Genomic DNA, 71,707 nt, shown 5'->3' on the forward strand with positions numbered 1-71,707 from the left:
TTCCAGAGATTCAAGCAAACAAGAAAAACTTGAGCAAATGTAAACGTAGTGGCAGAAGCGAGCAGGATGGGCTGAGGGTATATTGGAGGCGAACTAATTACTTTGTAAATTCAAGCTTCCCATGAGAAGGGGGGGAAAGAACCCACACTTTTATGGAGACATTTATGAAATCACTATAGCCAAAGGGTATCATTTGCCTCATTTTCATTTCTGGATCTTTCTTATGGATCGGGCCGAAAGCCACATTGCTTTTTGTTTGTTCCTCCAGTTGAAACAAAAGAGAAACTCATTGCTGGAATAATCCTGGTCTCGCAACAACACAGGCGCTTTCCTAACTCAACTTCAACTTCCCGATACAACGTCAGAAGAAGTACGACGGGTTCCGTGGGCTTCTCAAACCCATCAAGTCAATTTGAGTTATTAAAATATTTCATCTGCTTCATTACGTAACGGTGCTGCTACGTTCACAAAGAGCGGTGACACCACAGGCAGTTTCTGGCACGTGCAACGGGGGCCATATTCTCCCGTGTACGGAAATTAGGAATGGTGCGCAGCTGTGTGCTTTTCTGGCTGAACGCATGCCCCTGTCTTCTCAAATCTGACTTTTACGCACCCTCACGCCAGATGGGTGGAGCAACATTAAAAAAAGTGTGGGAATTCCCTGTCAAATCTGGCCCCGCGTGGATTGTCCTGTGGACTTAAGTCCTTTTTTTTCCTTCTACTCCAGGGGCTGTCGCAAGGCACAGCGCCCCGTCAAGGTGTAACATTTTTTTGCAAAGCAAAGGAAAGTTGAAGGTTGATATATAGAATGGCAGACATACACTCAATTTTTTTAATTGACGGACCTCCAAACACGCATTTAGTCATAAGCATTTTGTTCTGATTATATTACTTTTATTTATTTCATACTGAATTAAAAAAAAAAACATGCCGGTTGTGTGCAATGCTCACATTTCACAGGCGATGACAAATCAAGGGATTTTCATATTCAAAGTGTCTTTTATTTTTCAAATGGATTTCTATGACATTCACAAGTTGCAGGATAACTTTGTGGTGTGACTGCAAAAAATGCTTGCTTTGCTTAACAATTTATTCAAATGAACTAATGAACTGAATGGCTGTTTTGGCATCCAGTGTATTACCACTTGGTTTTGCAGCACAAAAGATTTTCCTAATAATAACGTAGCGTTACGAGACAATGCCTTGGGTGCTCTAAGAATATCCTCTGATCCACCACAAATAAGGCCTCCATCTATCTGATACTGCAGTTGTATTTTGCCAGCAGCAGATGATGGGAAACCCCTGTACTCTGCCACTTGAATGTCTCCAACTCCGCCTTTCACCTTGGGCAATTCCTGAAAGCACAAACCAACCTTCCAGGAATGGAACGTGAAAGTTGTTCATGTCACAATTTTGTCTGCCAGGGAACTTTGCTTGCCCAACTGTCCAGATTGGTAACCGAATCAGGTCCATGGAACAAAAAGAAGAGAGATCATTTATATTGTCAAGACGCACACGCATAATCGGGAAATTTGACGAATGCACAGTAGTGAATGCAGGAAGCACACAATTTACAATTTATGTTGTTTGCATTGGATCTTTTGTGGAAGCAGCTTGCTATAGGAAAACATGACGGATTCAGAAACAGGATGAAAATAGGGGGAGTAATACTGTAGGCTGTTTGAGGAATAGAATGACATACCACATTCGTTGCCAACATTTTCCTTGTTCATGCCAAACCTTGAGCTTTCCTAAATCCGCTCCCTATAGATTATGCATTGGTATGAAACAAAAAAAAAGAGAGATTTAGCCCCCTTGCTTTTCTGTATGTATTGTACGTGTTACAGTATCACATAACTGCGTCTGACTGGTAAGGGAACAGACTCAATGAGTGTGTGCTTCGATTACAGTACTAGAGAAGTCCAGGACATGCAGCCCTAAGTCAGACCACAAGTGTAGAAGAGCCAACAGAGAACGACTGCCGCTGCACATTAGCAATAGATTGTAAAATTCTTCAAGTAAACATTCCAAAGTGTCAGCGTTATTCTTCTTGCAAGGAGCATTCCATTTTTACACAAAACAGAAAAGGAGACTTGAAATGCAAGCATGACACGGAGCACACACCATGTTAATGCGGTACCTCATTTGAGCCAAAAAAAAAAAAAAAAGCTGACAGGCTTTCTGTTGCCAAAGTGCTTGAGTTGGTTGGAAAGCAGTGCTTTTATAATGTTCCCTGTAGAGCCACAGAAGATGTTGACCGTGAGTCATACACAACACAATCCAACCAGCAACAACAACAAAAAGGTTTTACAGAGAAATCTTTCGACCTGAAAGCTTCTGGCTCTGCATGGTAATTGAATGGCTGTTGATGAGAATGTCCGCGTGCTAGCAAAGAGAAAGTGGAACCTCAAAATAGGAACACTCCAAAGAGCCTATCATTTGGGAACTGATTTTATTTTATTTATTTTTTTAAGGGTGTAGTTTTCTTTTCCCACTAGCATGACAATTGGTACTAAATTGTTTGCTTAAACATTGCCTGTGCAGATGTTTGCTTGTCATATAACTTCCTCTTCAAGACAGAACACACACTAGTACACGACACCACCACCATTGGAAAATATCGATGCGTGTTTTCAGTCTGCGTGTCCTACAACACAACACAAGTGCACTTGTAGTATGGCCCATTTCTCCCGGTTCCTAAATTCCCACTCACATGACCCATGGAGTCCTGCTAATGAAATTCTCCCTCAATAAGCTTGTATCTAATTGATGATGCAATATCGGACTGAATGGGTTCAATAGCTAGACTACACAGCCAACCACTGTGTTCACTAATGTTTTTTTCCTTTTTCACATCCACTACGCACGACACACACTACATTACATTTTACGTTAAGTTCCGAGGATGTGAAAAGGTCTTTAAATGGTTAATGCTTCCCTCAACTCAGCTTCTATTAATTACATCATAATTGGTCATATCTCAAGGTCAATTGCACAATAGCTTTTCATTAGTCTGGTGCCCACTTTTATTACTGGATCCTGATTTTAACCTTGTAGCAATGCACCAAATGAATAATCTTGATGTGATGCCAAATGGCTTTTGTTCCTATTTCAATGAGCAGTTAAGTGCCAGCTTGCCAGCTTCCTTGTCCATGAGGAAAGTCAAGGGAGGTGCGCGGCTGGGTGGGCTGTCTGATGCAGGCTTTTAAACTGTCACTTGCTCTTTTTTTTGCCGCAATCAGGAATGTTTCTTTGAAGTTATAAACAAACACTTTGCAGGCATTTCACAGATTTCGGATAACCACGCAATATAGTTTATAAAATGGTGACGTCGAATTGACAGCATTCCAATGCACTTCAAAGAACCAATCCTGGCCCAATTCATTCATTTTACAAAAAGCTGATGAAGTAGAAACAACACATATTTTTACACCCTAACAACAATTTACTGCAAAATAGAGCGTGGCAGAAATGGCTTTAAGACGATGTTTTAATCTTGGATGTATTTAATGTATCGCAGACAGACTTGCCATTTGCACGATGAGAGCTTGTTTGAAAAAATATACAGTCATGTGCTATACACACTAGCTGTAGCTGTACAGAAATATTTGAAAAGAAATGTACAAAAGGCATCAGAATGAAATGATAGGTATTGACAACTTGCATTTTAGTTGCGCTTCAAAAAAAAAGAAAAAAAAAAAAAAACCTTGCCTGTCAATTTGCGCTACCTGTTTGCCACCTAAAAGCAACAAAACCAGTGGCGGGAATCGAACTGTATGGGCTGCACTCCCGCGGTGAGCTCTCGGCATCGGGAAACAAAAGACTCTCGAGCCAGACAGAAGAAATATGTTCGTCCCACCCAATCGTTGCTCAAGTGCTATAAAAGGTTAAATAAAGTGAATTGCAGAGAATTAAAACGGATGACTGTGACATTACCTCACATCATTTTGTTGAGACCGCGGGTGCCTTGTGCTGCAGTTCTAATACCATTAGTATGACTGGGCGCTTGTTCAAGTGTAAGACAAGTATTTTATCAGTCAATGAAATCAGTTGCCCACTTGCTGTCAAAAGAGTAGAGTTGAGCCGTATATCTATACGCCATCGCACTTTGCGATGGAGACGAGAGAAACATTGTCGCTGCGACAAAATTAAATTGAGCGAGTTCGAACAAAACTCTTCCAGGGCGTGTGGAGTCTGAAAACGTTACACGTTAAATGTTCACTTTAGGAAATATTGTGCGATGCTATGTACAGTACTATACAAGTCAAATGAAAAATGTAAGAAAATGTTCAGATGGTATTCAGGGGGGAAAACACACATTATTCTTTGTTTTGGGCACAGTGTTTGGATTATAAACTAAACTAATGCTGACTACAAATCCCTCGAGTACCACATGTGGTTTTCTCTTTTATAGACTTGTAATATGTGAACAGCAGAAAATGAAAATACTCCACGGGAGGGAAACATTGATTTGCAGTGAACGCAGCCGATGTGAATTTCAATTATAGGATGAATACCCCACAACGCTCGTCTACAACATGGCATCCTGGCTTTAATTATTTGGTTGTTGTAATGGAAAGATCCAGAGCTCGCTACTTTGTTCGTTTTCATGACATAAAATAATTTGACCAGCACCCACAAGCGGTAAAATGAATGGTTGGATTTTTTGTCTCACACACTTCTGCAATTTTCTTGTCATTTCTAACCAAAACATGCACATTCACCAAATATATTCACCAACTAATAAATTCATCAGATAGGCAACGACAGTCTTTCATTTAATCCTGAAATGAATAGTGAAATCAGAATCAGTGAACCAGTGAGTATAACTGCACAAGTGGTCTTGCATTGATGAACAAATAAATTAAGCAACAACATTCGAAGCAACTTTATGGACTTTGACAATTCACTGCACTTTCCGAGCAAGATAGAAATTTTACTGTATATTGCTAAAACTATATATTACGTTTTTTACCAGGACGTGTCATAGGTGGTTGTAGATCTTAATGCTGGATTTACACTCATGGTCTTAGTGACCAATTCCGATTTAAGTACCAACAACCGTCTTTTTCTCTTTTCATGGACTTTCAAATGACCCGTATCAATATCCTTGTTTACATTTACTGAACCCCTGAAAAGCCTTGCATGTGCTCATTGTCCAAAATGTAGGTAAACAAGTGCACGTCTGTCAACATCAGGTTACAGCAACGTAGAAGGAATAATAAATAATGACAGTAATCAATGTTACATTCTGTTTAGTTGAACTGGACTCACCAAGGATTATGGTGGTTAAATGCATGGGTAATACTCCTCTGGCTGCGTCAGCAATTGTTTTTACGATTTATTTCTGCCCAAATTGCTGTGTGCTGTTTGGGTAGTCACGCGTGTGTCTGTGCCATTATATAGACTCGGTGGAGTCAAACTGGCAGCCCTCTGACTCAGAACTGATTATCATCCACCTCTGGAAGAGGCCTGAATCTTATCTGAGGATATCCATTTCCACGCGTTTTAACCCAGATCAGAATTGTGCCAGCTGGAAAGAGGCAATTGGACTTGTGCCACTTGAATTATGGAGTGTATGAATCCAGCTTTCAAGACCACGTCACAGCACAGCCAGAAACACAAGATAATCTTTTTGACTGGCATCTTGCCACTGTGGAATGACTTGGTCAAAGTACACAGAGGACATCATGGATCAGTCAGCACAGAAAACTGTTTAGAAATTTATAGACTGGCAGATTGTATAAACACAAAACAAACAACTCAGTCCCAAACAAAAACAATGTTGAGGAAAAGAAACACCAGATGAATCAGGTGCTCACGTTCTTGTCGCCTGGAGTAATCAATAATTGAATGGCAAGGCCAATTGAGACATAGGCTGGCGTTTTCAGAAAAGCACGGTGTCGGGTTCGGGCAATGCGGAGCAGCTGCTTTGATGGCCCTGAAGGGAAGCGCTCTGATTGAAGTTTGTCAGTGCCTTGGTTGAAAACTTCATGCTGGGAGCGCTACAAAGTGCTGCGGCGTTCCGTCGGTTCAATGAAGGAAGAAGGCCTGTGGGGAGCGAGACACTCGAGACATTATCTTTCACTTAATGACATTTGATTTAACATGTAACATCTTTAACGGTATTTCTTCCAGAAACCTCTTACAGCGTGAAGGCCAGGTTGGCACATTAAATCAAATGATCAAACGAGTGAACGCTTGGCTCTTTGATTCTGAACACTGTCACCTTGCTAAAATCACAGCTCATTTTAGTATTGACCCTTTTCAGATTGAAACCATTGTAGTCTGCTCAAACTCTAAAATTCCCGGAAAATGTACAAATAAAGCACTATATTTCACTTACTTTCATATTACTTACATTTATGTACAGTACTACTACTATGAGATAAATCATACGCTACAGAATAGTACTCGCTGATGGTGTTATACAGCGTTATTGTTGGCCTATTATTAAGTGCTAATGTTGTGGTTACCATAAACACTGGCATAATGCATTTCTTTAGTAATAATTGTTACTTTAATCCCATTTTCCAAAAGCATTCCAATTTTTCCTTTAATTAATTTCCACCATTTGAGCTACGATTGTAGTCTTTACAATCCCCAAGCCTCCCTCTGTCTGGTCTTGTTTAGGTCACTAGTGCGATACATCTTTCATGAGTTTATTACTCATTTGAAAAAGAAAAGCCTTTCCACAGTAGATTTTACACACACACACACACACACACACACACACACACACACACACACAAAAACAAAAACAAAAAGGCCTCACCATCATGGTCTCCTGACTGCGAACAGATATCAGCCTCATCCCACTCATAGTTCTCATCAACAGACGGCTTTCTGCCGGAGACAGAGAACATAGAATATTTTCAATATCACCATACACTACAGTAGAGCCCGTACTGAATACTTTTCAGACTATTTAGCTAACACTAAAAGCCTTGTATCAATAACACAGGATACTCTAAACAAGCAAACCACTGTTTGTTTGTTTGTTTTTCTCCCCCATATAATTTATTAGGGCTTACCTTTGACATTTTTCGATTTGGTGACTGTACATATTCAGTGTGCTAGACTGGCCATCCTCCTGTACAGTTTCAGGTGAGCTGGTGGTGTTTGTGGGCCAATGACACAAAGACAAACACCCATTTGCGGGCTCCATGCTCCCTCTGCCACTGCTTGCAAAACTACTGTAGCTGCTTCCGCAATCAGGCACTTCCTCGTAGACTTCTGCCTCCAACTCCAGTATGCCTTGGTTGTTGCGGGGCTTATTGTCGTCGTTTACGACGCTTCTGGAAGAGTTCGTCGGAGGCCCCAAGTAACCCGTGGCATTTTTTATGCCTTCCTGGTATTCGTCTGGCCATTTGGCGGAATTGGGGAAGACAGAAGCATCTCTTAGCTTATGGTCGGCAATAACAATAGGTCTTTGCGTAGGACTTAATGGATTGCTCATGGGAGGGGGTAAATGGTAGGTAGTTTGCCTAGCAGAAGGAACATTTGCTGAATTTTTGGAGATAGTCCTGGTGGGTGAACTTTGGTTGTCTGTGCGCAAAGGGTCTGGATTAAAGGTGGAGGAATCCGGGTGTTTTTCTTGGTTTAAAGAGTCTATCCATGCATCAGGGGTCAGGAAATCTGTGGCTTTTTGTCGTCTTGTGCTGTGTCTTTGCTGCTTGGAGTCCCACAGTTTTGCACCCTGGCTCACAGCTCTACGAAGCTGAGGCTCTGAAATGTTATCTTGGTAGTGAAAGCTTGTGCTCCTCCTCATTTCTTCATACCGGACTTTGCGAGGGCATCCATCTCGGACATGAGAGGCGATTCTTTGGTGTAGAATTGGCTTTTTTGCAAGCTCTGTGACACTTTTTTCAAACACTGGCTCATCCACACTCATCTCAATCCCCACATTCTGCTTAGCGGGCTTGGGGAACACTTCCTCCGCATCTTTGCAGCCTGGCCCTTCATCAAGAGTCAAATTGGATCTTTTGCCATATATTTGGCAATGAAAAGATGGATTGTGTTGTCTCAATGTCTCAGAGGAAGATGCACTTGTTTGCATTTCGGAGAATGTGCATTGCAGTACATCATCACAGCCCTGTGGTGCTTCCTGTACCCTTTCATGTCTCATTGTTGGAGAGAGATGTGGGGGTGGTAATCTGTTATTGGAAGAATGGTCTGCTCCCTCAGATTTGAGGGGGATCGCTCCAGTTAAGGACAGAGTAGGATGTTGGTTACCAGCATTTATTAGAAAGGAATTTGGAGGAATGGAAGGACTGAAACAGGTCCTGTCTGTGATCGTCGTGGGAAAATCATTCCAGTGAACAGAAGATGACAAGCAAGGACTTGGCGACAGACCAAAGCTTTCCCTGTAGCTCTGTTTGTGTCTGCATGGCAAGGTGTGGCTCTTACATCCCTGGAAAAGCTCATTACCACCATTCTCTCGCTTTTCAAACACTGGCTTCCCTCTTATTATTTCTTCTTTAGAGCATCTGTACACTCTGTATTTCTGGAGTTCCCTTGCCAGCTCTTCCCTCTCCTTCGCCAATTTCAGGCAGTGACTCAGGTTTCCCCTCTCTCGTTCGTGCTCCATTTGGAGAACCAGGGTGCTGGCTGTTGTCGAAGGCTGGCCGAAGCCTGACCGTATATGAGGCAGCACTGGAAACGTGGGGGATAGTGCTCTTTTGTGATGGCAAATACTGGATAAACTACTGTCAGAGCACATACTGGTCAAGTCAGGAGAGCCAACATCATTTCCCTTATGATCGAAGATACCTCGATCCAAATGCCGAGTGATGTCACAGGTTTGCCTTGATGTATTGGATTCGGATTGTTTGCAGGGTGGAAGATCCACAGAAAGAACGAATGGTGGATTTTTACTGTCTTGCTGCTCCGTGCATAATGACACAGACCGTTGGACTGTAAACGGATGGTTATATTTTGTACTTTTCTTGCTTTTATCATTGAGTGTGTCATATGGCGGCATTACAAAGCGCCCATCTGGACCTCTGGTGATCAACTCAACAGAAGGAGAAACGGGGCATGATTTTAGACACTGGAATTGATTTGGGCTTTGTCTGTGGTTAGAGAGGAGCTGCTGCTTGTGATGTCTATTCTCACTGTTGAAGGAGGAATCTGTCTTTGAGGAGGAGGAGGAGATGGTAGAGGAAGTGGTGGGATAGAGGGCACTGGCTGGAAGTAGGCTTTTCTTCAACACACTGTCTGTACTGCCGGAGACTGAAATCTTTCTGTGAGTGAGAGCAGGAATGAGGGGTGGAAGAAGAAAATAGTTAGAAACGGCGGAGGTGTCAGATGCAGAGAAAATAACAGGGGGTGAGAGAGACTGAGTCGAACACAGAAAAAGACCAGAGTATAGAAACTACGAATTCGCTGACACTGAACTTATTTTCAGTAAAAAATCAGAAGGGATGGAAAGGTCACTGGGAGGCATATTGAGGGCACGATCAATGTACTTACATTGATGGAGAGCGCTTACAGATGGCAGGTAAGGGTTCTGGAAAGGAGGGAGAGGGGGGAAATTGTACCCAACTTATTAGGGTACAATCATATTGACCAATGAATTAAGACAAATGACCCTAAAAATTCTATAAATTCTTACCAACACCAAGGTTAACAACCACTAAGTAAGTAATCATACTATTTACTGTGCCAAGCAATGTGGCATGGCATTCAGATCCTTAATGGTACTGGAAAAGATCCACTGTAATGAGATCTGATTTATTTAATTGAAAGCGGTTTCAATTCGTTTGTGGAATAAACAATGACATTTACAATACACTTCGTGGACAACTTGAGGAACAACTTGGGAAATGCTTTACCATTCTGCTTCTTTTGGCGTCGTAGGTTCCTCCTGTGGCCGATGAGGCAGGCGGACCCCAACAGCAAGACCAGCGCCAAACACATGAAACCCACACCGCCAAGAATGCCGGCCAGTAACGGTTTTGGAGACTCAAGCAGTCTGGATGACGAAGGGTACATTTCCATTCCTGTCCAAACATATTCATTTGTAAATGCAGATCAAAGAGAGCTAATATTGACAGCAGTCTCCTAAAACCTGGCTAGACAGTTGGTAAATCAGCCTTGCTTGCTTTAAATTTGCTATGATTGTGGTTGATCAAAACAGACAAATCCATTTCCTTTGAAGGATTAGAGGCACCAACTACAAACACGGTTTCAATGCATCGATGTCAAAAAGGAAATTAGTGCGGCGGGTACCCGAACAGATAAAAGAAGAGCGTGGAAAGATTTACTTGATGAAAAGTAAGGAAACTGCTATGTAGTTTATTTAAATGGTTTCAAATTTAAACCAAAGTTGGCCAACTCATTTTTGATTGTGGGCGAATAAGTAGCATGCTTCTTCAAATCTTCAAAAACTATGAGTTTTTGTTTGTTCCTGAAAGATGACAAAAGCCTTTGTCGCCGAGAACATTTAGAGATAGAACATCTCTAAGGTGTTGTTGATTTCATTGGACAACAATAATATCAAAACAAAAATGTGAATACTTTTTATACAGACTGTATTAGGTGTGCAACAATACCCGTTTCTGTGTCAAACTATTCAATACAGTGGCCTCGGTTCGGTGCGCACTGTATCGAACAATAGACCTTCTTTGTTTGTTTGATAAATGGCGCTGTAAAAGTGGGAGCCTGTATCTGCAGCTGCGGCCCACTGTGGGAGAGCTGCCAATAGTAATAGATTGTCCGTATTTTGTTACGGAAATCACCGAGCGCCAACTCATTACACCTGGAACATTGATCGTTCTGGAAATTAAAAAAATAATAATAAATCACCGGTCTAATTACTCAAACAGGTTGAAAATAAGCAAAAATAGTTACTGGATAATTGTGATGCTGTATGTGTTTGACATGAAGACGCACTTGTTTTTGGGCATTCTGTTCTCTCACCGGTTCATTTTTGTTCATGAAGTTGTCCCACTACCGAGGGGTTTAGTTTTTCCTCCGCTTTGTAAAATGCGTAAGTTTGGCACCAAGTGGGGCTTTCCCGGCAACGGGGAGCGGAGCCGCGCCATCTGGGTGTCTCATCAACCAGGGAAGACGAGCGCACACACACACACACACACACACACCCACACAAACAGTGTATATACAGTATTTTTATAGGCTAGGTGTCATCAGATTTAGTATAAGTGTGTCTAATCAACAATGTGCATCCCCCAGGATCATTATCTGTGAATCTTCAACTTGTATTAATCTTAATAATTTGCTCATCCTATACTAATCAGATGAGCTGCTGTGTTAAATAATGGAACGTACAAGTTGCGGTTCTGATGAAACGGATAAAACGATTGAGAATTTGTCGATCCCTCCAGTTTCTATCGCTAAACCGTATATAATGAAACATTCATGTCACATGAATACCAAGATATGGAACAAAATGCGACAGAAATGCAACACTTCTTTCAGTAAGTTATTAGCGTTGCAATTTCTATCGTTCAAGATTGTAATGGGCAACGTTCCCCGGAGCCATGCTCCAATTTCTGGGAAACATATGGACAGGAATAGAAATTGAGCTTGATTGAGTGGATTAAAAGACGAGGTGGCACGAGAATGTGAGGGGCAAGGTTGCTCGAACACCTACCCATGGTGGAGACATTGAGGGATGGACTGGGCTCGCTCAGCAGCTCACCGCGTCGAGTTAGTAGCCTCAGCTCATATACGCGGTCCTGAGACCAACACACATACACACGCACACACACGGGATGAAACCTCACTTTGTCAACACAACTGTGCTTGCAATGCTAATGAAGTTGATTTGAATTTGACTAGAGCTACAGAAGAGAGAAATAGAAGGCAGCACAGAGAGGAAAAACCGGAGCACAAAGATTGATAGAAGACAGGATAGTGACTGAAGCCTCCTAGCGTGGATAACTGAGAAACTACAAAAGTAAAACCACCCTCAGTTCACTTTGGAACTATGCATGTAGGTGGGTTGGCTACTGTAGGTGCTAGGTGGCGTTTTGCGCTGTTATAGTTAATTAAGTATTTATGGTGGTGAAAAAATATGCAAATGCTGCGTAATTGAGCCGAATGGGAAATTTTGCATTGACAGTCGACCAAATTGCAGTTCCACCAGTTTCACTGGCCAAATTGTGGTCCAACTTCGAAGTAGCACTTTATCTCTTAGCACCCGGCGCAGTTTTCCGCAATTTTAGATCTATTAATATTTGGAGAACCATTTCAATTACATGTTAAAAATGGATCTACCTTTATTCTGATAAAAAGGGGCTATTGATATCATTTAATGACTAACTTTTTGCTAGTAATAATAGTAAGTAATAACCCTAAATCATTGGACTGTAAAATGTGTGTGTCATTTGAAAAGTTTGACATTTCAATTGCTGTCATTATATTTGAGAGCATGTTGCATCTTCCTGATATATATTTAATTGTCTTCATTTACCATGATCTGCGTGTGTGTGTGGGGGGGCCTAAGCTGGTGAGTAATTGGTCAAGGAACCAAGGAGTGGCACCGCACACTTATTTTTTCCTCACTTTTCCGACTCACTCTTAATGTTTTTTTAACCAGGAATAATGTACCATTCTGAAGTCAACTATGCAACACAAACAAGACGTTGAGAGTTTTTTTTATTGCGACTGTGAGTGAGAAGGGAATGATTTATGCATCTAGCTGAGAATTCATTAATGAGGAACCTCCACAGTCGTTTGCCAGTTGTGGCTAAAATAGACTCGTTCATGAAATAAAAACTAACTTTAACTCAAAACAGGATGATAGATAGACAGACAGACGGACAAGGTAACAACTCGAACCGTTCTTACCTTGTGCAGACCTGGAATGATTATCTGGCTACTATTGGCACTAATCTCTTCATCCAAATTGATCCACTGCCCTTGCTTGACGCGGGACTGAAGAACAAACCCCGTGATAGCTAGAGGGTGGTCTTGTGGAATGGTCCAGTGTAGAACAACACCTGCTGAGCCCAAATTGGCTGACAGCGAGGAAGGGGGCTTGAGCTGAACTCTACTTGGTGGAAGATCTGATATAAAGAATGTAACAAAAAAAGTTGCTGTTAAGCCAGATGCACAAAGGTGTGTAAATCTTAATCACAGTGCAGGAAATTGTAGTGCTGCTGTGAAATGTTGAATGTTTGAGGGGAGTCGGGGCCAATTGTTTTTCGGCTGCAGCCCCAAAAAAAAAAAAAAAAAAGAAATAAAAAAGCAAAAGGGAAATAGTGATTTATGAAGTTGCCCAGACTAATTACTGAAGACTGTAGCCCAATATTGTATTTTATATGCCAACTGCAACAAGCGGTGTAGAAATGCACTTCAACATACTGAGAGCTGTTTCTAATATGTTGGTTACCCCACAAGCATTTTTTTTAGGGGGGGGCTGTATTAAAATCAGTTGTAATTGCACATCAACTTCAGTAGGTGGCAGTTGCGCTCTCATTATCAAAGTGTGCCCAGGGAGTATAAACAATGCTAATAAAGTTATTCAGCAGATTTATACTGTATTTCTTTGTTTGTTTTCTTTAATGTTAATAAGGATACAACGTTATGCTGAGGTGTAGCCTACTATAGACAAATTATACTATTTATAGTATATATAGTTATAGTTGGGGACGAAAAATATTTTCTTCTTCCTGGGGGGGGGGTCGTAACGGAAAATAATAATGCATGATTTTTGCATTGCCTATCATAAATAATATAGCGAGAAAATGATAACGTTCTGAGATTTTTTTTTTTTTTTTTTTCAAGATACAATCAGAAAACTGTTGTTGGAATTCTACTACAGAAAGATCAAAGGAGAAGTGAGGATGATACTGACCTAAGGTTCGTGCTGTGGTAATTTCGCTAAAAGGTCCCGTCCCAACTTTGTTGTGAGACAGGAGGCTGAACTGATACTCAGTAGCAGGAGACAGGCCTGTCACCAACAAGGTGGTGCCGGAGATAGCGGGTACAGGCACAGAGAACCACTCGTGCTTCCCTTCATTACCACGCGCTGAAATCTTTTTAACCCTGCAGAAGGAACGAGAGCGAGAGGCGAGATGTGAAAACAAAAGAGGGGAGGGGAATCCTGGGAGCCTGCTTTTATGAAACATGACAGAAAAGTGGGTTTCATTAATCATTCATATTCATCACCAGCTCGACATTTTGTTTCAAAGACAGCACTGATGTATCGCTACTAATGCAGAGAGAACGTGCCACTCCAATTAGATTGATTGTCGTTATCTCCAGCAGAGCAGGGGTCCTATATCTATTTTATGCAGAGCAAATTTTTGGGACTCCTTAGGCCAAAAAAAAAAAAAAAAAAAACTGAAGAAAAAAACGATTCACCTATCCACAACTGAAGGAACCTTTGAAAATTATTAATGTAAGTCTTCAAATAGGTTTTGAAGCTCCTGGCTTTAAGTGTCATCTTCTTTCATTAGAGAGGTCAAAATATTCATTTATTAATGTGGTGAATTTAATTGTAAGGCCCTGGTTTAAGTGCGAAAAACAGGACGGATTGCCATTAACTGTCACAGAGCTCCCACAACTACACGCTCATCATTTTTTCATTTCTCAGACATTTGCATTAGAGTCTTAATTGAAATCAAATTTTTGTCTGCAATGCAGCTGTATTTTAGGCAGCTCTTGTCTTCAGGGCGCAAGTTGTGTTCAAGATGATCACATGCGTATGTTCTAATTTATGTATACAGTATATCATTGCCTTTGTCAGTAGCCGCTTAAAGAGGAAGTCAACCCAAACATATTTTTTTCAAGAATATGTTCTACGCAGGCCCACTAATTGAAATTAGGCATTCGAATAAATATTGAGTTTGTAGGGTAAGAGTTTATCCACCCGTTTAGCCATCTCCAGGGGCGGCCATTTTGTCACTTCTGTCCACTGAAAATGACATCAGAACTACTCAGGGCTCAGGTAACGACCAATCACAGCTCACCTGTTTTATGAAGATGAGCCGCGATTGATCTGAGCCCTGAGCATCTGTGATGTCATTTTCAGTCGACATAAGACAAAATGGCTTCCCCCTGAAATGGCTAAAAACAGGTGGATTTTGCTGCTTAACTCACATTCCACAAACGTAATATTAATCAGAATGTCGTGTTTGATCTAGTGGGCCTGCATAGAACATATTTTTGAAAAAAAAAATGTTTGGGTTGACTTCTACCTTAATCTTGCTATAGTGTGCCCATTGAATTATCAAGCTGTGCTCTCCAGAGACTTTTCGGGGGGGGGTAGCCGCCATGACGTTATAATGGATAAATGAATTCCTCATCCTAAAGATCAATAGTGCTGTCATGGTTGCCATGGTTACGGCCCGAGCACAAAGTGAGAGGCTTTACACCTACCAAACGGAAAATGTCTGTCCTGAACCTCCATCAAAGCCTGCCACCCAGGATATATTGGCCTGCATCACCCCAGGAGAGACGGACAGGCATGTCGCAACATGGGGGCTGGTTCCTGTAATGGCAAGAACACAGAGTTCATGTAAATTGAACAGAAAAAGCCCGTCTCAGGCTGGAGCATGTTTACCATCTGGAGGCAGAGTGGAGGCGCAGGCATTCGGCTTGAGCGGTGCTTTCATAGGCATGCACACTCACACAAAAAAAAAAAAGTCATTATATCTAATACAGCGGAACCTATGAAAGTCCCTGAGGTAGTACAAGAAAAATACGTCTCGAAGTCTCACCAAACTTGGAGTGGTAGTTTAAATCGCCCATCATGCATACAGCTTAGCAGTCGACCTCACAGGAGCTCAGTTCAGCTATAAATGACTGCATACATTTTTTTTTTGCTTTTTCTTTGGGTTTTGTGACACGTGTTCTAAAACGTAGACCAGCCTCAATAGTAGTGTGAAGCAAAGAAGAATATGAGAACAACCGGAGGTGATCTGATACCAAAGCAGGAAAATAGCCAGTTTCAACATACAGTATGGACTAACTCACATTTAAATTTAAAGCAGCACTGTACTTGGCTTTACAGTGAATAACTTGCATGACAATTAAAACCTTAAAGCATGTTTGAGTAGTTACAAAATCCTTATACATAAAACATTACACTGCATTTTACACAATGGTTATGGGTACTGTGTGTTACATGTTTCATAATGGCAACATGAAACAAATTGTGTTTTTGGTTCCACTGTGCTGTGTGTGTTTTGGGCCTGGCAAAGAGGCCGGTAGTTGGTTAAAAAAATGGAAAGTAAAAAAAAGCAACCTCCTTTTTCTGCAGTATTAAGTGGACTTCGATCACACTGCCACATTCTGTTTTCTGCCACTGTTGTACATTTTGGCCAGTCACTTGACAATCAAACTGTATTATTGAGGTTGTAGTCTGCAGTGGTGCTGAACTTGATTCCATTATATTGGAAGGTATCATTTATCGTGAACACGATATGAAACATATATATATATATATATATATATATATATATATATATATATATATAGATATATATATATATATATATATATATATATATGTATATATATATATATATATATATATATATTATTATTTTATTTTTTATTTTTTTTTCAAAAACTTCAATTTGCACTCACCTAAGACGAAGATTTGAGTGAAGGCTTTTACAAGGGCTACACGGTTAGAAACGCTGCATTCCCACATCCCGTGGTGGTCTTTAGCGAGGGGCCGCAGCAACAGCGAACCATTGTGCGTGATGGAATAAATGATGCGACGAGCCAGGTCAACCTTCAAAAAAAGAGATTGACAAATGAAACGCAATACAGCTCTAAACTCATTCACTGCCTTTGACATGTTTATTTGTCTTTTCACAGTCGAGCCATTCAATCCCAGGAATGTATGGATATTTTTTCAATTTTTTTTTTTGTTAAACGTTAGGGTAAAGGATGGTCTGAAAATGTCTGGCAGTGATGAATAACCCACAAATGTCATTGTTTAACCAAGCGCATTTGCTCAAGAGAAGGAGTGACACAATAGAAGCGTTAGAGTAATGCTTTTGGGAAAAAAACTGTTTTGTTTAAAGGTATAATTATGGCTTTGCCATTATAAGCATTTGAATGGCCTGCTCAGAGCCCTGACATTAAACACCTTTTGGATGGTCTAGAACAGAGATTGTGAGTCATTAATGATTTATAACCCTGCAGAAGTTCTTTTGGATGAATGGAGCAATATTTCTCCAGACTTCCTGGATCACTAAGAATGGCACAAAATGTTCAAATAAAGCAGACGGGGCTCCCCCCTTTGATCTTGGAAAAGTAAAATAAAATGTAAGTATTATCTCATACTTAGATAGATTGGGATTGCTCATGGTCAGACATGTTTTTACGTAAAAGGAAGTTCTCAACACTTGAGCGCGCAGATATGAAAAGGTAGATACATGCCCCTTTTGAGTTGCGTGCCTACAGCGCTACTAAGCTAGGTGGTCCGTGTCGTTTTTTCAAATGTTATATATTGATAGAACACGCTTTGACGTTGACAAAACAGTAAACCACGTGAAAATCGGTTGAGAAATGAGCAAGTCTAAATTTCAATGGACTTCATTTCAATGTCCATATTATCTTTGATGGGAATGTTGACGTCCCCAACGTAGCCACCACGAAAGCGAGCACGTTGTTAGCCGGATGGCACATCATGCTTTCATATCTATCCTCGAGCTTTATGTGAACATGAAGAGGGGAAAAAAGACCCAGATATGCGTCAGGGTGTCCCGAAGGTGACCGAGCGTTGTAAATATGACTGTGACGAAAAAGACTTGCTTTGGAAAATACCGGTACTTCTTGCCCTCTGGCAAACCAACCTTTTTTTTTTTTTTTTTTTTACACAAAATATTTACAACATTGACATACAAACATTCTATTTATGGCCATTCAGTTGGTGTTATTCTCGAGAAAGTACATTAATTGTGCTAACTCGATAGCCAACCAACAATATTATTTTACTCCGAGCAGCAGACTGGATTGGACTGGATAAGGTTATACGTGATTGCTTTCATTCAAACTTATTTTCCTCAGGTACTAAATTATATTATGATCACTCTCTTACAATGGCTATTATATCTGGTCCCCGTAGCGTGTGTTAATTAGCGCAAGGCAGATTCTGGGGAAAGTGGAACATCAAGTTGCTTGTAATGTGCTGAGTTCTGTTATGGCAAATTGACTTTTTAATTCTTTGTATACAAATATTGGGGTCTCAGAGTGCCTGCCCATCCATAAATTGTGAAACTAAACAACCTAGTTAGTCTTTTGTTATCTGCTTGTTTCTGAAAATGTGTCTGTGAGCGAGAGATTTCTACCCCACTGTTAGATAACATTCAAATGTACACGATTACTGCTTCCTACCAAGCCAGTTTTGACAGATGAATGTCCGAGACCTTTTCTTAAGACACCTGGGAACTGTTTTAGATTGGGGAAAAACTGAATAATATGTCTGCTTTATATAGTATCTACTCCCGCTTCAGTTTCAATTTACCTTGGTCCAGGTGACTTTAACTGTGGAGTCGTCATTGCCTTGACACGGGATGAGCAGAGTTCTCCCAACCTTCTGTTTGTACTGCTTCTCTGGAGTGATGCTGAACGACGGGGGGTCCTGTGAATTGTCCAAGCGATACATCTGAATCAAGGCACTGGCACGAGCGCCAACAACCAATACGAAGACAGGATTAATGCTGCTTCAGACAAGATTATCTTAATAACAGAAGGATTAGCCACTCAATTAACTCCCTAATAGTGCAACTATTGTTGTGATTCAGAGCTGGCTTCCATTAAGCCAAGAGGGCACCCACGTCCAAGTGAAAAGGTCAATAGAATGTCATTTTTGATTCAGTGTGACGGATGCCATTTAGGCTATTTACAGCAAAGTGGTCAACAGGAACCTATTTGTTAAACTAAAGTGACACATTCATTGGTGGTTGTAATTTTAAGCACACTTACTGAAACAATACAGCAAAGCCGGCCTTCCATTATTTTATACCCGTTTTAAAACCACATACACAGTGCTGAAGATTCATCACCCTTGAATGATAATTTATGCTTATGTTTTTTGCCTCAGCAACAGTAAAAAAATAACCTAGCTAAACATTCGTAACGTAATACCATTATTCAGACAAACCTTATACAGCACTATGCTCATGATCATGCTCATGCTTTATGGTGGTCTCAGTCAACTGTGTTACAATATCACAAGTCAACACCCGGGAAAGAGATGCTCACACATTCCAGTCAGGTCACAATAGACAAAAGGTATGAATTTAAATACATGACAAATCACTAACCTGCAGAATGACCTGCGTTGCTCCAGATTGTCCCATGCTGCCATAGCTGTTGACAGGGGTGCAGGTATACTCTCCCTCCGCATCATCATTGACCGTGGCCATCAGCAAATTGCCTTCCGGTGTCACAGTCCACCCTGGATGCTGTGTGAAAAAACACAAGTTGATAATGGATGGATGGATGAAAACAACCACCAACTTCGGGTCACTCCAGCAGTTTCTTTGCCCTTGCTATCATTTTCAGTACTGTTAGTGCAGTCAGTATAGAAGCATTTTAGGCAAGTAAATGTTTAAATGTTTCAATTGATTTTTTTTTTTTTTTTAAATGGGAAAAGTTTGAAAGAATTAAGGTTAAGATTAAGTTGTGATGTCATTTTCAGTCGACAGAAGTGACAAAATGGCCGCCCGCCGAGATGCCTAAAAAGGGGCGGAATTTGCTGCTTAACCCTTGTCCTGTGTTGGGATCAAGTTGATCCCAGAATTGACTTGAAAAACACAGGACAAGGGTTTACTCATATCTCGTTTCAACTAGTGGGCCTGCTGGGGACATATTCTTGAAAAAAATGTGTTTTGGTTGATTTCCTTTAAGGGATTTTAGTACATTTTACCAATATAGTTGTGAATTGAAGAGATGGCTGAAAACGGGTGGATTAAGTCTTATTCCACACATGCAATATTTATCAGAATGCCTTGTTTCAACGAGTGGGCTTGCATAGATCATATTCTTGGAAAAAAATGTTGGGTTGACTTCCACTTTAATGTGACCTTCATATTTGTATTATTGCTTAATGTTGTCATTTGAATTAGTTGAGCAGTTATATGCCAGTTCATTGCTGTCAATTTGGTTGACAGCCCCGTGGCTTTGCACAGGAATTTAATTCTTAACCACTTTTAGAAAAGCACTTACATAAAATACAGGGAAGGGCTTCAATTGCCCTTTCACCGTGCCTCTGACTGTTGTTCACTTTTCATTGACGTCACTGCGCTATTACTGTCTAACGTTCTGAATGTTTCTTTGACAGGTGTGTTACTGTGATTCTGAACAATTGTGACGGCGGTGTTAGAAGTGAGATAATTAGCAACAGCGCGGCTCCACAGGCATTTGTTCCACACCGCAAGAAATATATCACATTCCGCGTGGCATGTCTTGTCCATTGTCACAACTTTTCTGGACAAAATACAGACCTGATTCACGAAAGGTTTGTCCACGCAGAAGCGGCCGCAAACAGATGAGGAAGCCGATCTGTCAAACGCAAATTGCAGGCCAAGTGCTGCCAGTGTAGCACAGGTCAAATGAGAAGAGGTGGGGAGAACCTTTCCGCCGGCATTTCTGTACACTGTGACAATCGGTGCTCGTCTCTCGCCGAGCGGGGGTGGGGAGCCGGGGGGGCGGGGTTGTAGGGGGTTTCAGGACTTTGTTTACGCAGTTATTTTTTTTGTTAATTAATAGTTTTGTTCAGTAAGCCCTGCTCTTGTGACCAACACATAGTTGGCTGACATGATGATGATGATGATGCCTCCTGTTTGAGGAGTGGAATGTCATCCCACAGCAGGACGGTGAGACGCATGAGGAGGATGTGCCAGCCCGTGGTGGCTATTTATGATTCTTCCACATGCTACTGAGGCTCCCGACAGTGAAATTGTCAAAAATTCCAGTCTTACTTTATTATTTTGATACTGAGAAGACTTCCATCACCCTATCCACTTCAGATACCTTTCAGAACTTTTTGATTTAGGATTACAAATGATTTTGCTTTACAGATACTCCCACAGAATTTGGGGTGGGAAAAAAAAAAAGTAGTTGTGACAGAAGCATGCATTTGATTACGCAATAAGGTTCAGAACCCCGACAGGGAACAGCTGTCATGGGTAAATCTGTTCTGTCATACCAAGGACAGGTCAAGTGGCTCTCCATCCTTCGTCCAATCCACACGGAGAAGAGGAGGCTGAGCTATGAAGGGGCAGTTAACCGTGCCGTTCATGCCTGTAGGAAGATAAGTTTCCTGAGGCATCGGAAGAGCCTGGGCTGGATCTGAGAGAAGGAAAGCATTGAAATGGCATTCATGATTTTTTAATAACCACAGCAGACTATTTCATCCACACAGGAAGTCACACGTGCTGGTGAGACTGCACTGTGGCCTCTGATTCATTTGTAGAACAGATTGTTAAGCCATACTCCATTTTACAAGTGCTGTAGTCACTTCCCACAGGAGGTTTTGAACAGGTCTCGTTGAAAATAAGATTTATTAAGTCAAACGGCATCTCAGAGCGCAATAACTGCGCGATTAAATATACATGTTTTTCTAAGCCTTAAAAAGGAGAAAAAGACAATGAGAAGAGAAGCAAAGGGATAATAAACAAGCTACATGATGGAATGTGACCATATTCAAAACAATAATACTCCAGCATCATATGTAACGAAAAGTTAAATGTTCAGGTTGCAGTTTTTATTTTTATTTACTATTAACAGTACATAGTTTATTTGGCTAATTGTATGCTAATATTGTTACAGTTAGATAAGATCAACGTTATCATAGTTATCTATTACACTGGGGAACGATTCGGAAAAAAAAATGTTGAGTTCGATTTTTTTTTTTTGGAATTATTGTTATTAAAACTAGAATTATCTTTAGTTTTTTTTTCTCCGCAGCTCACCTTTCAGATTAAAAAAAAAAAAAATCCAATGATTAGTTTAAGAAGAGCTTATTACAACTGGACTCATCTACTTCTTTGCGGTGAGAGGTGTGTGCAGCCCTCAATAGGACAGTACTATCAATATCAGCAAAAAGAAAGGTAACATAGTAGCAGTTAAGGGGAGTAGTGCTGGCTTCTATTTTTTTGGGGGGGGGGGGTTTCAAAGCTTGTAACTATTCCATCTTCATGTGTTGTTTACATAGGCCTACATACACATTTATTTCATATTTTTAAAGGGTTATAACCCCGCGACATGCTATTTGCTAGCCTTTTTCTATGTCATTTTGCATTATGTGTAATCACAAAGATAGACAGGCAAATTTAACAAATGTGGTTGTTATAAATATACAACGTGTAATATTCTGTAATATACTTTATTTTAGACTGACTTTGACAGTAAACTTCAACTGGGAGTGCCAATAATCATCTTGAAGTCTCTTTTGGAAATTTGGAACGATCATTAGGTACCTACCAAACCATTTAGTGCTCACCGGTATATCCAAATTTGGCTGGCAAGTCAAACTTGGTGTACAGTTTTGCAAGGTGATCACACAGTTGCGTGAGAAGATTTGACGCGTATCTTGTTGGGTGTTGAGTTAATAATTCTACAATTCTAGGTTTATTCGAAAAACATTTCCCCATGTTCTGAAGTGACTTACGCATGACTGTGAGGATGGCAGAGGCAGTGGGTGGTGTCATCAGGCCATTAGTTGGTGCGCAGGTGTAATTCCCAGAATCCTTTGGGGTGAGACTTGTGATGAGGAGAGTTCCATCAACCATGATCTTCACGCGCGACTTGAGCGACCTTCAGAGACAAACGCACTTCTATATGCAAAGCACAAACCAGCTGCTTCGAATCACAATGAGAAGCGGTGCAGCGTTTGTGTGCTGGCCAAGGCTCTCAACACTGCAGGAGTTTTTATGCGGTGTTTTTGTTGTTGTTGTTGGTTTTTTTTCACGTCTTGCCAAGGTGCACGTGGATGTTAAGGAAAAGCGATTGCAGTTTGAACGCCTTGGACACCAGTGTGGCCTACATAAGGCACTCGTCCCATACACGACAAAGGGACTCACCACATTTAATGATTTAATGTGTCCTACCTGTCTTGATATGGATGTTAACTTGTGACTGAATGCTGCTGTTAGCTCAGCTTTTCTTTTTTTTTTTTTTTCTTCCTACGAGCAATGAATCAAATGACTAATGTGAAGCGGTTACTCGTCACTATGAACACACAGAGATTTACCGCCAACTCAGTGGCTGTAAGCGGCTTTTTATCCTCATTTCACAACAAAATGAATGTGTGATTCAGTCTCGGTGCTCACATCAAAATGGTATCTCGCTGCAGACATCTGTTTCCACAACGTAATCGCTGATAAACTCCCTGTGCACAAAGCGCTCCAGCACAGCAACACAAACAAACGTAAAGACAGAAAATTGGAAACATTGATGTAGCTATGCGGTTACATGTTTCCAAAAGTGCAGGAATAGGATTTGGTTACAAATGAGGCTCTCATTAATTGAGTAATTCAGCACCTAGTACGTGATACCTGGAGGTACCACATAACTTTTCCTAAGGAAAGTTCGCTAGCTTAATGCTAAAACACAATGCAAAATGTCATAGTCAATAATGAATGACATCAATGTCGCAGTGTTGTAACCCTTTGAAGGGAAGTCAACCCAAACATATTTTTTTCAAGAATATGTTCTATGCAGGCCCACTAGTTGAAACAAGGCAATACGATGAATATGAAATAGGAGTTAAGCAGCAAAATCTAAAATCCACCCGTTTTTAGCTAGCTCGTGAGCCAATCACGGCTCACCTGTTTTCTGAAGCTGAACTGTGATTGGTCGTTATCTGAGCCCTGAGCATTTGTGACGTCATTTTCAGTTGACAGAAGTGACAAAATGGCCGCCCCCAGAGATGGCTAAACATGGGTGGATTTTGTTGCTTAACTCATATTCCACAAACACAATATTCATCAGAATGCTGTGTTTCAGCCAGTGGGCTTGCATAGAACATATTCTCAAAAAAATATGTGTTTGGGTTGACTTCCGCTTGAAGTAATATTTGAATACAAATTATACATAGGTACTTTTTAACCTTTGCAAAAAATGCCTAATATTTCTGAAGCTTATTTCCAGATGTTTTTATATTCATAATGATAACTATTACGGTATGCATTCAGTGACTGCATACCTAATTATATACAATTTGCTTAAAAGGTGCCGCTTTCCTATAACATCAAAACTGGAGGAAAAAAAAAAAAAAAAACTCCCTCTGCTTTCCCAGCCATCACTTTGTTTGTCAAAAGTGGTGGGTGGATAGTGTGCTGGCAATCATGCAGAACACCAAAGGTCTTTTTTTCTGGCACTTCTGTGGGCTATTGTAAAAAGCTGTCCCACATGTAACTTTGTCCTCTGTGATTTTAAGCCAATTTCTTTTCTATGTTTTTCATGTGAGATGAGCCAAACACATTTGGCTGTATTTTGTGTCGTATGAGAGCGTTTGGTGGGAGTGCCCACTTGTCACTGGTAGTGTGCGCACTTATCCACAACAAGCTGACACACACACAATGGAACTCAAGTGTCTGTTGATTATATCTATGTACATGTTGTCACGCACACACGCAGCAGAAAGAAAAAAACAAATATATAAATTGCTGGGTGTGACTACAATTATAAATCACGCAATTCCTAACCAGATGTATGATCAAGTTGCCATTTTAAATCTGGACAAAATATGCACATGTATATAAACATGGCATTCTGATTCACATCGCATTTGTGGAGTATGAGTTAAGCAGCAAAAATAACCCGTTTTAGCCATCTCGGGAGAAATGGGAGGCCATTTTGTCACTTCTGTCAACTGTAAATGGTATCTCAGTTGCTCAGGGCTCAGATAACTACCAATCACGGCTGTCCTGTTTTCTGAAGCTCAGCCATGATTGGTCGTTAGCTGAGCCCTGAGCAACTGTGATTTCATTTTCACGCAACAGCAAGTGACAAAATGGCGGCCCCTGAGGTGGACAAAAACGGGTGGATTAACTCTTATTCCACAAACGCAATATTAATCAGAATGCCCTGTTTTGACTGGTGGAGGCTCATAGAATATATTCTTGTTATGAAAATGTTTGGGTTGAATTCCCTTTAAGGAGTAAATCCCACAAATTCTTCAAAAATTGCTGATGAACCTCCAATATGCATTCATCATGAATAAATCCTGAGAAAAAAAGGCAAAAGGAAAAAAATATATATATATTGAAAAATATACGGTATATTTACCGGTAAAGGTTTTTTTTTTTTTAACATGCAGTATGCAGCGTCTTCCATTACAACTATTAGAGCGAATTCATTTGTGACTACGCCGTTACGTAACGAGCTCTGAGAAGCAAAGAAAGCAGGATGGAGTTTATGATCTATAAATAATCAGCGTCTCTGGTGACTACAGCGTGTTTAATTAAACGTTTTTAGTGTAGCGATATTGAGTTATTTGCAAGAAGGTAAAAGGTTAACTATGTTTCTTGCTTTCATAAAAATGTATTCCTTCTAAATACATGAAATGCCTCTCTCTCACTCGCTCTGTAAAGCCACGCGTGATATTTCATATTTTGTAAAATTGCAAGATGCTAATGTTGCTATTAAGGCGCAGATAGTCACCCAAGTCCCCACTGAAGGCCCGGGTCTGAAATGTATCGCCAGCCACTGGTATGTTTTCATAATTTCCGCTCATCACTGGGAGAAAAATGTCCTAATCCCTGCAATATTACGACTACACATTCTAGTCTTGGACACACACTGGAATATTATAGCATCCTCTCATCGCTTACTTGATTACAGCAAAGTGTTTCCTGGTCTCGATGAGGCAATTTAGTTTGTAGTTGCACCATCAATTGGCTGCGGGGTGTTTTTGTACATCCAAATTTATCAAAGCACTTGACATTTACTTCGATTGATGCAATTCAGTCCCGTAATGTTTTTACTTGTTGCTACACCACGGCAACCAAAGCACGAAAGACTCTGGTCGCAAGCCGCATACATGTGCACATGCACACACACGACATTAGCGTGTAAAGGAATATCGTTACGATGCATCGAGTTATGAACTTCCTTGCTCAGCAGCCACTGTGGCCAGTGGTTTAACCGAGAGTTACGAGCAACTCGCGTTTTCACGAGCCACAATTCTGTTGTTGGATTATAAGGGGTCGCTTCAGCTGCCGTTCGAGGCACGTGACATGACCCAAGCAAGTCCATCCATCTCACTAATTTTGACCATCGTCACGCGGCAACAGGTTCACTAATGAATGACAGCTAAGCGTTCAAACCACTTTGGTAAAACCAGCAACGGCTAATCATATCAATGTGTATTTGGCGGAGGTGGGCATTCCGAAAAAAAAAAAAAGAGTGTAAAAAGCGAAGCCGCACATTTAATGACGATATGTGATTTTCGAACTTACTCGAGGTGGTAGACGTTTTCCCCTCCTTTCAGCCACACGTACGTCATGTTTGAGGGGTCGGCCACAGCCTGACAGTGAAGAAGCGCATCCTGGGATATATTGAGAGAGGTGCTTTTGGGAGGAACGATGATGACAGGGGGACCTGGAGAAAGGCAAAGACACCACCTACTGTGCATTATAGTCACTTTTGACATTTGGCACAGTTGTAATTTAAGTTCTCTTTCAAACCGAGTCATGCGTTACTTCCAATTGTGGCTACACTGCTACTTTATTATACTGATAAATTGCACTTATTATGGGCATAAGTAATATTAAGAAGCTAAAGTGGAATCAAAGTTCCAAATTGTACCCTTGAAAATTCCATATGAATGCTAAGTGCTGCCAGAGAGGAACACAAATGAAATAAATGAATTGAGGACTACAATATTGTCAAACGCCCCAGATACTTTGAAAATAGAGCAGCTTCGAACAAGAGAGGAATCGGTTGCGCGGTGGCATTGTGTAAACCAGTGAATGGGACAATTCTAATATCAGATAGTATTTAATGCTCCACAAAGGGGAAATGTATAAGTAACATAACAGCAATAACACAAGAATTGTCAAGATAAACATAGAAAACCGTGCCGCTTCCAATAGTCTCGTCTTGTATGAATAAGGAAGTTGACATTAAAAAAATCTGCATAATAAATCATTTTGTGGAATGAATTGAAAATACAACCATGCAGAGTGTCCATGAATTTGAAAAGGGAATTTAGTGCACTTCAGTAGTTCCTTGATATGAGTCAACACAGCAAAATACTTTTCCTAAGGCCAATTTCTACCTGATTTCAACATTAAAAATCATTTGGATTGTTTCTCATGTAATACTTTATTTCTTCGTCTGTTTTTTCCCGAGATGTTGAATTTGGGGTTTTTGTAGGCTGTAAGCTGTAATCATGGGAATTATTAAGGATAACAATAAATGAAATCATTAAAAAAAAATTACAATATCACTTATTGAGATGTACGGAGCCCGCCAGGGATCGTCACGAGAATATTTAAGATTGCGATATAACGTAATATTATGGTGTTATAAAGCAATACTATTGCTATGTAATGAGTTTTGCAAATTATTGGTGAGGGAATGAGAGATTCAACTTCCGGGCCATTAGGAAAAGCCATTAACTGTGTTAGTTCCTATGTAAACAAAACGCCGGTTTCGCAATACCGGAAGTCACGCACCTTTTTCACGCAAAGGCTCAATATTTCCTTGTCTGGGACTTGTCTGGATCTCTAGAGCGTAAAAAATCTCTCCAAACCGTCATTCGTGCGTCTGCCAGCGCCGCCGTACGCTTCAAGCTATGACCCGGAAGTCTTTTGTTCTCTTACAAAAATAACATTGCGTTATTTTGCAAGAATTCATTTTACCGCCAAATAACGCAAAAAAAAAAACGGAAAAATGTTTGTAAAAGTTTGGGAATAAAATGCCACCGTACTCCATTATAACGCAATACTACTGCGAGATTTTGCAATAATAATTGCACTATATTGCAAAGTATTGCATTATATGACATCTTCCAAACCGCCTCTCCTGTACAGGGTCGCGGGGAGGTGTTGGAGCCTATCCCAGCTGACAATGGGCGAATGGCAGACTACACCCTGAACTGGTCGCCAACCCAGTCGCAGGGCACACACAGACACTGTGACTGAGCGGGAACCGATCCCACGTAGAGATGCACCCCCATAATTCCTTTGCCAAAACCAGCAATCCATTAGCATCCAAAAAAACCTCCAAAACTCGGTCATGTGTGTTATTTGCAAAGCCTCCGTGTAGGTGGTTTGGCCCACTGTGCAGCTCATTTTTAAGTAAGCGCATAAAGACTGCAACAGTCATCACTCATCAGTTTTATATGGCGAAATGCTTGATGGACGTATGCATGAGCGATGGTTTCGGGGTTACTGAAGGCTTTTAGGCTGTCCCATCAGCTCATCGGGCAAACATACTGTAATCCCTTCATGTGGCAGCGCTCCTAAATCAAGTATGATAAGCGCAGATAATATAACTTGCGTTTGAGGTAGCATTTGGAGCGGTTACATTTGGCCGACGACTTTCACTCGAGCAGCGATTTGAAATAGAAACTGCCGGTTGTGAAATGAAATTAGCATGCCGCGACGCAGATACAACTCCACTTCCATGTGAGCAGACAGTAGCTGTGGAACAAGATATGGTAATTGGCACTGGAGGGGGAGGTGGGGGGGGCGTTGTAATTGCCATTAGATGCCAAAAGATGGCGCCAAAGCAACGCATCTATATGAAACAGCACATGGGTGAGTTTTTCAGTCAATAATTGTGATTAGGGAAAATTAGGATTAGATTAGAAATGAGAAAAGATTCATATTTTTGAAGTTCACTCATTTATCTATAAATAATATGAAATTAATATTCTAACGTGCTACTTGTAAAATGAGTTGCATTTTTTGCTATTGTCAGCAATAACTGAAAAATATAACAAGGTGAACTTGAGATTTTTTTTCAAGGTAATGACCCCAAGTCACGAATGACAGCTTGTCTAATATTGTGGTATCGGTGTCGAATGCTATTAATAATCGTGTTCATCTTAAGAGTCCTCTGCTCCGCCACGATGATGCAAGAGAGGGAAAGTCAAAAATTGCATTGGCTCACAGCCACTCACGTACAGACATGAGGCATCCCAAAGGAACTGCCGCACAAACATCAAGACAGACAGACAGACAGACTGACTGACAGACTGACAGACAGGCTCTTACTGACCTTTTATCTTTACTTTTGTCTCAAGAGTCGCGTTTCCCTCCGAGTTGGAAGCGTGACAGCTATACTGTCCCGCTGACTGCACGCTCACTGCTGTCAGAGATAAAGCTTCCTCCTGGTAAACATGACATGACAGATACATGGAGGGGCTCCATACAAACATATACAAGAGAAGAAGCGAATGGCGAGTATGCGCCAAACCGAACAAAAGGCCAAAGCATAAAACGACATATACAGAGGCAATCCGCACGCGTATATAGTGTCGGCATACGTGTATAGGCATATAGAAGAAAATTCATTCTTTCTTTTACTTATTTATGTATATCGCAACCGTTTCAGCGGCACGGTGGTCGACTTGGTTAGCACGTCCGCCTCGCAGTTCAGAGGTCGCGGGTTCGATCCCGGCTCCGGCCTCCCTGTGTGGAGTTTGCATGTTCTCCCCGTGCCTGCCTGCGTGGGTTTTCTCCGGGTACTCCGGTTTCCTCCCACATTCCAAAAACATGCATGGTAGGTTGATTGGACTCTCTAAATTGCCACTAGGTGTGATTGTGAGTGTGTGTGATTGTTTGTCTCTGTGTGCCCTGCGATTGGCTGGCAACCAATTCAGGGTGTTCCCCCGCCTACTGCCCGAAGGCAGCTGGGATAGGCTCCAGCACGCCCCGCGACCCTTGTGAGGATAAGCGGTATGGATAATGGATGGATGGCAACGGTTTCAAGCACCAATATGAATATTTGATATTTGTTAGGAGACAATTCCTGAGCCAGGGCATGTCGACAATCAGTTTTCCCAACCATACCTGATCATTCCCTGTTTGAATCACACTGCCGTCCTTCAGCCAGGTGATGGTTGGAAGAGGGTTGCCGACGGCAGCGCAGACAAGAGAGAGGTCACCTCCGACCATGCCCTCCAGGACAGGGGGCGGGGTTTTGGTGAAGCTGGGGGCCGCTGGAGAGCAAAACATTTGATGATCTCTCTCTCTCTCTCTCTCTCTCTCTCTCTCTCTCTCTCTCTCTCTCTCTCTCTCTCTCTCTCTCTCCATATATATATATATTAGAGAATGACATTTTCATGCTTTTAGGCATTTCATGTTTTCTTTCGTGTCACTTACTCACTTTTAGACTTTAAGACAGACAAGGAATTATTCAATTTGAAAAGTACCTTCCTTATCCTGGAGATTGTCATTTTTCTCTGACATTTTCTTAAATTACACGTTTCTAGTATCTGCAGCCAAGACCTATCCAGGACCAGATTAGAGAGTTTACTTTCACATGATATTATTCTTTGAACCAATGGTTCCTTCCAGAGCTCTCTTCTATTCTGTCGGGGCGATGGCAATCTCGCTTGTCGTGAAGTGCCGACATAAGGATGTGAAGGCCGTACCGACGGGGCATGTCATCACTCATCTCTTGTCGCCTTTCGCTTACGCACTACGCGTGGATAACGCAACCTCAAGTAAAAATAAAAAATAGGGGGAAATGTGTATTTCATTTCGAAATGTACGATACAATTTCACAAATTACTCTCGTATTTTTTTTCTTTCCAAACAAGACAAAGTCCTCACCAATTACAGAAAGCATAACCCAGGTGCCGTTTCGAAGCTCCTCTGTGGGTTTATCTACTAAAAGGATCCGACACTCATACGAGCCCTGGTCATCCAGCTGCAGAGCCTCCATCTTGAGAGTGCTGATGTCCACCAGAGACGCCCGCCCTGCAGAGACACGAGCGCAGGTAAACCGCAGAGGACAGCAAGCGACAGTGGCGGTGTTGGATCTCTAAGGTCTGACATTTCTCCAACTGGCGGTATAATCAGTGTCGGCTTGCTATTTTAATCTGAGACATTGCCTGTGTCTGATACATAAAGTATGTGCAAAGCCCCAAAACAATCACATTTGCCAGGTGATGGCTCCCTAGACAGGTTAGTTCAGAGCATCAAGGTGTATTCCCCCCCCCCCTCCCTATAAGTCTGTCTAATGTAGGCCACAACGTCCTCGCTGAACCATCTTTATGAACACAGGCACAAAGGTGTGCGGAGGTCACTGAGATATCAGTGCGTGGTACGTAACACAAGGTTCAATGTTCTTGCAACCGTGCAGAGAGTGTCGGTCCTGACAGTCAGAGAAAAGCAGGAAGTTAAAGGTTGGTATGTTATTGGCGATAACACACCCTATTTACTTTTCCAGGCTAGCCGAAGGGGACTAAATCCACGGGGAATAGAAGGGAGGGTGGAGTTTAAATCGGCTAAAATACACTTTGATCACAGACGGGAGTTCAAAATGCAACCTTCGACCCATGGCTCTTGACTCTCTTCTCATGTTTACTAGCTCAGTGGGATAAATAGGTCACCATAGCACCACAGTGGAAAGGTTGGGCTGGGCCAACAAACGTGACAGGGGGGAAAAGGAGAGCAAGTAGGGCGGCGCTGCACTGAGAACATAACACACAGGATATATTCCTACAACTATATTATTAATTGTGGTAACTCCTTAACTATGTATTACTTTCTATACTCTATATTGTAACAAAGACCTCAACCAGAGGGGTTAACAAGTAAGCGAAAGGAAAAACAGCCAATAAAAAATAACAATGTATATTCTAAAAATTGTTTTTTTCTTGTTTTCCAAAAAATTATACTTATAGGGCAATTATGCTATGTGGCCGACGATATGTGAGCTATTCCTGTTTCCTCAGAACTAGAGCAATGCTCATAAAGTACTCATATTTAAAAACCAGGGATAAACCTCTAAAAAAAACTTTTCCACGAAAAATGGGGGCGCGCTTCCCAAAAAAAAAATAATAATAATAATAAAAAATAAAAGATAATACAAAATATTTTTCAAATGTTTTGACAAAATGAAAAAAAATGGTGTGTTGAATGTACTCAAATGTATTCCTTCACAAAATAAAATTGAGTACATTCAACAAAAACTTTTTTCAGTGGATTTAGGTGATTGTTGAACACATTTTTATGAGACTTGTCCGCCAAAAAAAGTCAAGTGAAGCTTGAATAATCTGAAATCTTAACATTCTGGAACAAAACATTTATCGTCATTTGAACAGCAAACATTTCCTGTAAATGTAATAAATGACAACACGGTTTGAGACAATGAAACACATTTTAAAGTCTTTGCCAAACACTGAAAAACAAAATCTTGAATTTACGCACTTTGATTTCGTCAAGTGGTTGCACAAAATAAAATCATCTGTATCCCGATAAATTCTTTTAGTAGATGTATAGTCTACTTAAAAATGTTTCTGGATCCAGATGATTATATTTCGTGCAACCACTTGAAGAAACCAAATTGAGTCAATTCAAAAGAAACTTTTCTTCAGTGAAGAATCATCCACTTTGAGCCCTGCCCCCTCAAAGCGCACTGACGGAAGTAAACTCACACCTCCTCTTGCCTGGAACATTCTCTCGTCTCTTCTGCTCACTGGCGCCTTTCAATTAGCTGACTGCTTCAAAACAATGTCTTCCATCAGATCAATTCAAGCGTGTGAACACCAGTCGCCTGAAGCATTTATTTGCCAAACTCGTTCCCACTGAAGTTTTTTTTTTTTTTTTTTCAATACTCCCCAACATTCATTTCAAGGATCAAGGAAAATTTCAAGGAACTGTCGTGGAACGTTCAACAACAGTGTGCAACTCATGAACAAAATGAGGTAGACGTGTTTACAATTGTGCCTTGGCATCTCAAGTCTGAAGTATTGATTTATGCGCATGTACGCCGAGGTTTCGCTTGACCACAAAGGGAAATGTTTCACCACTTACTGCATTCTCCCTCTTCCCATTTGGCATTTAAACCAACCGATCGGCCGCATTGTGAGCTGAAACAAACGCGGGTCATCCCAGCGCATGCGTTCATGTGCGTCCATGTCAGAGAGGAAGCATATTAGCCGTGTTAACACAGTGTGCAAGTCTTGTTCACACATCTGCACACAGTCTGTCCTTGCTGATTGGGATTGGATTGAATCAGGAAGAGCTCACGAAAATCACAGATAGACGTACAGCTGTATTTATTTTTCAGCAAGTATGGATGCAGAGGGGACTCGGTCCTGTTCACACAGCTGATGCTAATCCTCCGTTTTTTTTTTTTTTTACAGCTCTATCAAAACAAATACATTTGAAATCTTTTGGGCTTTTGTGAGCAATGAGCTACAAATCCATTTAAATCCCACGCATTGGCGAGTTTAAACATTATCTAACACAAAGATTAATAACGGACATGATCCGCCATTTGGAACGCGACACTGCCTCTTTATTTATTTATTATACGGCGACATAGAAAAAAGAAGAGACGCCGACAAACGGTAAACAACGGTTAAACTGAGGCATCCCCAAGCCGAAGCCTCACGACACCTGAGCACATGACCCGAGGAGGTGAAATCCACACCTGTTGTTCTTTAAAGCGCTCGTTTCCCATAATGCACCTGTTACTCCCACAGCCAAGTAGCCGTGTGAAGCAGCAGATTACAAAGCACCCCTTTCAAACCTTTTGTATGGCTGCAGGAGAGTCGTTTTTGTTTGTCACAGGAGCAGAGGGAGATAAGTTGACTGTTTTTTTTTTGTTTTTTTTTTTTCCCCTCGCCGTGCTGGATGATTTACGGTCGGTGCGGCTGTAGACAAACGTTGCGAAGGAAATTACAGGACAAAGGTGAAAGAAATTTAGGGGGTCCTGACTAACAGCATGTTGCCCTGCTTTATCTGACACTGTAACATCCACTGTTTATAAAACGTGACCTCAGAGTCTGTTGATGGATCGTCCTCAGAGTGGGCCAGAAAAGTGCGACCGTTCTTTACGGGCCTTGGCTGGAACTGAATTCAGCTCCGCTCCCACATGAAGTCATTCATCAGTCAAAGTTCAATGCTGATTTTATTGCGACCGTGTCATATTTCCTGGGCAGGTAAAGTGAAGGGAGCGGCATCCCACTCAGACGGAAAAAGAGCCGATCCTTTGACAAACACAAAAATGTCCCTAATGTTGCTCTCTACTTAGCGTGGCGATTACCAATTTGTTTTGATTTAAAGTGGAAGTCAACCCCAACATTTTCTTTACAATATGTTCTATGCGGGTTCACTCGTCCAAACACGGCATTCTGATTAATATTGCATTTGTGGAATATGAATCAAGCAGCAAAATGCACCCGTTTTCAGCCATCTCTGGGGGCGGCCACTCTCTGAGATGGACAAAACGGCTGGATTTTACGACTGAATTTATATTTCACAAACGCAATATCAATCAGAATGCTGTGTGTAGACTAATGGAACTGCACAGTACATATTATTGTAAAGACAATTTTTGGGTTGACTTCCATTTTAAAGTCATGCTGATGCACAGTAGTAACTTCAAATTACAATAATTTTGCATGCAGTTTTTATTAGATTTTTTTTTTTTTTTTTTTTTTACTTGAGCTGTTTATTCCATTGTATTTAAAACACCCTCTCCACCATCATTTAAAAAGCTTGGCATTTTTGACTCATTCCTACATTCCCTGGGGAAATCTCAATATGACATTTAAATGTGCCACCGAACGCTTTCTCTTCATTTCCTCAAAGGTGTTGACAGACACAGCGAATATACTCAAGTCGCAGCAGCAGGGAAAATATTTTCAGTCTTATCACTAAGATGGAAAACATTGCTTCCATATGTGTTGAGCAGCAGTGACATGCAAAGCAATAAATCTCCCCACCTCAGGGAAACGCACTGAGGACAACCAAGCTACAACTCAACAATGGAATACAAATGTAAAGCCGAGTATCACATCGATGAATCTTTGTTTTGCAGCCCATGTCATGTAACAAAAGATGCCACTATAGTAACGATTGATTACTCTGAATTCTGCTCGAAAGAGTGAAAATGTTTAAAAAAAGAAAAGGTCGTTGGTGAGATTTCCTGAATTTTACTTTTTTATTACTTTAAGAAATATTAATTGCACAAAGTAGTCATTGCATCATTTATACGCTTGCTATGCTACATAATTATTTGCAACATACTGCAGCTTTTCAAATGCATCTCATGGCAGTGAATGAAGTGATTTTATTTTGCTTTCTATTATACGAGAAGTGCAAACAGACAATTTACATGCATACAGGAAAATATTTGAACTTGCCAACAGGGTGGACAATTTTTGGCCGACGTTGGCATTCCTTTGGCAGAAGATGGACCTTCGCTTAGTGACATGATTCAGTTAGCAAGGTGACTATGTGCTGTTAATAGATTTGGGTGGCCTGTAAATTGCAAAGACGCGCGTGTAATGGACGGCCCTTGAAATGCACTGGAAAAGCACAAATCTGCAAATATGCAAATCCGTTCCGTGCCGGATTGCGAGTATGCGTTGGTCGAATGTATTCAGAATTTTGAACGGGTTTTTTACATCAATTGGCATTTTCGTTATGACAGAGTGGGCGTGTAAAGCGTCTGAGCATATAAAAAGATGATAATCAGCCTCCACTGGCGCGAGACAAAATACTCCACTGCCAAATTAGCACAGCATTGTGTGGGACATGCCAAAATCACATCCATCAAATGAAGGAAACACATTTGACTGGTATGTGTGCAATTGTTTGGCCACATTCTAATAGCACCATGATGATATTGAATAGTAAAATGTGTCCGTGAGCGAGCCGCTCCGCACAACCGCACACGCCGCTGTTTCGCCATAAGAACTCTCTGAGAATCACTCTGAGGTTCTTAGCCAGTGACTTGGTAGCTAGGCTATCTGAAGTTCCAGCATTGTCACTCTTAAGAACACATTACCTAAAACATTTCAATGTCTGTCCGGCAGCAACCCAAGTAGGCGCATAGGTCGTATTTCAATTCAGATAGCAATGTGGAAAAGAGTACTACACAGACAAAAAGGCATATCTGAAACCGTTCGTTGTTGGTGAATATAAAGGATAACCGCAGCTACACAAAAAGTAGTCTCAGTACATTGATAATCGTTTCCCCCGAAGGCGTTCTTTGTTTTCAGGGCTGTGGGCACAAACGATGATGATGCAACAAAAGTAAGATCCTTCTAAAAGTGGCTCCCACAGAGGCGGGTTTTGAAAGGCCAGAAAGGTGCGGTTGCGTCTTTTGTCGAAGAGCCGTGTTTTGTTATGCATCGCACTCTTTCCATGGAAATCACCGGGACTGAATTTCACAAAGAGAGCCTTCATCAGAGTTCTTGCAGACAACTTTTGTGTGATTTCGTGAGAGTTACTTTTGAAAATTGGCTGTCAAATTCATTCTAGAATGACAAAACTCTGATGAAAACGAAGAAGTTCGGCCCGTTATGCTCCAGCGATCAACTGAGTGAAACCACACTGTACCTATTTTTTTTTTGTTTTGTTTTTTTGACAATACTTCCACAATATGTAGCAAAGCTAATCAACGTGAGTACGGAAGCGATCGACTGGCGTCATCAGTTTGCTCACCCGCATATTGTGGATGGACATGAGGCGGGTAGGATCCAAACTGGATCAAAACAGGGATGTCGAGCTCCTGTCGAAGCCATTCGACCACATACAGTGTCCCAGATGACACATCGGCTGAGTCGGACGGATCAACAGTGCAAGGCAACTCCACCACACCGTTGACCTTTCCGCGCACCTCCGGCACTCTCCCCTCAATAGTCCCTGTTGGGTTACGTGAAGCAAAGGAATACATATGCTCAATTTGAAAACATCACAAAAATATACCTTAAATGTGCAGTTGCACGGAAATGTACTTACAGAAAAGGCAAAAAATAGCCAGCGCTGACCGAGTCTGCAAGTAAGATCTTCCTGACTCCATATCTGTCGTTCAAACAATCTGAAGCATGCTCAATCTGTTGGCAAAAGGCGCACAATTGTCACACTCCCGTCAATAAGTTGGCCACACACGCGCAAACGAGCGTCTGTGAAAGCACTACAGCTTGAGGTTCTATTTCTGTCACCGTTTTACAGACACCGGGAAAGGAGCATTTGGATTTTTATATAGCTTTCAATGATTGGAATTCATCCCATGTCATTACACAAATGGGTATAGTTGCTTCAGTAGCCAGAAAACACCCCCGGGCCCTTTTATCTTTCTATGAAAGTAAATGTCACAAATGTGGTGTAAATCTTTCGAGAGGCATGTGCATAATGACATCTTGGTGTTTTATTTAGTGCGCATCAATGAAGGCATTTGGCTCATACAGCACTCAAGGGCAAAGATACGACGAGCTCTTTTGTGGCTGATACTAAAGCATCGACGGTTAACAGGGGGAGGAGCTACGTGGTGACCAGGGGTGGCCGTGACCACCCTTGGTCTCTCTCTGCACATTGACTCATTGACTGCCAGACATTTTCAGACCCTCTTTTCTCCAAACGTTTGGAAAAAAAAATGGAAAAAAATGTACATTCCTGGGATTGAATGGCTGGACTGTGAAAAGACAAGTAAATTCGTCAATGGCAGTGAATGAGTTAAGGGGCAGATTTTGATATTCCCGCCATTTTCGCATGGATGCAGTATTCTGACACCCCGTGACACTCTGCAATTTCATTTACTTGAACTATATAGAGTCTGTAAAGAATAAAGATACAATTGATTTGAACTTTCTGACTTTGTCTTTAGTCAAACACATTCGATCCCTGCAGTCAATGTCAATTCATAGATAGCAAGCAAACAACATGGATTGAGAAGTCAATATTAATCATACCAATCAACAGTCATGGTTTCATGAACGAAAATATAAACATTTCTTGTCCAACACATTCATAATACAAGCAGGGAGTAAAAAGTAAAGTACAAAGCAAACCTAAGAATTTGTGGAGAATTCAATTTTTTTGCAAAATGGCGTCGTCATCGGTGACAAGTTGTACAGTACACTCAAAGTTGCCTAATCAATATGTTCTTCTCACTTCCAGGTAGGTGCCAAATATTGGTGGCTAAAGTTTCTAAACCAATGACGATACCTCGCATTCACGCGACATGGAACAAGGTTGAAAGACATTTCCCGCAAAAATCCTTTCCATTTCCCGCATCGTGTCAAGGGCATTGCTAGATCGGGGAGAGGAAAAATATACAGGATCTTACGCGGCATCCTCCCAACCCACCTCTACTTGTACAAAGGTTTCCAGCCACAAAGCTATTGTCACTGCTCTTTGTAAATCAAAGTCACATTGAAGACCGCACGGCCCACATAAAGAAAAAAATAACCGAGAACGAGAGACATCATCCCTTGACGAGCGGCAATCCCGGAGGGTTGACACGCTTGCTGACACCATTGTCTTTCAACCACGAGTAGGCAAAATACCCTTTCACAAAGTTTAATATAGTCCAATAATCTCTGCTTGGACAAAAAGGGTATTGACTTATTGCTGCCAATGTCATCCGACTGCAATGGTTCTGTGCGCTGACAAGTGGGTTTTCCACCAAAGCAATTAGGGCACATAGAAAGATCTTGAATGAGATGCCCCTGGCCGATGTTTAGGAGACCTAAGTTAATGCTGGTGCGTTGTACCTCACTTCCACCAATAAGTATTTTGTCGCTGTCCTGTGAAAAACATTTTTTTTTTTTCATTTTTCTTATTCTTACATAAATGGTGTTTCCGCGTTACAGACATAGCATTGTGAACATTTTTGAAGTTTCCAAAATTGGGGATACGTGTTTTTCACAGGACAGCGACGATTTGCAAGTCACCTTGAAAATGTGCGACTTTTTATGATTTGCTCAGTTCGTCTACAAGCAACTGCTTCAAAAGGTTGAGAAAAGTCCAAATACTACGAAAAGGTGGAGCATCCCTCTGAGCTTTCCTGAAACAGGGGAAGCAGCGTCAATGTTTACTTTGACTGTCAGAGCTACTCTCGTCTTATATAACCCAAAGAAAGAGCAAGATGTTCTTCAAAAGAGCACTGAGCATGAAAGGAAAATACCCAGATGAGAAAATACCAAATGACGGCCATTGACACATGACTGCCTGATGGCCCCTTGTCATTTCCCTTGACATCATCAAGTATATGACTGGCTTCAAAGCCTCAACAAGGACAGGAACCATGTAAAACTTCAATCATTAATTGAGGATTTTCCCAAAGTGGTCATGAGAAGGTGAGCTGGATTATCCAATAGGGATATATAATAATAATAATTGTAATATATATTTGGTCGTTGTATATCTATCTATCTATGGCAAACATGCCAACCACTAAACCGTGGTCCTGGCCGTGCAAACAGATAGCACATTTGGGTAGAAATATGTCAGACACAAGACATTGGACACTGTATTTTAAATAGAATGCACTTTGCACTGTTTCTTTGCTGCTGCAACTTCTGCCAACTGCTGTAGCCAGCCAAGACTTCCCATTTAGGCAAGGTGGTCATGTGGGCAACCTGTGTGGGTGACGTCGTCTCCCCGGTTATAATGTGGGACGAGGGTTCGTCAGCGTGTCAGAAGGCCAAGTACGGAGGCGTAACAGGAATGAAATGAATGAAGAAGGCACTCGCAAGCCTTCTACCGTTTTCACTGCGAAAGAAGGAAAATCAAATTCGAGAAGAGCAGTAGAAATCAAATCTAGAAAATTCCAGCGATAACAGGAAAAGGAAGATAGCATTAACGCAGCCTAGCCATGTTATTTACCACCAACCAGTGAACAGTGACCTAAACTCCAACCAAGTTGTGCTGAAGCAGCAAACCGCACTATAAAAACTGTTCAACGCCTCAAGGAAAAGTCCTCCATTAAAAGTTTGGGTGTCAAACTATACCGTTACAGTCGGCCATAAAACAAATGCATCCATTAAATTGTGTTGAAGGCTTTTTTCTGTCTCTCAGTGTAACCGACTCTCCTCATCACAACCCTCATCTGAAATATCAGAACTCATTGAAACAAACCATTTTAAGGCTAATTTGACTGATACTTTATTCAAAAAAACTTTATAGAATCAGATGATAACAATCCTGAGGAGAACAGACCTCCCAACACTTACTGACACGGCCAATATGCACAGCAGAGATATTTAATTTGTGAGCACGATGTTGACGGACACTTTTATTCCACTCGGCGAGATATAGCGGAAATGAAAGAGTTTGCTTTTTGCAGCAGAAGTGAAAAAGTTGTCAGCGGAGGTGCTCCCTCGGAGAACAAGAGCGAGTGAGGGAGGGCGGATAAGCCATAAATCTTTGGGGAAATAATAACTCACTTTTTGTCAAATATGAATTAGGCAGTCGACGTTAGATTAACGACATGTGGCATATTTTCTTGATTGCGGCCTGCCACGTCGTCAACGTGCGAAACTTTCTGGGGACTTTTCCTCACTGCCTCTCACCGTGATGATGCACCACGACAAAACGATGACCACAGAAAAGCTATGGCAACGTGTACAGCAACGAGAAACGGGAAATGCATCAAACGTCGATCTTTCAAGCGGCATCGAGTGCAGTGACGCGGGATTCATCGCAAGGTTGATGTCGATAGATATGATCAGACCGATTAATAACATTCCCCCGCTCACAACAGCCGATGCACTTTGTGTAGGATGTATTTTATTCTTGAATATGAAACGGAAAGAAGATTTTGATTAGCATTTTCATTTCATGGCTGGGCCCCGGTCTGAAGGGCCGCGAAACAATTACACAGGCTGTCAACAGCTGCAAAATGTCTTCCAACACACTCCCATGCTTGGGCAAACAGCACAACGTTCAAACACTTTTTCACAAAGTCAAAGTGAACGTGAAGGGTGAAAATCCACCGTAATGCGCCTGTTTATCGCTGTTTGACTTGACATCCTGATGTTTCTATCCCTTTCCCTTCACCTTTGTACAAGCTTTCTGAAATGTATTCATGAATGCATAAACAGACCCAAATGGAGAGTGTCTGTTGCAATGATTAAGCAGCGGGGACTTTCCCTGTTTGGCACATAATGATCACTTGATTGTCTAGTCCCTTCCAGTTGACTCCCTCTCAATAACTCATCAAAATTAACTTGATTGGATGAGACTCAAGAAAGCCTGCAGAGCATCTGACATGTGAAGGTGGGCCAACAAAAAAGATCAATGGAAACGTTGTTTATGCCGCTCTTGGTCGGCAAGATTTAATGTTCACGGCAAAAGTAGTGAGGCAATCAAGCGAAACGGCGATTGCGTAATATCTTTTGTGAATGGAAAAGAAAAGAGGGAATTATGGCAGGCGGAAAAACTCATTACGTAGCAAGAAAATGATTCGGTGCGAATTCAATCCGAGAGCTGTCAAATGAAACAAAACCCTGACAAGGTGAACCACAAAACATGGCAACATCGACAAGACGCTCCCTTGAGATTTGCGTCGACGGGGCTCCTACTCCCGTGTTGACTAACGCATGCATAAACACACGCATGGTGACAGCACAACAAACCATTTAAAAGAATCATAAATGAGCAGGTGATTCGAAATAGAAAGACCCCAGCCCCCCCGGTCTCATCTTGATTTATCAACTGGAACAAATAGAGACGGTGACAGAAAAGCTGTCGGAAAGTGCCCCTGTTGCTGTTTTAATCTACATAAGGGGAGGAATGGAGGCCCGGCTGATTGATCGTGGTTCTGTAACTCATCTATCAGCGGTTCTGCCTCCTATAACTGTGAAGGCAGCGATAAAGGGGATCCTGCGTTTGTTTTTGGATTCAATTCCATCTCCTCTCCTATGAATTGCGCCACTGTCTGTTCTCGTTTGAGTCAAAGCGTAGCAAATGTCCTTTAATAATGTCATAGGTATTGATTTCAACAGTGAGTGCACTGTATCCTAAAGGGAAAATGAATCACTCGTTGCTCACTAATGTTGGACTTTTTCAAGGCTGCTCATGACAGCAAGTTCAATTGGACATTAACCCCTGCGTAAAATAGGGAGGCAAACAAAAAAAAAACAGTATGTGATGGCACTAAAAGAGAATGATCACTATTTGGTGAAAGGAACACATCCGCTATACCAGTAATTCCCAACCTTTGTTGAACTGAGGCGCGTATTTAAAAATTCGAAAAATCTCACAGCACACACCCAAACAAAAAGTATTTGAAAATGGGCATCAACAACATATTCACTTTGTATGGATAATATCAATGTTGCCACACAAAACCAAAGCGGTTTGCTCGGCGTGCCGTTAAATAAGGCCCACCTCAAAACAAAGGCGACCTGATTTGCACTGAATTCCTTAAATGTCGAAGAATCAATGTTTAAAACTTTGCTCAATACACATGTACACAAATAACTACAAAATGGAAGTGGTGGTGGAAGAACATTTTGCGGAATCCAATGTATATGTCCATGAGCTCACGATTGACGAATGACAGGACAATTTTCAGTTGACAGAAGTGACAAAATGGCCGCCACCAGAGATCCCCAAATGGATTGTGTTTTACCCGACATGTTTCTCAGTGCAGCAATGGTATTGAATTCTCTCTTTTGAAAGTATTCCTGGTGTAAGAGCAGGTATTTATCACCCCTGAGTGGCGTCTTTGTCAATCTCACAAGAGTAACCTCGTCAAATGGATAATTCAAGGTCCCAGCTATTGATCGGCCCAACGCACCTTACATGCTACTAGTCATCCTTACATCTTTTTTTTTTTTTTTTTTTTTTGCTTACCCTCACTAGGGTTGCTGTCAGTGAGGATGTTTACCAGTCAGTATGTTTGCTTGTCAGTCACTCGTCCAAAGTCAGCTCAGGCGTCACCCAAGTTAAGGAGAAACGATATCGAAAATGGACGAATAATTTAAAAAGCATCTTAGTGTCGGATAATCCAGATGCACACTGGATGCGTACTATTCATCCGGTTCCATTCAGCCAATTTATCCTTGTATTTTTTGATCAGTAGTGATTCAACTCAAACATTCGCAAATAAAGTAAATCGTCATACAAATATATTTCAATGCTAAGAGAACTAGCCTGGCTTTGAAAAGGGTATACAGTGGTTAAAAAAAGTGTATTAAAGAAAAATCTTCTTTGGCAAATACTGCACTGTGACACTACACATATCTTTAACTGACATATTAAATTTGACTTAATTCAATTAAGATGGTTCCATGACAATTAGAGGACTTGTTTACTATGCAGTTTTGTGGGCATGAACAAGAGAACACTTCCCCTTGAAGTGCAAGCATTCATCCAAAAAATAGATTTTTCCGGGCAAATAAGTCAAATTAAAAAAAAATGTCACATCAAACATTTCTTCTTTGAACCACAACTGATGAAAAGTACGTTAAAGTCTAAAAACATGGCCCTTATGTAAGGTCTCTCAAGATACTTTACCTGTAACATAAAACACTAAATGTCTCTACCTTGGCAGCTCAATTGGAGCTTTGCGATTTAAAAGCTTCTGAAAGCTGTAAGTGTAGTTGGAGCTCTTCCACAGCCAAGGCAAATAAATACAGGGACTCGCTTAAAACATCAAATTAGACTAAATATTTGTTGAAAAGTGACACAAGATGCTGCTGTTACGTTAGCGCCCACAGAAAAGTCATTAAATGCATGAGACAGTCGCAGGATTAAGAACAATGAGGGCATCTCATCCTTTTTCTGGTTTCACCTTCAACTACTTTTGAGAAAGTACTCCAAGCTTTTCCAGCAAAAGGAATAGTTTACCGTGTGACCTAAAAGGGTCACTCAAAATTCACTTGCATTAGAAAGAAGGAAACCAAATAAAAGTTATTCATGTTATTAGTAAACACAACTTACGTTTAGTGATATCCAAGAATATTAACAGCCGAAAGAAACCCTTGTAAAACAAAAATAGATTTTCACGGGGATCGTGTGGTCATTTAAACGCATCGTACCTGTAGCTTAACTGGCGGCCTCCGCGTTAGTAGTATCTTTTCCTTTTTTTTTTTTTTTCTCTGTTTTAAATAAGGGTATCCTTGTTGTGTTCGGTTCAGTCCAAGTGGAAGTGAGTCATCAGGAGCATCTGGCCTCGCTTCTTTGTTGCTCCGAGAAACGAGCTGCAACGTGATACCTGTGGCGACCAAGAGCAGGTAACAGGTGTCTGTTTCGCATCCAGGTGACCAAATCAGCTTTCAGCTTTCCACACCACACTGCTCTCGTGTCCTCCTCCCCCCTGCAGCCACGCACGAACCCCACTTTGCTTGTATTCAAAAGTCTTCGGCTGCCACATTTCCAACCAAAGCACGCTCTTAATAGCCGACCCAGACGCAGACACTTAGCTTGTTGCAGACGAGTAACTATTTATATTTTTTCCGCCCTAAATCCCCCTGGATGGGGTCCACTACTGTATAGTAGCGACCACAAGAGGGTGTCGTTGCCCTTGCACTTAAACGGGAGGTGTCATACGCTCTCTGTCCAAAAGTATTGGTACAATGCACCTGCAGCCAGTGGTGGTCTTCCATCGAGCCTGCACATATGCAATCCGATATGATGTGCCGCGGAGGTAGATAGCTTTGCATCATCTTCGGTGACAGGAGACGCTCCAAAATATTAGAATGCCGCTGATGTTGCAAATATTTTTGATATGAACATGCGTGGTTTTGGGCAGGTTCACTTGTTGTTGCGTGGTATTAATTCGAATTTCAATACAAGAATCGATAAACAGGTCCGTTAAAATGCACTTACTGCAAAACATATAGTGGCCTAATTCCAAATCTGCCCTCGTGTTTTCTTCAGTACATCAAGTTTTTACAATAATAATCGTAATAATCTAATAACAATGTAAAATTATACATTTAATTATATTTATGAATTAAGCGTTCAACTTGGCAACAGGTGGATTTGTTTTCTGAATCCGTATTGCACAATTGTCAAATTTTAAAACAAAAAATGAAAATATCTCAAACACCTGATGTGCTGGATTTTTTTTCTTTTTTTAAATCAGCGTCCAAAACAAGTTTAGCGACACATAAAGTCATCTCTGATTAAATGTTGCTGTTGGCCGGTGTTATCAAGCAATAATAAACTCTGCTGAAGATATCTTACGGTAATCACGCCAATGTTTCTAAGCAAAATACTTGTTATAACGGATCAATTTTAATGTCTCCACAAGGGGGCACACATTCTCTATTACAAACGCCTATCATGATGACGTCATGACAAAAGAAAAACATGTCACGTAACGTTTTTTTTTTTTATGTGGCCAGTTTGGCTCCACATTTTGCACATTCCAGAAATCGCCACTGTGTGCAGTGAGTAAAAATGTTGAGAAAATGCGCAGATGTTAGTATTTATCAGAACGCCATTCTTCTGCTAAGTTACACGTCTGTGAGGGTTTTTTTGTCCATTCACCTGAATAACTTTAATCAGATCACATACAGCAGTGCTTAACAACAAAAGTAGAGTAAAAAATATTGTAATGCAATTTTTGTGTTGCTAATTTGTGACTCATTTCTAATAATTTGTTGCTTGTTTGAATGAATAGGATGGATAGGTATTACCTTGGCTACTTTGTACATTTTCCCCTCTCCTCATTATTACACTACAATGTGCCAATGGAGCATGCAATATTGTTTACAAGGAAAAAAAAATCTTACTACTGTGAAATAACCATGTCACCATTTCATTAAGACAAAAAGAATCACATTTCATGTATTTACTCAAACAGCATTCCAATTTCTTCAGCATACATAAATATTTTCCTGCATCTATTATAAGGTAACCGCATCGCATTTCAAAAATATACTTTTCATTTGATGAAACATTCAAATTTGCATTGTGCTGCAAATAGTTCGGAGCTAGAGCCGCTCATCCGCAAGGACAATATATCGGAGGGATGCTCTTCTTTGTGACTGCCGCGGTGCCCTTAAGCAAGGCGCTGAACCCCTCCCTCACTTTGTATGTCAGCTCATGGGAGCAACGCTTGACTCTGGCAACTCTCGTGCGTGGTCTGATGCCTTGTGTGGCGTGCGAAAAAAAACATCCAGCCCAGTGTAAAATGAATTCCATAATTAAATCATAAATTCATTGGAAATAATAAGCGCACGCAAATATTGCCTTTTTAAACAGCGACGCAACCGAGATTCCCAGTAACAAAACAGCAGCTGTCTAAGTGTGAGTATAGTAACAGAAAACAAAACGGTGGTGTTTTGAGTCAACCTAACATGCTTTCAGGATTTCGTCTGGATTTTTGCCCTTTCTAGAGGTCATGCTTTAGAACGTTGCCGCTGTTTGCTTCACGTACGTTCACTGGCTGTAAGCAGACACAACCACAGAGAGTAAGCTTAAAGCCGCCACAGTCCACCTCGGGATAAACATGGAGTTCCACTTCTGAAGAGCGTAATACTTTTGTCTTATGTCTTATATTTTATGGTGGCATTTGGAGACAGTCAGCATCTGTGGCTCCAATCAGTCACCGAAATCTGGGATGTCATCATAGGAGTAACCTCGGTATCCCTTGGCGGCGTAGTAGGCGATTCTCAAGTGGTAAAATCCAGGAAGGAAAACAAGAAGGCCAATGATGATGACAGGGACGGTGCGATCCGGGTGCTGCGGATAGACAAAGCGAAGGAAAACAACAAAGTTAAACAAAGTGGCATGCTGGGTTCCATTTATAGACATTTTTTCTGCATGCTTGCCCAGAAACTGGAAGCTGTGACATGCTAACCACAACTGGTTTAGTTTCAGCACACGTTTACCTTGATGCTCCAGATGAAAATGATATATTAAACATGTTAACATAATGAGCGTCAAGCAATACACTATTTTCGTGCCCGGCGCAAGTCACGCGCAAAGTGCAGTCTAAAAGGGTGGAGTTTGTCTTCTTTCTGTATTTTCGTAGACGGGCGCAGTTCCGAATGGATGTTTGCGCCGTTGTGGGAGTGACCACAGCCGACTTGATTCCGGGCCAATCAAAGCGGTTTACCTCATTCCCTTTCAATTGGGTGCAAGTGAGGCATGCAGTCTACATGGCGCAAGCATAACGGACTCGCTGGAGTCCATGCAGGAGATCGGCACGTGTGCTGCGGTTAGGTTAGTTAGGTGCTTCTAAAAATATATTAGATGATGAAAATAATCACGCATTCAATAAACTGATTTCTATAATGATTCAGAGGGTTCAATGCGCGCTGTTGTCATATTTTTGAATGAAATGCAATGACATCCATCACACATTAGTCTGCCTGCACCAACATTGCGTTACACCACCTGCGCCAAAACTTAGACCTGCTTTTAGGTGGGATAAGGTGCTTGCTTTCTGTCTGGCTGGATGGGACACTAATCCCGCCCAGGAAATTAATTGCCGATGGGGGTTGGGGGGCAGCCGTCACGCCCTTCGAGTGGCCACAATACAGACCGGCTGTATGGGATAATTCAGACATTTTCTCGAAATATCCAATGGCCACAGTTGATGTAATTACATTCGCCTTCCTTTTGCCTTCTTGTGCACTCAACTCTAAACATGATTCCTCCCATTATCCATTGTCGAAACTAAAAGATATTGTTTGTGTGCTTTTTAAATGGCTTCGCCTCTATGTCAGAGCACATTTTCTGCAAACAAAATCTGCAGCCTGGAAAGCCGTCACATTAACCTCCTACTGATAATTACAAATTTGATACGTTCAGACTGTTATCTCCCACATGGCGATGTGAATTTCGGAAGTAGAAAGCGCAGTGGGGAATCCGCGGGGGGGTTGGCACCCTTGGGTCAAAAACATCAGACTCCTATTTTAACATACACTAAACTGTGGTAGCCTCGAAAGGAACATAGATGAAACGTGGCAGGAGGACAATAAAACGCAGAGGCAACTCGTTAATTACATCTATTTTTAAAGCAGGATTAAGTGCAGTGGGAGTGTTTTAATTACCGCCGTGTTTGAATGTTTGGCTCAGGACCTGCTAATTAACACTAAAAGTAAAAATATTGATTTCTAGAAAAACATACCGGTATGTATATTCCTTTTCAGCCGTCTATGGAGACTTCAATTAATAACTTACAGAAACGCTGCCGCCGACAATATAATGTCACACGTAGGCATGTTTTTTCACAAATAAAAAAATCAGTGATTAGGTGAATTGGCGACTGCCAAATTACGAATACGCAGGTGTCCACTCACCTCCACCTCAATGGTGCCTGACAGAAGAAGCGCCCCGAAGATGATGAGTAAGGAGCCAACCAAAAAGAGAAAGACAGCCAGCGCAATTGCCTTGTAGGGGACCTTTGGAGGACTTTTCTTAAACTGTAAAGAACAACAAATTCCAAGCTATTTCCACATTAACATAATTTTCCAGATAAGCAGTCTGCTTCCATTAACGACTCCAGAAATCAGTGAATAAATCACCAAATCGCATGATTTGGACAAATTTAAGTTAAACAATGGCTCGAAACGATTACTCGATTATTTAAATGGTTGGCAATTTAATTTGACAATCGATTAGTTGTCCATTAATGAATTAATTTTGATACCTGTACTTCTTTGTAATAGACGATTGATTGTAGTTGATTGTAGAATCTCTCTCATCATGAATCCTTTTTGCAACTGGGGACTACAAATTCCTTAAAAAATAAACCCTAAAGCTAGTTTAAAACCCTACTTTAAAACCCTAAACCCTCATTTAAAAGCCTATTTGAAACCCTACCCGCAGTGTAACTACACATTTACACTTTTGAATGAGTCAGCTCAGCAGGGTTTCGATTAAGCATTTTTCAATAAGTTAGGTCTTATCTTTGGTTATGCTAAAAGGCGGTCTTCGCTTCTTGGACCTGAAGTACCCTTACAAGGTTTCGTTATGGAATTAAACATGTCCATGTGTTTTTGTACCGCAAACGCTCAATCAAGCAGTCGAAAGAGTGAAGCCGGTACCTGTAACTCAATGTATCCGTCATCGTCTGCCGCGAGACGAGAGTATTTGACCTTGTTGAACACGCCAGCATCCAGCATGTTGCCTCGGCTTGCTTTCATCGCATCAACAAAACTGCATGAGAAAGACACACATACAAGTTATACTTTCACTTGCTTTGATTTGACTGTAATGCTGGACGAGGCGTGTAGGTCTCAAAAACTTCTGCAAAAAAGTTAAGTTAATTCTTCATTCTTATTTACTTCTGTCTTTTTATTTTCTAATAGTTCGAGAGACCACTATACAAATGGAAATCCAAAGTTTAATAAATCTTCACAGGGGGTACATCACTGAAAATAAAAATCTGCTTTCGAAAACGTAACAGGAAAAATACAGACGCGCAATTTATCATGTTAATGAGGGCAAGAAGCATCAATTTTTCTTTTTCACTCTCACGTTTGCTACGATTAGGTTAAATCTACGTTTACTTTGCAATGTGCATGACGATGAAGTACACTGAATTTAATTTCAAAAGTAATGCTTCCTCATCCATCGATCGGCCTTCAGCTAGGAGGTATTATTAGGTAATTACTCATACCTATACTTTTGTCGTCATCATACATAATGCTGCTTTGAAAGTTCACAAAAATGATCTTCCCCTTAGTTTGCATCCTCCATTTTCCTTCCATACCTTCAGCTGACGTAGACGAGGCGTCGATACTCTGTTAGCTGAAGTAGACAAGGCGTCTTTTATGTTTGTAGCACCATGTTGTTGTGATCCTTGCAACTCTGTCGTCAACTTCCTCATTGCCTCGGCTGCGCATGCGCTTTGACTCACGAGCTTTTGTTTTTCAAATGATGAATTACTGTTCAACTTTATAGCGTGACAACATCATATCTTGAAAGAACGGGATAAATTCATACTATACTGTAAAAAAAAACAACAACAACATTGTTATAACTTGAAACATACTTTTGATGATAGCCTTAAAGTATGTGACGTATTCGTACTTATATTCGTACGTATACAACAACAACATAATAATAATAATAACAATAATAATAATAACGAGGATGTATTGTAGGGCTCATGAATATCATCTAAGAGCGCCATTTGTTTTCATAGAGTCCGTGTTTTTAGATCACATAGCAAGAGCTATCTGAAACATGAAAAATAAAGGAAAAGAAAACAAATAAATACAGAGGCTGATTTCTGTGGCATTCGCAATATAACTTTTATAAATAACTAACTAAACTCTGCAGCTGCTTCTGGTTCAAACAAATTTAGAAAGCCAAAATACTTGCAGCAATGAGAAATTATTCAAGTTTGGTAACTAAGTCAGGCGTATAATTGCACGCTTTGGGCCATCTCTTTTTCGTCCTTGTCCTTGCCTGACTGATGATTTATTGATTCTGTTTTAGGGGGTCAGTTTAATGAAACAAAAGTAATCATTTCAAATGTAATTTGCCCGTATGTAAATTCATTCCATAGTTAATTCTGTTTGGATTTTTCCACCCAAACAAGACCTCTGGTACCGATGGACTTGAACAACCTTTGGGGGAATTTTCCAGCATTTTTTTTTTTATATCTGCATTATCTTGTCAACACAACAAATCAAACTTTGTTGTTAATCATCTAATCAATAGGTCTATCCAAAGTATAAACTATGTCTAGGTGTGCCCTAAAAGTCTGTTCAATTTCTTTGTCTACTCTCTGTGTGACACCGAGTCAAGATGTTACTCCTAGTATTAGACACGCTGACATGCATACCCCTTCAATAAAGTCATAAATACGCAAGACCGACCTATTCAAAGGCGACGTGCACTCAGTCATGACAGAACTCTTTGATGACTGTTTAAGTGTATACATTAAAAAGACACATTTGGGAATCTCAACATTAAGTTCAAAGTGCGACTATTTATTGCAAACGCTTACCATTCTAACTCTTGAGGTACATATGGTACATTAAATGGAACGTAGCTAAGGGCACGCAGAGGTGAGTCATAATTCTGCCATGACAAAAGTAGCCAATTCCACATCTATTTTAGCTTGTGCTGGCATAAGTACAACTGCAGTAATGACTGCGCTTTTCTCCTTCGCGGACTGAGCATTTGAAAGGTGACCTACACAAATGGCCTGAGAGCAGTTACAGCAGACCAAGCTGCTTAAGTCAAGCCCGTCCTTCCATTATATGCTCGATAGGAAGCTGCAGCCTGGCTGGGAGGTGGCGTGATGGCCAGAGCGCAACATCCCCACACTTTGGTGCAATTTCATGTGCCATGAGTCTCCAAGTAGTTTTAGTTGCATGGATTATGAATGAGATTGGAGTGAAATCATCAGTAACAAGGAACGGGAATCAAAACCATTGATTGTTTCTGCTGGAACTTTCAAAATTGTCAATTAATTGACTCCCCCAAAAACATGTTTGACGCTAAAGTGGCTCGAATTTGTTGCTTGCAATGGATCATGTTAAAATTGATCAATATATACGAATGGTATGCTTTTCATTTTAAACGTGCCTAATTAAGAGAGTGGGAAGGAGGCATTGCCGTTGTTGAATTGACGTTAAAGAGCGCCGTTAATTTCCAAATGTGAAGCTTCATTTCCTCACAACTCCAGCCGAGCCGCAAACCTGTTCAACAATTAAGAAGCCGGATCGCACAGGTGTAGGCTTTTACCTAGGCATGAATAATTGAACATTCAAGCAATTCAAGCTCATAAGAGCAAATTGCAATTCACTCTGCCAAATGGATTTGGGGTGTCCCACATTTGAGTGAACCCCAAAACACTGCAAACTGTTGATTTCCATGACTGACTTTGTTCACCTTGACACCGTCAATTGCTTATTGTTGTTTTCACGTTGAACCCGGTGCATTCCAAGCTTGCCCAAAGCTCAAGTTGGGCCATAAAACGTACGCCCTTCAGCAAAGTATTTTAACTTGCCGAGTGCATCATTAAATATTCATACGCAAACTGTGAGCTGGTTTTGACCTGTGCGTTTGCCAAAAAATAAGATATGTGTCCCCGTGCTATACTGAAGGAGGCACTAAAGTACATACTTTTGTATATCAGTGCTTCATTATATTTATAGTTTTTAATTACTGATATATCCAACTTGGCTTCATCACAGCCCTTGCAATTAAACTCTTGCAATAATGGTGTGTGCTTCTCCCGGTGTTCCAGCGCGTAGATATGTTTGTCTAGTTCCTAAAAATGGTTATCATGGTTTCAGTGTTTTGAAATGTAGAATATATATATATATATATATATATATATTAGTGCTGTCAAGCGATTAAAATAGTTCATGTCAAGCACTGATAAGTGGAAAATGTTAATTAAAGTAAATGCTTAATTTGCTTGAGTTGTGGGGACAGTGTTTATTGTCAGCCAGTTTCACAGGATGTTGACAACGCCCAAATATGAAGTTGACCTAACATTACCATCATTTTTCATGTTTAACTAGCATAATAGAGTTGTTTGGAGGCGGTTGACCAGAAGATACTAATTCAAGTCAACACTTCTTTTGTTTGAGTGATCAGTCCAATGTTTGCGGAGTCGGAACCCGGCGGCTTTAAGGCAGTCGGTCTGGTTTCAATCAATGTCTTCTGGGCTACCGCTACCAATCCAGCCACATCAATCCAAGACAACAGGTTCCAAGGAATGTGTCATCATTTTCCGCTTTTGAAAAGAGATGGAAAGTAGGGCTTTTCACCTCTTCCTGAAATTGGTGTAATCTTACCAAACATAAGGTACTTTGACAATATTTTTCCGTGTGACCTTCAAAAGAACCGAATACAGCCGTTTGATTACGCAACATTTCACTGGTAACGATAAATTGCTCTTTTCCCATTTTCATCTCGGAGCTCAGATCAAATAATCAAGACAACAAATCGTGCAATATAGATTTTGCTATTACATTTTTGACTCATCAGGAGTCATCAGCTTCACTGACAGACAGACAGACAGACAGACAGTAAAGATGGAGAGTCAAAATGTGGTCAGTGGAGGAAAGAGGGATGCAGGCGAGGGGCGGGGCTTGCTAGGTCAGGTGGGCTCGTCCACAGAGGTTCTCTCATCAGCAGAATGGCAGGCGGGATAGAAACACTTGACTTTGCCTCCGTCTGTTGTGGGCAGGGTAACGCGGCAGAGCTGAGTGAGCGCCGTTCGGGAAAGTTGCAGCAGCGAGACATTTCCCCCCCGAGGAAGGTAAGTAAGACATGTTCTTTATTTGTATTTATTTTTTTTTACTCTCTTTTTAATCTACCCCACTGCTGACTTTGCTGGCTTAGTGACTCCTCATTGACAACATTTGGATTGGTCTTCCTCCCATGAGCGTACTATGAATGTAACCGCTGGCTATTTACACAATCAGTCCATACTGTTAATGTATGCATTCATCTTCGGGGTTGAATACAATTATCTCATTTAAGTCAACTCATTTTTGGCTCGCTAATGCACATCAGGCATGCTTCCTTTTGCGGCTTCATTTGAAATTGTAATTAGATTGTTTTGTTTTTTTCCACTCAAACCGAGCACAATTTTAATCATTTTAATAAGGGGATTTTTGCAAGGTTTGTAATGTAAAAGCTTAATTCAATTATTTAGTTCTTCAAGACACATTTGCCATTTGGGGATATTCTCGAGCTCGGTGACAAGTGTGAAAGTGGGTGAGAGGCCACTGACCGGTGACCAGTCCAGGGTGTAGTCCAGAGTCAGCTGGATAGGCGCCACTTCCTCGTGACCCCGAACAGGATACGCAGTCTAGAAAATGGACGGATGGATTGATGGACATCTCCCGAGACCAGGAACTGCTCAAAGTACGCATTGCGCTACAGCGAGCAAAAAGCTGCAAATGTTCAAGGTTGATAAAACTTAATGATTTCAATCATGGAGGAATTGAATTATGTCTTGAGGCAAGGACTTGTCCCCCCCCCCCGCACAGAGCAGCATTCGAGAAACGGACCTCAAATGTGAAGCAATTCATCACAGTTTACTTGGCAGAACGTGTGCGTGTACATTTTTTAATTTTTTTTTAAAATGCTGGATTTCATTGGAGCCGGAATACTTGCAGTGCAGCACTGTAATAATATTCCATTGTGAAAACTAGCATTATGTCTTTTCTGTTTCTAATCAGAAAAATGGCCCCAAAACATGATCAGCCAAAAGCTACGAAAAGAGTGGAACTGAATAATTCATTCGCTACTGCAAGCAAAGTCAATATGTATTTTTCACCAAGAGAAGAACGAGCAGATTTTGGGTTGCTTACATCTTCGACGCGTTCATCTTTTGTTACAGCATGTTTGACCACAAAGATTTAACACAAGAAACTGTATGCAAAAATGCTATAAAACATCATGGCTGGCAAAGCGACACCTGATGTCTTCAGAGTTGTTTTTGGGGCCATTAAACTGCCGTTGATTAATTAGGCACAAAGTCAGCCGCACTGTGATTTAGAGCATAACGCCGCCGCTGTCCTGTGAAAAACACTTATCTCCAATTTTGGAAACGTTTTTCATTCATGTAAAAATAAGTAAATGAAAAAAAAAATGGAGATAAGTGTTTTTCACAGGACAGCGACGATAAGTTATATCGGTCAACAGCTCATTTGAATCACAGGTGTGCCAATGGATGTATTTTTGGCGCCAATTTAAAAAAATGTCGTTAACTTTTTTCCTAGCACATCAGTTTTGGAGATATTTTCATTTTTATTCTCAAGATTTGTTGACCAACGTTATTAAGTTATCGGGATTAGGAACACGCGTGGAGTTCCACAACATTTTATTTGGAAGATATGCCGTCTTTGCTATATCCTTCATATGTCAATGAATAATGCACAAATCTGAATTTGAGTGCAGTGAGGTGAGTAGTACCTATAAAAGTATACAATTAGGTGCTTATCCAAATGAGGACTTTTCCAGCTTTGGCGGTTATCTGCTCTCTCTCGAGGGCCATTATGAAGCTTATGAAGCTTGTAAAATTTAAGTCCCCACCATATATAAATAAGCACCTTGGCACTCCAACAGATTACAGCAACTCTTTGACTTTCTTCAACCACGCTCAACTTTTCACTGACATGACATATTGCACTTTGACCAAATTCACCAGTCCGGGATGGACTAGGACTCTCGCTCAAAGTCAGCTGGATCGGCTCCACCTCACTCGTGACTCAAATGGGGACTGTGTGTCCAGCTGGCTCTCATTCTGTCCGTCTGCCTGACTATCTATCTATCAATCTACAGTATTCATCTTGCTAGCTAACTAGCTAGCTAGCTAGCTACAATAGGCAAGATGTGCAAAGGGCGAGAAGGCTGTTAACGCTACAACGGAGTGAAGTGTAATTTACCCGTTTATCATTTCTGTCACTTGCTGCCTTTGCACTTCTGTATTAAACATGAGCGCGAATGAAACGTGAAATGGAAAGTCATGTGCCAGAGACTTTATGACTCCCGTATGGTGACCGCAATGGCTAAAGTGTCTTATTCTCCCACCTTGATGGAATGCCTTTAAATAGGTCTTACTCATTCACTTTGCACTCACCTACAGCGGTCAGGTGCCCTCACAAATCACATATTTGGAACATATCCCATAATTGTATGAGTAGGTGATGATAAGTGGGCATCATTTTGGATAGAATTTCAAGGTCAAAGGTTAACTTGGGCTGCATGATAGAGATAGGAGTTTCCAATATTTTCTCATGTTCTAGTATTTTGTCACATCTAGCTAAGTAACACTGGTCAACAACTTTTTACTACATTTTTTAATCAGAGATACAAATACACTAGATTATTTTTTTGTGCTGATTCAGAATTTTTATCTCAGGCACATCAGGTTTTGATAACAATAATAATGAAAATATGTCAAAAACCTGATATACTACAAAAAAAAATAAAGTCTTTTTTTTTTTAAATCAGAAATCAAAAATCCATTTAGGAACACCAAAAATTCTGTGATATTGAAGTTGAGTGGCGCAACAAATACGGCATGGGAATGGGATGCCTATTATACATTTTTTCTTTCTTTTTTTAACAGATGGTAAATGCAGTAAATGGTTTTTTTTCATCTAAATGCAATTAATTTCAAGAGCAGTACTGAAAGTCGCTGTACTGTATGCAATGTTTGAGGCAAACTCTTAAGTGTGTCCATAAGACAGACGTGCTTCACTCATTTCCATCCTCAACCGAGATAAGAAAAAAAAAAAACGGTGTTTACAGTTTTGCCAGGGGATTAGGCTGCATGTAGGATGAGTCTTCTCCGCTAAAACTTTCAGGGAGACATTTTCAGATAAGGAAGGGCCCGTGTTGCACACTCACTGTCATGATTATGTGTAGAACTTGTCTTCCATATTTTAAAACTTTTATCTCTGCAAATGCCCAGTCATAAATGAGCTAAATTCAGATATTAAAAAAAAGAACCAAATATACAACGTAATGTCTCTTTCTTTGCAACAATGGCTGTTAAATATGCCATAAGTACCCCCATGTTCAGACTCCTGCCTCTTATTCACAGTTTCAGTTTCGAGGTTACTTTTACAATCACTAAACATTCCGCATTTGACAGCACAAGCTGTTTATTAAAATCATCATGAATGCCTTGCGGGCAGCCTGGCGCCACTTCAGATGCTAATGTGACAGTTTTCGTGTTGTTTTTTTAAAAAATATTTTTTGAACAGCTGCAAAGAAGGATTGCTCATATAAAGTGAGGCCAATGCACACAAAGCGACAATGACACGGCATTTGTTTTTTGGCATTTGTCTGAGATAAATTGGATTCTTGCGATATTGATCATCACCTCAATGCAAAATAAATGGCCTTTTTTTTTCGTACTGTGATAAATATACGTTTTGCACATCAATACTAATACTGTAGCCCAAAAGGTTGGTGGACTGCAAACCGGTTGAAGTTTCATCAAAGCCAGTGTGTTTTGTTGTTTCTTTGCTGGTTGTTCGTCTTTTGCTACGGCTTTGCACTCATCGGAGAGTCAACATAATGGCTTGCCCTCGGCAGTGTAAACAGTTTTGACAATAGCATTTTATCATAATATTTTTATCAATATTCATTTTGGCAATAACTTTGCTAACAGTGGCGCGCAGCGTATCCCCCTACCAACAGTGTGCACAAGTTGTGTTTTAAAAAATGTTTTTCTCATCAAAAATGGAGTGATGTGCACATGATCATAGATGCATTTATTTTCATTTATTAGCTTTTCAAGAGGAAAATGCAAGATGTCTTTACACTTTAATTTATATAATAATTATTTCATTTTTTTGTTGTTGTGGCAGCTAAGTTGTCTATAGAAGTTGAAGAGACAAATTGTCCTCTAAACGGTGCATTCCGCCACCTGCGCCACAACTTAGACCTGCTTTCACCTGGTCCAAAGTCTAGTCTACCTTCTGTCACCAAATTGGCAGATGCGGCCGGGGGGGCGTGTGATAGAAAACGCCCTCGTTCCGGCGGATCACCCAGCAAGGCGTAGCTCGGTCTTCCAAATTCCCAAACATGGTGAACTAGACTTGCCCTAGTATGACAATGAAGTTGCGGCCGTTTTTCCTCCGAGCGCACGTGCGCCTGCCTATGAAAGTAGGGCCACTATTTATCCTCTAAGGCACGCGGCAAGCCACTAATGGTATCATTCGTTTGGGATGCAAAAGATGCCTTGCAAAGAGGTCTCTGCCCGCCAACGGCAGTCCTTGGGTGCAATCGCCGTCATTAAAATTCCATTCAGTTGAAGAAAAAGGTTGTGGAGCCACCTCAAGGCCAAATGAGGCCATGGTGCGTGTTTGTTAGGTTTTTTTTTTTTTTTTTTTTTTTTTTCAGGTTGAATTACTGTGTCTATTTGGAAGGGCCAAAAGGATGGCGTTATATGTGGAAGATGGATCGCGTTGTAAGCCTCGGCCTCGCTCATTTCGCCTTCAAACCATCTTGGGTTTTTTTGTGCAGAATATGCACATTTTTGTAGCTCCTTCTCTTTGAGGTGCAGGTACACAGCTGAGTCTCGGCTGGAAGAGTTTTGCGGGTAATGTGTTTTTGAAAACCCCAAATCTAGGTTCAATTCTCAGCCTGTCACCTTATGCTGGAGTTAGTGCTCAGCTTGCAGACGTAAAACGGTCAAAGAGGCAATCACACAGTGCGGCTCTACGTCTGCTCTTAAAACAAATGATCTCGCTCACACATCTGTCTTTATATTTCCTGCTTGGTTGAGCGGGGTGTCCTTATACGAAGCGGATTTTTTTGTTCTTTGTTTAACTCTTGGGTTCGCCTATGCGTTTCTGGTGTCCTTGATTAGCCCTCCTTGTTGCTCTCGCGAAGATTTCAATCAACATAAAGGTACACACTTGGTTAATTGATGAGTGAATGCAAACAGCGAGTCAAGCTAGCAAAAAGAAAAAAAAACGTTCATAATATATTGTTGGTTCTTGGTTCAAATCTCAGTTCTGGCCTTCTTGTGTGCAGTTGGCATGTTCTCCCAATGTGTGTCGGTGTGTGTGTGCGTGTGTGTTTTAATTTGGCGCAAAAACATGCAAGTTAAAATCTTGGTTTAGAGACTGCGAATAATTGGCGTTGTATAACGGTGACTGGAAAACGGTTAGCATTTTTTTTTTAATTAGAACGTTTTGCTGCTGAACTGTAACATTTGATTGTCTTGGCATTTTAAAGTATGTATTGTTTATAACGTGCTATTTGATTTGAGTGGCAAAATGATTCCCCTTTAATGTGTCATTGTCTGCTCCTTTATTGACGGCATATTTCTCAACGCTGTGAAAGAGCAAACAACATTAACACCCCTATAAATATGCAGATTGTTTTTCCGGGGCCAAGAGCAGACTATGATGACAAACGCTGCAAATGTCACCGCGATCGAGCACGCGATGACTGACTTTTTGGGGGTATTTATTGTTCATCTCTTAAGGAACCTGATTAGAATGTCCCACAAACATACAACAAGGATTTCATCTATTACTGCAGTGCAGCCGCAGTCATTCTGCAGCTGGTGCACTGCACCCCGCAGGAATTTTATGGGCCATGATATGATGAACACTGTTTCACTGTCACCCTGTTGGCCAACGAGACAAGCAAATATTTATGCAAATTGTAAAACAAGAGCATAACAATAGCATAAAACAACAGAACCAAACACACCAGTGCGTGAGTTGGGTGTGTACTTGTACTGCGAAAGCTTTTTGGTCGGCTTTATCCGAACGCTAAATTCTCAAGTACAAACAGATCCAAATGAAACTGCTACCTGGATCGTATGCAGAAATGTCCGCGTAGTGTATTCGGTGGCTCCAATTTTGAGGTTGAGATGGGTTCAATCAAAAATGCCAGCAGCACGGCAAAAGAGGAAAGATGCGACGGCAGCTTTCACATTGGCTTCCCAGTAAACAGACGCATCAAAGGAGTAACAGGTGATTCATTCTCAGTTGATTCATTCGATCCCTTTTCGACAGAACTAGGCAGGAATTTGCCCCGTTTGACGTGTGGGATCATACAGACGATGCAGCTCCGTGCGATGAAATAATAATTCGCTATTGTTAGGATTTGGGACTTGCTCGGCTCAAATTTGACAGACTCAACATGAATTCTGACAAGTCTTGCTTGTTTACGTTTGAAAATCTGCATTTTCAAGCCTGCAATTTTTTTTTTTTTTTTAATGAAAATAGTAACAACCTCGCAACCCTGCAGTATGCTATTCATTATGGATTCAAAGATTATGTCATCAAATCGTGAGAAAGAAAATGACAAGAAGCTAAGGTTTGAAACGCAAACATAAGAGACGCGATCTAACGTTCTCTGTCACCATAAAACGCAGAACGCTACATTTAACTGCAGAGTTTAGCTAACTCGTTAAACATGAACTAAGCTTCATGTCAGCAATGTGTTTAATTGAGAAGACTAACATAATCGTTACTTGCTTATTGCTTAGGAGTATTTAGTTTGTGACTAATGAAGCGCCTGATCAGTGATGCAAATGTTCAGAGATGGGAGATCTTCAAACATTGGCTTAGCTTAGAGCAAAGCGTCGCAGTTGTGAGCATTGTTTTTGTTTTTTGTTTTTTTTATTTAGGGCTAAACAATAGGGTCTTACAATGTCAAAATGTAGAAACATTTGCTACAATATTTTTCAAAGCATGAAAGCAAAGAACTGCTCACAACTTTATCATAAAATTCAATGTAGTTAATTCTTTCATTTGGTTAGTACTGGTTTACCCTGGGTTGCTTAGGCGCGTGAATTCCACCCGAGTAGACGTCTTCCTGAAACAATCACATTGTTGAAAGAAGAGGGGAAAAATATTGAGTAAGGCTTTCATAATCCATGCACCAGAGTCCAATAAAACCGTGTTGCCTCTTTTTGTTAACAAGCATTTTTTTTTTTTTGACCAACCATCCTTAATGGTGAAATGTCATTAAAATTGCTGTTATTGTGCAGGTGGTTCAATTTGAGAGTCGCTTGCAGTTCCCAGTTCATTTGTTTTCAGGCATTTGACATTTCTATGGTCCTATAATTCAAACGTTGAAAAGTCTTGGCTGGCGAGCGGCTTGTTACATTTACTTTGTGTCTTCTTTTCTGTTGTCTGGACAGGTCTCTTGCCTCTAACACTTGTCAGCGTGGATCAACACAAGATGCAAAACCCACCGCTGATGGCCCCGTAAAGTCTAAATATTTGTCATTTCTATTGTTCCCCCCGCTGGAAGGATTATGACATGCCATGGCTGCGTTTGTCTTTCTAAATATGACAGTCTGCCAAGACAAAAAAAACAAAACAACCTCTGGTTGTTCAGTATGATGAAAGAAGCTGCGTCTGCAACTTCATTAGAGGCGCAAGGTGAAAAGTTTCATCCTCGGCATTAGGGGGAGAAGGTGGGTGCAGATGTCGTAAATATGGAGCCGATTTGACAAGACCTGATCAAGTAAAAACAAAAAGCCCCAAAAGCTGGCCAGAGCATGAGTGTTTTTTCTACCGAAGGGACTTGCCGTAATTGTAGCTCCGCCACGGAGCCAAAAGTGGACGTGGCCAAAGTGGCCTTCTTGGGAATAGTGCTGGTGGTCTTTGTTGTGTTCGGCGTCCTCGGCAACATCCTGGTCATCCTCTCGGTGGTGTGCCATCGCCACTGGCGCTCCGTGACTCATTACTTCATCGCCAACCTGGCGGCGGCCGACCTTCTGCTCAGCTCTGCGGTCATGCCTTTCTCCGCCACCTCAGAGGCGCTAGGTAGATGGGTGTTCGGGCGCTCTTTCTGCAGCGTGTGGGCGGCCCTGGATGTCCTCTGCTGCACCGCCTCCATCCTCAGTCTGTGTGTGATCTCCATCGACCGCTACCTGGCCGTTAGCTACCCTTTGCGCTACCCGGCCATGGCCACTGGCCGACGGGGCCTGGCTGCGGTGGCCGCTCTCTGGGGACTCTCGGCAGCCATATCCGTGGGCCCGCTGTTTGGCTGGAAGGAGCCCGAGCCGGAAGACGATTCCGTGTGCCGAATCACGGAGGAGCCCGGCTACGCCTTGTTCTCGGCATTAGGATCTTTCTACATCCCGCTGGCGATCATTCTCTCCATGTACTGTCGCGTGTACGGTGTGGCCAAAAGAGAGACAGAAACCCTCAAGAAGGGCAGCGACGGAGTTGAGACCGAAGGGGTGATTCTGAGGGTGCACAGAGGGAACGCCGGCCAGACGAGCAAGCACGAAGAGGACAACGGCACCGGGAGGTACAGACACGTCGCCAGTACCCTGCCGAAGATGCTCAAGCTGCCGAGAGAGGAGAAAGCAGCCAAGACCCTCGGAGTGGTCGTCGGCTGCTTCATCCTGTGTTGGCTGCCTTTTTTCCTGGTCTTACCAATCGGTAAGTAACTCCTAACACACTCGTGTTCCTCTCTCTTTTGCATATTCCACCTGAATTCTGCAAACGAAATCCAAGTGTGATCTCAACCGCCGAAGGTTCAACTAAACCCTCAGGATGTTTGAGCCGGGGCCACGTTATTAGTGACGCTCTTTCTCCCATCAAGTTATTAAATCCAAAGCCCCATCCAGCACAAGAATGGTGCATAAGCATTAACACGACTGCCAAACATCAGTGGCTCTATCTTGTTGGAGATTATAATTACAATCTTAACTTGAAGTTCCATTGGAATGTGCTTTGCTATCTTTGAGATGAATCAGATAATGGCGCTAAGAAGTTGCTTTGATTCCTGCAGCACTTTTATCACCATGTCGTCATTCGTGTTAAAAGCTACAGAGAGTTAATTATCGTATTCTTGATATGGCGCTGCTGAAGTCCATGATGTTGTTGCCATCGACATTCAAATACCTGGATAATCAATCTGTTAAGAAAATATTGTCCTGACAAACACTATTTCTACGATTCAAGTCATGCTGATTATGATATTTTCCATGTTTCGTTAGAGCCCAAAAAAAAGAACTGTACAAAATCACAGTCCTCTTTAAAATTGTATTTTGTCAACTTAATAGGCAATAAGAATGATGATCAATACACAAATTATAATGTATTGTCTAAATAATTCCAAATAATCGAATCTGATACAACAGCAGCCCTCTGTCACTGTTCACCCTTGAAACGTTTGCATCATAGTCAACATCAGGTTTGACCTTGGCCGATACGCCACGCCTTCACCTTTTCCGAGGAGACGCATCACAAATTCAATCACAAGCAGCCAACTAACTAACTAAACAAACAAGCACACCGAAGCAGAATGGACTTTGACTACGAGACGAAATTGAACGAGCGTCTCTCCGATGAAAGCTATTCCAGATAACAAGCATAAGGTTGAATGGGCTGTAATGCTCAGAGGCATCCTCAGTCACCGGGTAGCCTCTCAAGGCAGTCACGTCACCGCACAGAAAGTTATGCATTTCAATCGAGGCAAAGCTTCACGGCTCACAGCGCAGCGCTCGTTCCAGCTCCCGGGCAATGATGGCCCGCCATTCCCAGTATGCCCGTTTTGAAAACTGCTGAAGTTTGGAGTTCATTTCTAAACACACCATGGGGAGGCTTTTTTGTTTGCCTGCCTGTCACTGCAAGTCATCCCTGGCAACTCTCGCCTAATGTGACCGATCATCAGTATGAATGAATGAATGAATTGCTTTATTACAGACTCGGGGCCCTGACACAGCAAGCCAGGTACACCATATAAAACAAAGATAGATTATACACACGGACCAAGATTACTAAAAAGCATCATATAAAAGAGAGCAGAAGCGATATTTCCAGAAGTGAGACTGAAGTACAGCACTTAAGCTGCTGTTTGATAAGCGAGCAATCATTTCATGAATGGAGTCGTTTTGCCGGCAGATAAATGTATATCGGATCTATATGTATAATGTATATCCGATTTCTGAGTACGGTATGGCAGTGTATTGACCTTTTCACTTAGAAAGAAGAATCGAAAGAATCACTCCAAAAATCTTTTTTTACATATGAAAACGGGAAAAAACAGCACTTTCTATTGAGCAATTTATAAACCACATACAAATATGACTTTAATTGCATATAAATGACATAAATGGCCATTTGTCGCTGATATGTCTAGAAGTGCATTTTATTTTGTCAATATTGTGCATAATGAAATGGTCAAAAGCCAGCAAACGTCATCTAGTGATTAGTTCTGAAAACTGTATATTAAGAAGCAGATGTTGGTGTGGGGTTGGGTTGGTAGTTAGGGTTAGGGTTTGGGAGTTAGGGTTAGGGTTTTGGTTAGGTGGAAGGTTAGGTTTGGGAGTTAGGTGTAGGGTTAGTGGTTAGGGTGTGGGCTTAGGTTTTGGTTTAGGGTTAATGCTTAGGGTTTGGGGTTTACGTGGAGAATTAGTATTAGTGGTTAGGTTTAGGGTTTGGCGATAAGGGTTAGGTTTAGTGGTTTGGGTGAGGGGTTAGTAGTTCGGGTTTGGGTTTTGGGTAGGTGTAAGGTTAGGGTTTGGGAGTTGGGGTTAGGTGTAGGGTTAGTAGTTAGGGTGTGGGCTTAGGTTTTGGTTTAGGGTTAGTGCTTAGGGTTTGGTGGTTAGGTGGAGGATTAGTATGTGTGGTTAGGTTTAGGGTTTAGGGTTAGGTTTAGGGTTTAGGGTTAGGTTTAGTGGTTAGGATCAGGGGTTAGTATATAAGGGTTAGGGGTTTGTGTTTGGGGGTTCAATAGGGTTATGGTTTTGGGGGGGTGAAGGGGTCAGCACATTGGTATGATACTATAGCTGGCTAACGGCATGTTGATTTATGTTTTGGGGATGTCGTAGGATCAATCTTCCCATCCTGCAAACCTCCCGAGATGGTATTCAAGATAACCTTCTGGCTGGGGTACTTCAACAGTTGCATTAACCCCATCATCTATCCGTGCTTCAGCCAGGAGTTCAAGAAAGCCTTCTACAACGTGCTCCATGGCCGCTGCCTGAGAAATGCCAAAAGCCAAGGACCTCCCAGCACCACCCACTCCACTAGTCCAGGCCCAGCATCTAGTACCCCTGATTTCTCTATCCCGAACGGTGTTTCTTCGCGGGGTTGCTGCGCAAGGCTGTGTGTGTCCTCTGAAGGTGGTTCGGATGATGCGAGTTCAGCAATCCAGAGGAAGAGTCGACTTTGGTCAGGGTGCTTCTCAACTCGTCCGACTCCAGTACCTGAGAAGTCATCTGCAAAGGTCTTACGGCTTTCCCTCAATGTTCCCGGGGAGGCTGTTTGACTAGGAGGCCTGACCTTACAGCACTTTGGGAAGTTGTACAAGGATTGATGACAAGTGCAGTGTGTATCTTTTCATTTGTATGACAACTGACACAATAACTACAACTGCTACTACTACTACAACTAAAACAGTCTTTTAAGTTGGAACAACTTAAGACCCTAAATTATTCATATATAGGCAACAATATTAGTTAGCACAACAAAGCAAGCAAGTTGTTTGCTCCAAAACAATTTGCTGAGTTGTTTTTACGTATCTTTAAATTGGGGGATGATACCAGGAACAAGTAGTCGTGTAAACTCTTTTTATCACATTTTTTCAGGTTGTGCACTTCTGTGTGAGTGAGTGCTGATGTACTGGTGGATATCTGTCTTGGGTTTGTTGGGAGGGAGGGCGTGAACGGATCTTCTTTTTACGTTTTGCTTTGGATGTTTTACAGCACTTTGAGTTGCATTTTTATGTATGAAAAGTGCTATGTCAATAAAATGTGATTGATTGATTGAAGGCATTTTCTCGCGAAAAAAAACCGACCATTTTTGCAAAAAAAAAACCCATACTTTTATTAAGGTCTTTTATTGCGAACAAAACGCCCATGGCGTTTTTTGCGAAATAAACGACCAGTAAGGTGTTCTTTGGGCGAAAACAGAGTACCATGAAAGTTGCCTAAGGCTGGAATTGAACCCTGGTTATCCATGTCACAGTTCTCTGCTCTAACCACTCAACTATGGTCATTTTGTACCTGACCAGCTGTATACCAGAAACAAAGTGTTGAATTCTAAAGCATAATTCAAGTGTTAGCGTCATGTTAAATGCAGCATACAAAGGCAGTTTGATAGGAAATGAGACTGAATTTTATTTCGTCATGGTGGTAAAACTTTTAACATTTAATCATTCATGTAACAACAATAACACAGAGGTGGGATTTGAACCACCAACCTGTTGGTCATTGCGCAAGTGACTCTAGCAGGTGAGCTAAAGCCCAGAGAACAAATCTTGTGAAGTAATGTTGATTAAGGGAGTTTTTTCGTGAATAAAACTGAAAAATGTATGACCTTTTTGCGAAAAAAAATGACCATGCATAGTAAGACATTTTTTTGCGAAAAAAAAATGTCCATGTATTGTGAGGTGTTTTTTTTTTTAATAACGACCTCAGGCGTTTTTTTTGCGAAAAACAACAATGTATAGTAAAGTGTTTTTTTGCGAAAAAAAAGACCATGTATAGCAAGGCGTTTTTTGGGGGGAAAAAAACGACCATCTATATATAGTGAGTCGTTTTTTGGGGGTAAAAAAAACAACCATGATAGTAAGGCGTTTTTGGGGAAAAAAAGAATACAAACAAGCATTCCAAAAACAAGCATGTTCGTTTCATTGAAGACTCTGAACTGTCCGTAGGTGTGAACATGAGTGTCAGTGCTTGTTTGTCTGCATGTGCCTCGCAATTGACAGGATACCAGTTCAGGGTATACCCCGCCTCTCACTCAAAGTCTGCAGGCATAACCGTGTTCGTGATGTGGATAAAAATGGATGGAAAACAAAACTCATTGCTTCTCGTTTTACGAGCAACAATAGTCTTGAAAATTAATTGATGACAAGCTTTAACAGAATGTTCCAGCGTGTACTTTCTGACTATTTAAGACGTTTCCCTTTGCCTCATCTTGAAAGTTGGATTCGACTAAAATAGGCTTTTTCTGGCCTGCAGGCAGGCAGTGGAGTACTGATGATACCTGAGCGGGCTTATCTGCCAAGTGCAGGATGATGAAGGAATTTCTCCAGAGACAAATAATTTGTCATTTTGAAGTCACATGAGGTGAGAACACAAGAGTTTGTACTTTTTAACAGTGGCAATGATGCTCTAAACCGCATTGGACTAAAGTGTCTCAAATATGCCTTCTCATTAGGAAATGATGCAACAAAAGACTTCTGAAACAGGGTACATTCAAGTGTTAAAAAGAATGTGACGAAATTTGAAATGACTCCACATAATATAGAATTTGTTGTTGTTTTATTTACTGCTCGGACTTAGACTCTCTTTATTTCCCCGCTCATGTAAATCCGACGCTGTTATGCTCTGTTAACTTGAAAATTTCCGTGCGATTCAAATCTTTGCGTGCACTGGAGATAAGGCGTTCAAGCTGAGTTCCCCTGTGGAAAAAAAAAAACACACAATCCTTAAAATGAATAATTCAGAGCATATTTATCGAATCCATGTTTGCCTCCTCTGCGTCTCCTTACCAAAGCGAACCACCTGCATATGTTATCTTCCCTGTGTGTGGGAGTGTGTCAGATTTATATTTTAGCAGCTCTCATTTTAGAAGCAGTGCGCTGGTGCAATAAGAGTCCAAGCAAATAGATTTGTGAATAATTCTCCTATTACTAATTATAAGAAAATAATTGTGTGTTGTTGTTTTTTTCACCCTGCGGCGTCAAGTCCGAGGGGTTACCCCACCTCCTGCCTGAAGTCAGCTGGGACAGGCTCCAGGATGAACAGTGTAGGAAATGGATAGGTGGATGGATATGTTCAGGTTTAAGGTTCCGGCGTCCCGCATGCGGGACAGTTGCTGTGGAAAGAACAAGCCGGGGAATTTACGTCACTACTCGGAAAGTCGCGGTACACTGTTAAAAAAAATGGAGTTGCGGTAGATTTGAATAATGCCCAACATTTTAAGATACAATCGTATCTGCAGGCTCAGCGAGCACTTAAGTCAGACACTCGCAAACACCCACAAAAAATACGGCAATGTTAGGTGGCAAAACAAGGGAGAGTGTTTCACTCAGCAATGTTTTACTATCCAATTTGCATAAAAGAATCAACCACGTATTTGAATGTCGGAATATTTCATCTCTTGCATTTCGCTTTGTTTACATGGACGTGAAATCCTATTCAAATCAAAGCAATTGGATTTCTTCCGATCCGAGCACGCGGTATCGGTATCTCATGGTTCTTTTTTTTTTTTAAAGAGATTATTTTCTTTCCAAGAAAATGCTGTGGTTTTTGGCAGCAATGATTATAAATTAATTAGAAAATGTAATCTCCACATGGGAGTGCATTTGTATTTTAGAATGCTGGGACCAAAATTGATTTGATATCAAATATTGCAGCCGTGAAATTATTAATATGCGTCGAAAGTAACATTGCGAAGCGCGCGATCGTGGTAAGGATCTGTCTGTTTTTCCTTGAAGCAAAAAGGAAGGAAGTAAAAAGTCAGGCGTGGATTGTTGGTTGACGTGTTGCGTCATCTAAAAAGGTCACGGTACTTAAAGTGTGCAGGTTTGAACTTGCAAAATCAGAGATGCGTTGTTGAAATTCCTTTTAATCGGAAAATTGTGTGAAAATAATTTGTACCTGCAGTAGGAGACCTTTTCATTGCCCAGGAATAATATCCTCCAGACACTCAAGGAAAGGTTACTTGATGGTGTGGGCGGCTTAATTGTATACCAATTAAGGGTGATCAACTATTTTCGTTTCCTCGCTCTCTTTTTACCGTGGATTTCCGTGAATGTGGAATTGCTTTGGAGTTTCAGGCTTTCCACAAACGAATAAGGAGGGAATGTATTTTTAACAAACAAAAGTAATACAAGCCAACATCAAAAAGCTCTTTGACAATATGTGGCTGCTTTCCAATCAATACAAGGCTTGTTTAAAGCAGAGCGTATTTTCAGGAGCGACAAGCGAGTCTTGCAGATACGTGATTGAAAATAAACACAATTAAAAATTCATGGAACTAAAAAAAAAAAAAAAAAAAAATCACAGGAGTCGGATTGAGGTCGGGGCTCTGGTTGGTCCTTGGCCAAACTTTGATTTTGCTCTGTTAAAGCCGTTCTTTTGTTGATTTGGATGAATGCTTTGCCTTGTTGTCATGGTGAAAATGTTAAATTCCACTTCATCTGCAGCTACATCAGAAGCCTGATACTTGTATGGCATAATAGATTTCTATTCAGAAATATTCACAATGCCCACCACGTTGACAAAGGGCCGTGTTCCAGCTGAAGGAAAAACAGCCCTAAGCGTCATACTGCCATTACTGCACTTATGACATTGATTTTGTCATGTGCAGTGCTGATTTGGCATCAAACACACCTTTTGGAATTATGGCCCAAAAGTTCCACCTTGGTTTCATGAGACTATCCAACATTTTTCCACATGCCTTTAGGGGACGACTTGTAGGCTTTTGCAAAATGCAGTCTGAAAAAGTTTCCATCTTCTCACCGTAAAGAATTTTTTTTTCCTTCAGGCAGTGATGTCCAATTTATGAGATAATAACATCACAATCAAATCAGAGGTTTTAATTGGTCCGCTTTAAATATTTTAGTTCATTTCTCACTTAATTAGGTTTTATGGGTTATAGTTCACTTTGGGTGGCTAAAGTTCTGAGGGCTCCCTCTAGTGGTATGGGAAACTATCACTGTCGAACTAAAGTTCAGTTATAATTCATTTTTTAATTGCAAAACCTTTGCATGCGAATTTAACTTGTTTTAATTGACACATGCGGTTCTACTAGGCTACGGTAATTTAAAAGGTCTTGATGGATGTACTGGGTGTAGCGAGAAGTATTTTTTTCTATGGTTAGATAAAGCGCCTACTCGTGAGTGTTTTGTACCTGTGTCAGACAGTTTTAAGCAGAAGTGGCACAGAAAGCTAAGGTGTGCGCCTCACAAGAGGTTGCTTAGGACTGTAACTTTCCTTTTTTAATTTCATCTGTGCAGCGGTCCAAAGTGCCCTGCGGCCCGGTACCGGTCCGCGGCCCGGTGGTTGGGGACCTATCTTAGGGAACTAAAAGCACTTCGTTCGTTCTCATGAACTACATGTGCAGAACGTAAACACAATCATCATGTCTTTACCAATGATTGAGACTAATAATACCTCTGTGTGCTTGAGAGGGTGACAAAGGAGCAGAAAGAAAGAAAGCAGTAAGGAAAGAAAGAAGAAAAAAAAATCGACCAAAACCATTACTTCGTCTTATCTATCCATCATTATCTCGCCTGCTCGAAAGTGTTTAACTTCAAAATAAGGGCTACACTGCCATCTAGTGTTGAAAAAGGAGGACGCTCTGCATCCAGAAGGAGCAGAAGCGATGATTATAATTTAATATCACGTGATTCCCATTTCGCGGCGAGGCTTATGCGTTTTTATTTGATTTTCATATACCGTATTTTAACATCTGTCAAAAAGTGTGCAGGACACCGACTCACTGCTACCCAGCACGCAGTAGTGGACCTAAAGTAAAAAGTATTTCCTCATGACAACTCTAAGCTATCATATATAGTTTATTGCCTTTTAATTATCCGGTATTGCAAAAGTGTAGTTGTCTATTTAATATTTTATGTGTGTGTGTTATTTCAGTAGTTCATAAAACATGACACCTCAAGAAACACGCGTGAATCATTTTTTCATCCTTTTTTTTTTTTTAATTCTTTGAATTCCTCGTTGTTGGTTTTTCCACTTTTTTTTAAACATTACTAGGCATCGAATTTGACACTTTAATTCCCATAGTGAGCAAGCACCCCAGAATCCCCATAGCGACCGTGACAAACACCATCACACAGTTTCACTTTGACAAAAGGGGCGAAAGGCTTAGAGGGGTTGGTGGGTGGGGTCCGAGTATAGAACGGCAACCCCTTCTCAGTCTGCAGCACATTGCGAGCGGACATATCACTGATACATGATTAGCATAATATGGCATAGCATTAGAACTCAGGCAGACTAGAAAAAGTACAGCTGTGTTTTACGCGTGTATGTGCAAGGAGGGATGGGACTTACAAAACAGGGTTGTTTGGCGCGCGTGTGTGTCTGGAGATTGCTCGTGGTAAACAAAAGGAAACTCCAGTTTGACAGGCATGGCTCAGACAAGCCACAAAGCAGCCCATGATGACAGTTTTGTCGGCATGGCAACAGCTGCAAACAACTCCGAAAATGTAGAGACAGAAAAGGGGGAGAAAAGTGGGGGGGAGTCTCTTACAGTTAGTGCCAAACTGGATTAGTGTTTGAGGATTTTCCGCCAAACAGTACAGGTTAGTTCTGATCCAAGTGGTTTGGAATGGTAGAGTCTGACTACCTTGGAAAAGCTGAGACATGTTAACCCCCCCCACCCCCCTAAAAGAAAAAGGAAGAAACCATCGGTAAGAAATATGTGGAGGACAACAAGCATTTAGTTATTTATGAGTAGTAGTAAGTAGTGGTCATCATAGTGGTCAGGAGCTTCGCACCTAATCTGGACCAATAGTGTTGCATGCTGTGTTATTTTTAGTTTATGCTACTAAAAAATGGACAGCGGCTCATAATTGGGACAACCCTGATTTAGCTTTGATGTCGGCAAGCGATCCAAAGACTGCAGTGCGTCTAGCACCACACCCTTTAAGTTTGGGTACCTCGATGTTTGCTATGTTCTATTTTCGTAGACAGGTACGCATTGGTGGATCTTCATTTTCATGTCGGGGCAAGACGAGTTTTCAGTGTTTGGGAATTTGCCAGACCGCGCTACACCTACTGGACAGACTGACGGAGTTTTCGGGTTTTTTTTTTTTCTTTTTCGTTTTTTTTTTTTTTTTACATACCCCAGCGCAACTGACAATTGGGTGATGGAAAGTAGACTATAGACCAGCTCGGAGCAGGTCTAAGTTGCGGCGCATGTGGTGTAACATGATTTTGGCAAACAGATCCTGCACTCCACCGATATGTATGGTAGAGATATTTCATTTGTAAATTTGACAACAGCGTGTATCCAATTCTCTGAATCATAATGGAGCGCATCGCCCTGGTCAACTTTAAATGATCCGCAAGTAGAGGTCGGCTTGCAAGTTACTTATAAATATATTTTGCGCGCTTCGATCTTCTGCATTGATTCCAGCAAGTGTTTCGCTTCCGCAATGTCACAGCCTGTGTGTGCGCGACTCTGTTGCGCTGAATTTAAAGGGAATGAGTGGCGCCGCTTTCATTGGAAGGAAGGCAAATCGGCCGTGTTCACTCCCAAAACGACGCAAACGCCCCTATCTAACCGCGCCCGTCCATGCAAATACCAAAAGAAAGAAAATAGGGCCCTAAACGTGACGGAAGCTGATGTAAGCATTTGGAAAACCATGGTTAGCAATGTTAGAATATTGAGGGGAAAGGTCAAATGAAGACGGTTTCAGTTACGTAGTGTAAAGTTGAATGCTCAATAGTAAAGAAATTGGGGTTGAGCAATGGTGGCCAGATA

General features: G+C 41.2%; 4 protein-coding genes across 9 annotated transcripts in view; 1 reads left to right on the forward strand and 3 right to left on the reverse strand.

The window, feature by feature from the left end:
• Window positions 1–4,765: 4,765 nt before the first annotated feature.
• Window positions 4,766–44,281, reverse strand: igsf9a (immunoglobulin superfamily, member 9a). Of its 2 annotated transcripts, none has more exons than XM_086053419.1 (21): window positions 43,907–44,281; window positions 36,879–36,973; window positions 36,582–36,782; window positions 30,729–30,875; window positions 29,964–30,112; window positions 29,170–29,281; window positions 26,400–26,541; window positions 22,607–22,752; window positions 21,143–21,285; window positions 19,257–19,397; window positions 18,455–18,571; window positions 16,564–16,714; window positions 15,352–15,463; window positions 13,826–14,016; window positions 12,817–13,034; window positions 11,618–11,702; window positions 9,837–10,004; window positions 9,475–9,511; window positions 7,035–9,245; window positions 6,776–6,846; window positions 4,766–6,051 (listed from the first exon to the last, which is right to left on the reverse strand). In XM_086053419.1, exons 2-21 carry the CDS (start codon window positions 36,937–36,939, stop codon window positions 5,888–5,890), a joined length of 4,767 nt encoding a protein of 1,588 aa, XP_085909545.1. In that variant the 5' UTR covers window positions 36,940–36,973; window positions 43,907–44,281; the 3' UTR covers window positions 4,766–5,887. The 2 variants fall into 2 exon arrangements, with proteins under 2 accessions (XP_085909545.1, XP_085909546.1); XM_086053420.1 differs by lacking the exon at window positions 43,907–44,281 and adding an exon at window positions 43,809–43,900.
• Window positions 44,282–45,651: 1,370 nt separating this feature from the next.
• On the reverse strand, window positions 45,652–49,684 carry LOC147135809 (transmembrane protein 230-like). Of its 3 annotated transcripts, none has more exons than XM_086053496.1 (4): window positions 49,540–49,659; window positions 48,872–48,983; window positions 48,125–48,247; window positions 45,652–46,559 (listed from the first exon to the last, which is right to left on the reverse strand). In XM_086053496.1, the coding sequence occupies exons 2-4, from the start codon at window positions 48,968–48,970 to the stop codon at window positions 46,419–46,421; spliced, it is 363 nt and encodes a 120-aa protein (XP_085909622.1). In that variant the 5' UTR covers window positions 48,971–48,983; window positions 49,540–49,659; the 3' UTR covers window positions 45,652–46,418. The 3 variants fall into 3 exon arrangements, with proteins under 3 accessions (XP_085909622.1, XP_085909623.1, XP_085909620.1); XM_086053497.1 differs by having other exon boundaries at window positions 49,447–49,551; XM_086053494.1 differs by lacking the exon at window positions 48,872–48,983 and having other exon boundaries at window positions 49,540–49,684.
• Window positions 49,685–52,941: 3,257 nt separating this feature from the next.
• Window positions 52,942–64,855, forward strand: LOC147135810 (alpha-1A adrenergic receptor-like). The gene is made up of 3 exons (XM_086053109.1): window positions 52,942–53,055; window positions 60,427–61,681; window positions 64,078–64,855. Exons 2-3 carry the CDS (start codon window positions 60,790–60,792, stop codon window positions 64,515–64,517), a joined length of 1,332 nt encoding a protein of 443 aa, XP_085909235.1. The 5' UTR covers window positions 52,942–53,055; window positions 60,427–60,789; the 3' UTR covers window positions 64,518–64,855.
• Window positions 64,856–69,894: 5,039 nt separating this feature from the next.
• LOC147135811 (dihydropyrimidinase-related protein 2) overlaps window positions 69,895–71,707 on the reverse strand; it is a 23,466-nt gene continuing 21,653 nt past the window's right edge. For all 3 annotated transcript variants that reach the window (XM_086053107.1, XM_086053106.1, XM_086053108.1), the window contains one exon: window positions 69,895–71,707. This exon is cut by the window's right edge and continues 1,362 nt beyond it. The gene's annotated coding sequence lies outside the window, so the exon portion shown is untranslated.

The sequence above is a fragment of the Filicampus tigris genome, chromosome 15 (assembly GCF_054856515.1).
Source record: "Filicampus tigris isolate MCC_2025a chromosome 15, RoL_Ftig_1.0, whole genome shotgun sequence".
In the NCBI taxonomy this organism is placed as follows: domain Eukaryota; kingdom Metazoa; phylum Chordata; class Actinopteri; order Syngnathiformes; family Syngnathidae; genus Filicampus; species Filicampus tigris.

Excerpts from the sequence above, each read along its gene's own strand:
- igsf9a (XM_086053419.1), bottom strand. The coding sequence starts at position 36,939 with ATGGAGTCAGGAAGATCTTACTTGCAGACTCGGTCAGCGCTGGCTATT. Across the intron at positions 30,876-36,581 it reads TGTCCATCCACAATATGCGG|GGCGGGCGTCTCTGGTGGAC; the intron begins GTGAGCAAACTG and ends GTGTCTCTGCAG. Across the intron at positions 29,282-29,963 it reads TTCAAACAGGGAATGATCAG|GAGGAAGCTTTATCTCTGAC; the intron begins GTATGGTTGGGA and ends CATGTTTACCAG.
- LOC147135809 (XM_086053494.1), bottom strand. The coding sequence starts at position 49,656 with ATGAGGAAGTTGACGACAGAGTTGCAAGGATCACAACAACATGGTGCT. Across the intron at positions 48,248-49,539 it reads CTCGTCTACGTCAGCTGAAG|TTTAAGAAAAGTCCTCCAAA; the intron begins GTATGGAAGGAA and ends TGTTCTTTACAG. Across the intron at positions 46,560-48,124 it reads CAGGCACCATTGAGGTGGAG|CACCCGGATCGCACCGTCCC; the intron begins GTGAGTGGACAC and ends GTCTATCCGCAG.
- LOC147135810 (XM_086053109.1), top strand. The coding sequence starts at position 60,790 with ATGAGTGTTTTTTCTACCGAAGGGACTTGCCGTAATTGTAGCTCCGCC. Across the intron at positions 61,682-64,077 it reads TTTCCTGGTCTTACCAATCG|GATCAATCTTCCCATCCTGC; the intron begins GTAAGTAACTCC and ends GGGATGTCGTAG.